Source organism: Taudactylus pleione, unplaced genomic scaffold, assembly GCF_031769625.1.
Source record: "Taudactylus pleione unplaced genomic scaffold, aTauple2 ptg000407l, whole genome shotgun sequence".
NCBI classification, from domain to species: Eukaryota; Metazoa; Chordata; class Amphibia; order Anura; family Myobatrachidae; genus Taudactylus; species Taudactylus pleione.
In genome coordinates this window covers 3,800,957-3,866,532 of record NW_028284809.1, presented here as the reverse complement: position 1 = coordinate 3,866,532, position 65,576 = coordinate 3,800,957, and the positions used below count along the sequence as shown (strand labels likewise).

The 65,576-nt window shown below is 45.4% G+C and overlaps 1 protein-coding gene across 1 annotated transcript; it reads left to right on the top strand.

Annotated features, from left to right (window-relative positions):
- Positions 1 to 4,905: 4,905 nt before the first annotated feature.
- RABEP2 (rabaptin, RAB GTPase binding effector protein 2) lies at positions 4,906 to 45,346 on the top strand. The gene is made up of 10 exons (XM_088446922.1): positions 4,906 to 5,067; positions 7,264 to 7,540; positions 20,587 to 20,703; positions 20,787 to 20,885; positions 22,521 to 22,652; positions 30,529 to 30,667; positions 32,788 to 32,843; positions 33,820 to 33,918; positions 40,146 to 40,262; positions 43,936 to 45,346. The coding sequence occupies exons 2-10, from the start codon at positions 7,280 to 7,282 to the stop codon at positions 44,035 to 44,037; spliced, it is 1,122 nt and encodes a 373-aa protein (XP_088303048.1). The 5' UTR covers positions 4,906 to 5,067; positions 7,264 to 7,279; the 3' UTR covers positions 44,038 to 45,346.
- Positions 45,347 to 65,576: the final 20,230 nt, after the last annotated feature.

The window sequence follows — 65,576 nt, the reverse complement described above, 5'->3', positions numbered from 1 at the left end:
CCACAAGTCCCACATGCTGAGCAGAATCGGAGCGATTCTTAGCTCCTCCTTCACTTTCTCCAACTGCTTCTGCAAAAGCCTGATGAGGGGAATGACCTGACTCAAGCTGGCAGTGTCTGAACTGACTTCACGTATGGCAGGTTCGAAGGGCTGGAGAACCTTGCACAACACGGAAATCATTCTCCACTGCGCTTGAGTCAGGTGCATACCCCCTCCTTTGTCTATGTCATAGGTGCATGTATAGGCTTGAATGGTCTTTTGCTGCTCCTCCATCCTCTGAAGCATATAGAGAGTTGAGTTCCACCGCATCACAACCTCTTGCTTCAGGTGATGGCGGGGCAGGTTCAAGAGTGTTTGCTGGCGCTCCAGTCTCCGGCACGCAGTCGCTGAATGGCAAAAATGGCCAGAAATTTTTTGGGCCACCCAAAACGTCTCCTGCACGCCCCTGTCGTTTTTCAGAAAATTCTGCACCTCCAAATTTATTGTGTGAGCAAAACATGGGACGTGCTGGAATTTGCCCAGATGTAATGCCCGCACAATATTGGTGGCGTTGTCAGATATCACAAATCCCCAGGAGAGTCTAAGTGGGGTAAGCCACTGGGCGATGATTTCCCTCAGTTTCTCTAAGAGGTTGTCGGCGGTGTGCCTCTTACTGAAACCGGTGATACACAGCGTAGCCTGCCTTGGAACGAGCTGGCGTTTCTGAGATGCTGCTACTGGTGACGCTGCTGTTGTTGCTGCATAAGGTGATACATCTACCCAGTGGGCTGTCACAGTCATATAGTCCTTAGTCTGCCCTGTTCCACTTGTCCACATGTCCGTGGTTAAGTGGACATTGGGTACAATCGCATTTTTTAGGACACTGTGGACACTTTTTCTGACGTTTCTGTACAGTCTCGGTATCGCCTGCCTAGTGAAGTGGAATCTAAACGGGATTTGGTACCGGGGACACACTACATCCATCAATTGTCTAAATCCCACTGCACTAATGGCGGATACCGGACGCACGTCTAACACCAACATAGCAGTCAAGGCCTCAGTTTTCCGTTTTGCTTCAGGATGACTGCTGTCGTACTTCATCCTCCTCGCTAAGGACTGTTGGAGGATCAATTGTTTAGTAAGAGTAGTGGTGTTCCTAATTCCTCTCTGGGATGATGAACGACTCCCAGCAGCAACAGCAGCAGCGGCAGCAATAGGCGTAGCAATGCAGGATCCTCCGGAGGAATCCTGGATAGGAGAGTCAGTCATGCCAGTGACATGGCCTGCAGAACTACTTCCGATCCTGACTAAGGAGGAAACTGATGAGGAGGGAGTTGACGGTGTGGTTTGCAGGCGCTTGGATACAACAGGACAAAGGGATTTAGGTGTCCCTGGACTACTTACGGTCTTAGCCAAAGTTTCTGAACTTGACAGTAACTTTTTATGAACGCGCTGCAGGTGACGTATAAGGGAGGATGTTCCTAGGTGGTTAACGTCCCTACCCCTACTTATTTCACCTTTACATATGGTACATATGGCAAGACAGTTGTTGTCCGGATCTGGATAACAATATTGCCAGACCAAAGAGGTGGAATGTTTGGTCTTCTGCCCAGGCATGAATGTAATGGGCTTTTTCATCCCACGGACAACAACTGTCTCCCCCGAAGCCTGATTTAAACAAACCACATCACCATCAGAATCCTCCTTGCCAACTTCCTCCTCAGCGCCAGCTACACCAGTATCCTCATCCTGTTGTACTTCAACAGTGACATCTTCAATTTGCATATCAGCAAGTGGACTGTGGGTGCTCCTTCCAGCACTTGCAGAGGGCGTGCAAATGGTGGAAAGAGCCACCTCTTCCCGTCCAGTGTTGGGAAGGTCAGGCATCGCAACCGCCACCACACTTGGACTCTCCTTGAGGATTTGTGATATCTTCTTAGAACGCACAGTTCTTTGCTGTGCTTTTGCCAGCTTAACTCGTTTGATTTTTGTAGCGGGAGGAGGGATTCCATCGTCATGTGAAGCTGAACCACTAGTCATGAACATAGGGAAAGATCTTAGCCGTTCCTTGCCACTCCGTGTCGTAAATGGCATATTGGCAAGTTTACGTTTCTCCTCAGATGATTTAAATGTTTTTTTTTTTAAGGTCATTTTCCTGAACTTTGTCATTTGGGATTTTGTATGCCCTCTACTATGACATTGGGCATCGACCTTGGCAGATGATGTTGATGGCATTTTATCATCTATGTCATGACTAGTGGCAGCAGCTTCAGCACCAGGAGGAAGTGGTTCTTGATCTTTCCCATTTATGTTATATTGATATATACATGCGGCTAAAGCGCACATAAACACAGAAAAAAAGAATTTTTAATTTTTTTTGGAGTGCGCTTTGGGGGTTACACCACCCTTTAACAGACTTATGACACAGGCGCACGCTTGGCGCTGCTCCTTTATTGATGCACGTGTGGCTACTGCGCATACATTTAACACACAAACACAGAAAAAAATAAGAATTGTTTATTTTTTGTGGAGCGCACTTTTTGGGTTACACCACCCTTTAACAGACTTACACAGGCGCACGCTTGGCGCTGCTCCTTTGTTGATGCACGTGCGGCTACAGCACACACAATTCGCAACACAGAAAATAATTTTTTACTTTTTTTGGAGTGCACTTTGGGGGTTACACCACCCTTTAACAGACTTATCACACAGGCGCACACTTCCTTTGTTGATGCACGTGCGGCTACAGCGCATACAGGCCCTGATTCAGAGCAGGACGCTCTGACAGAGCGCTCGCTCTGAATCAGGGCCGGCCTTCTTGTTTTTTAGAGCGGCCAGGAAGATGGTCGCGATGGTCAAGACCATCGCGACCATCGGGCTTGCGACGAGACCCTTGTGGTAGGGTTCTCGTGGCCGCAAGCCACAGAGAGATTTCGTCTCTCAGAGCCAAAATCTCTCCCACTGACATCACTCGTGATGTCAGTGGGACCGCCCTCAAACGGAGGCGTTCACATGGGAACGCCTCCTTTGGGCAGCCACTCCCCCGGCCCGCCCACCAAAGGGGCGTGCTGTCACTCAACATCCCCCATTGGTACGTGACCCGGAGCGACAGTTTGCCTGTCGCTATCCGGGTCTCGTGCATGTGCACAACGGAGCTGGCTCCGTCGTGCGCATGCGCACTGGGCCACCATCGACCCGCTTGCGAGCACATAGCGCTCGCGAGTGGGTCTGAATCTGGCCCACAATTCACAAGACAGAAAAGAAGAATTTTTTTTTTTTGGAGTGCACTTTGGGGGTTACACCACACTTTAACAGATGAGCCAGCCGGCCCTTTACTTATGACACAGGCGCACGCTTGGCGCTGCTCCTTTGTTGATGCACGTGCGGCTACAGTGCACACAATTCACAACACAGAAAAGATTTTTTTTTTTTTGAGCGCACTTTGGGGGTTACACCACCCGTTAAAAGATGAGCCAGCCGGCCCTTTACTTATGACACAGGCACACGCTTGGTGCTGCTCCTTTGTTGATGCACGTGCAGCTACAGTGCACACAATTCACAAACACAGAAATAAAAATTTTTTCTGCACTTGTGTGGAGCACCCCTGATAGACAGATCACCCCCTGGACAACACTACAGCACCCCTTTAGGACTACAGCCTTTATGGGACATGCACAACACAGCCCAGCCAGCCCCTATAGACTTTTGGAGTGGACACAGCCCCTATGGACAACTGACTGCACAACACAGCCCAGCCAGCCCCTATGGACAACAGCAGCACAACACAGCCCAGCCAGCCCCTATGCACAACAGCAGCACAACACAGCCCAGCCAGCCCCTATGGACTTTGAGGGAGTGGACACAGCTCCTATGGACAACAGCAGCACAGCACAACACAGCCCAGCCAGCCAGCCCTAACTCCCACCCTCCCTCTTCACTGTCCACAGCCAGAGTGAGAAATGGCGCCGACGCGGGGACCTTTTATAGAATCCAAAACCCGCGAGATCCGGAAGGCGGGATGATGACATTTTGCCTCGATTTCAGTTCTGAGTCAGGCGGGAAAACCCGAGCCGGACTCGGTTCCCGGCTCGGATCGGGGGGGGGGCTTCGGGTTTCAGAAATCCGAACCCGCTCATCCCTAGTTATTATAGCTCTCCAGGCCAGGGTACTTTCATACACGCTCAGTCACTAGTGCTGGTAATTATAGCTCTCCAGGCCAGAGTACCTCCATACACGCTCAATCAATATTTCTGTTTGTAGGGGGCGGGATGCATCAATGTGGTTTTTGCGGTCAAACCTCCAAAAATGATGTTTTCGGAGGTCTGGTTGCTTACCGCATGTGTATCAAGCTCCAGGATGTGACACATTCCGGGGCTTGGATGCGGTGTGCACCTTTAGATGGCCTTGCCCTGTAGAAGCCTATGAGCTTCTATTCACAACTTTCCATGAGAGGAATCCAATCGGATGCCCCCCAACACCCCCTGGTGCCCAGAAGTCCTTCTATCACAAAAGGACAGCTCCTACCAGGACAGCTTTCCTGTGCGGTTTTATTCATGCATACCGGTGTTATGTTCGCCACCATGCATGCCATGAGTGGAGGGATGCATCCCGCCCACAATACACCTGCACTTGGCTATACTGAGTAAATAGAATGTGTATTATAGTGAAAAACAGTGATATAAAATATCAACTAAGTTCCACATGTCAAGATCAATCATCCATTTATTATTGCCTGTAAAAAGCCATTAGCAATGTGAGGCAAAGGCAATGGGACTCGGCGGAGATTGCCGAAGAGCCTCCGAGACAGCGAGCCGAGCACGCCCGATAATTCACAAACATTCTCCGAGACACCGAGCCGAGCGCTGGCGGAAATTCCCGAACAGCCTTAACATCCTCTTGAACAATACGGCGGCGGCTGCCGGAGATTGCCGAGCGCAGACGGAAACGTGCCCCATGCCTGCGGATGCGGATTTGCTGAGGCTAGGGAAAGTTCTGCCTCTGGGAGCTACTGCTGAGAAGGGAACCGGAGCAGGAACAAGAGGGCTCCCCCCAAAATCTATCAACAAGACTGGAACAAGCTCAGCACAGGTCAGTCCTCAGAGCCACTTACTGTCTGATGTTTGTTATTATAAGTTTCCCCGAGGAAGCTGCAATGTTACTATGTATCATATGTTGTATCGTATGTATGGTCTGTATGCAACAGATTCCCTGCATCATGTACTAATATATTATAGCCCATGGTTATGAACGTAATGTACTCATTCCAAGAACAGTGTGGAATAATACTAATAATAAGCAAAAGTTGATAACTTTGATTTATAAGGGGAATATGTGAAATTAATTTTGTGTAAATTCTGAAAGTGGAAGCAGCTCTGCTCTTTAGTACATAGCACAGTTGCAGGTGGTGATGTGTCCCTCCTGGGGTTTCATGGAAAATTAGAGTACGTCAAAAGTTTCTCAAACTATGGGGTTTATTTACTAAGCTTTGCTAGGAGAAAAAGTGAAGGGAGGTAACGTACCAGCCAATCAGCTCCTAACTGTCATGTCACAGGCTGTGTTTGAAAAATGACAGTTAGGAGCTGATTGGCTGGTAAATTATCTCCGTTCACTTTTTCTCCTAACAAAGCTTAGTAAATAGACCCCTATATACTGTAAGAATATAAGGCGTCCTGTGTGTCCACGCTTCTTGGTAATTAATGTGAATGTTCCAATTCGTCCGGTGCCCTCGCTCCCCCCCCAAAGGTAATCACTGGGATATATTTACTTTCCAGCTGTTTTCTTTTTTTTTTTAATGACACTAGTAATGTATATGCAATAAAAGCAGAGGCATGCGCGCTTATGTCCTCCTACAAAGTAATACGTATAGTACTAGCGAAAAACATGCAAGTGGGTCTGACGCAGATTCTAATGTCCCCACACCCACCAGTGTTTTTACAAGTGTTGCAATGGCATTCCGGTTGAGCTTTGAACAATGTATTGTGGAAGCCTGTGGCTTGGCTCAAGCGCATTTTAAGGTGCGGATTTTGAGATTTTGTCTATTGGGTATGTAACTTTACAAGCACCTGTCGCCTACACCTCGGAGGTAGGGTTACTGTGGGATGAGCCAGTATGCAGGCTGCCTCATTCCTGAACCATGACTCTTATTCCTAGTTAAGTTACTGAAATATTGTCCGCAGCAGGCAGCCTCCAGTATGTGCAGCTGTCTGTTATATGTTTTTGTCCATTTACTTATTTATCTGGTATATAGCACACCAGTGGTTCCCAAACTGTGCGCCGTGGCTCCCTGGTGTGCCTCGGGACACTTGCAGGGGTGCCTCGGTACACTTACAGGGGTGCCTCAGGTTGGTGGTCCAGCACCAAATCATATTATTTATGGACAATGTAATGTAAATATATGGACAAAAAGAAGCACAAACCTGTCCATCACCATATAACTGAACCTAAGGATGACCAGTAAGCACAATTTACTTCACTTTACTACTGTACTACATGTTTTCTGAATTTCTCAATGATACCCCCTTTTACACCGGAGCTAAAACCCGGGTTATTGCAGGGTTAACCCGGGCAGCTCCTTGGTGTAAAAGGGGTGAGGGTTGGATCACCGGGTCGAGTGACCCGGCAATTCAACCCAGGTAAATAGCAGGGTTTAACACGGGAGTAACCCATGAAACCCTGCTGTATGTACGGCGCACTCCGGGTCTTGATGACCTGCAGTGTGCCTGAAGCCGGCCAATTGGTCCGGCTTCAGTGGCGCTTGGAGATGACGTCATCTCCAAGCGTCCACTTTCACGCCGGAAAAGCCAGTTCTATGCAGACCCGACTGCGGTATGAGCGGCGCCGACTCGGGAATATCCCGAGTTGGCGCCGGCTAAATTTCGGGTCTGATCCGGATAGGAACCCTGTTCCAACTCCGGGTCAGACCCGGAATTTTGGTGGAAAAGGGGTATGACAAACCTTTGGCTTAGGGGTGACGTGAAAACAAAGTTGGTAGTCTAGGGCGTCATGATTTTAAAAAGTTTGGGAACCACTGTAGTACACACATTTTTGTACTTTTCTCTTTGCTACCTGAATTTTGCTATTTTTCCATGAACATTTTGGCCCGGAGAGGTCGCTCAATCCATGGGCATTGATTTACACTGTACCTGGAACATGCACCTCTCACATTAATACATAAGTACCGTATCCGCGATTATATACTGGTGTAAGTTCAGAATTATCTTATTCAAATAATGTCCTGGCACGGTAACGGTCACGTGTATTCATTGTATCATATGTGTGCTGTAGGGGAATCTGTGCCCTGATGTCTCGGGCGGATGACGATGGATGCTGCGGGCAGGACCCTCTCTCTTCCTCTCCTGATTGCTCCTCGGATGACTCGGAACTCTTGGCCGCGGCGGAGGCGTTTGCCAGGGGATATGACTCTCTCTCCATTTCATCCTACCCTGGGGAGAGGATGATTCCAGGTCAGGAAGATACCGCGTCACTGGTATCTACGGCAACTCTGGTGCCCGAGTGTATATACATCCCGCCAGCGGGCTACCAGCTGCTGTCTGAGCATGAGGTACAGTGACAAGGATGGCAACCTCACCATCTTGTTTCCATGTATGATAACCGTCACGTCCTGATAGCAAAGTATGTTCTGATCAGTCCTGTTTCGGTGATCCGGAAGGCGCCAGAACCCAGCTGTAAAGCAGTCTGCCTCCCGTGAGTTAGGCATTAATCATTGGCTCCAGAATGCAGAATGCCGACTTGATTTCTCTATGGGTCATTGTATTGACCTGAAAGTGTTTTTTGATTAATAGAATTAAGATTTGTCAAAAAAATAAGCCAATCGCGCTGTCCATTCTATCTGCCAATCACGTGCTTTCTCCAATTGGAGCGTTCCAAGGGTGAGATGCGTCGAGCCTTGGATAGAGATAACGTGGAACAGTTGCCCAAAGCGACCAATCAGCTTCTGCCATTTATCCAGCACAGTCTTTGAAATGACAGAAGCTGATTGGTGCTATTCCTTTACCCACAAGGCACGGCATTGCGTCCGATGTGACATCTGACTGTCTACAGCCAGGCATTTGCAACTTGTATATATAAAATATAGTACATATATATACAGTCGGGTGCATAAATATTGGGACATTACACAGAATATAAAATACTGTACATATGTTGCAGCCTCATAACATGTCATGGAGTATGTAATCTGAGCATGAAGCTATAATACAGTCAGGTGCATAAATATTGGGACATTGACAGCCTCTATTCACCACCACAATGGCTTTGAAATGAAACAAACAAGATGTGCTTTAACTGCAGACTTTCAGATTTAATTTGAGGGTAATTACATCCAAATCAGGTGAACGGTGTAGGAATTACAACGGTTTTTATATGTGCCTCCCACTTTTTAAGGGGCCAAAAGTAATGGGACAAACTAAACAATCCTAAATCTAACTTTCACTTTTTAATACTCTGTTGCAAATCCTTTGCAAGCAATTACAGCCTGAAGTCTGGAACGCATAGACATCACCAGACGCTGGGTTTCATCCCTGGTGATGCTCTGCCAGGCCTCTACTGCAAATGTCTTCAGTTCCTGCTTGTTCTTGGGGCATTTTCCCTTCAGTTTTGTCTTCATCAAGTGAAATGCATGCTCAATCGGATTCAGGTCAGGGGATTGACTTGACCATTGCATAACATTCCACTTTTTAGCCTTAAAAAACTCTTTGGTTGCTTTTGCAGTATGCTTTGGGTCATTGTCCATCTGCACTGTGAAGCGCCGTCCAATGAGTTCTGAAGCATTTGACTGAATATGAGCATATAATATTGCCCGAAACACTTCAGAATTCATTCTGCTGCTTTTCTCAGCAGTCACATCATCGATAAATACAAGGGAACCAGTTCCATTGGAATGCCATACATGCCCACGACATGACACTACCACCACCATGCTTCACTGATGAGGTGGCATGTTTTGGATCATGAGCAGTTCCTTTCCTTCTCCATACTCTTCTCTTCCCATCACTCTGGTACAAGTTGATCTTTGTCTCATCTGTCCATAGGATGTTGTTCCAGAACTGTAATGGCTTTTTTAGATGTTGTTTGGCAAACCCTAATCTGGTCTTCCTGTTTTTGTGGCTCACCAATGGTTTACATCTTGTGGTAAACCCTCTATATTCACTCTTGTGAAGTCTTCTCTTGATTGTTGACTTTGACACATATACATCTACCTCCTGGAGAGTGTTCTTGATTTGGCCAACTGTTGTGAAGGGGTTTTTCTTCACCAGGGAAATAATTCTTCTGTCATCCACCACAGTTGTTTTCTGTGGTCTTCCAGGTCTTTTGGTGTTGCTGAGCTCTCCGGTGCGTTCTTTCTTTTTAAGAATGTTCCAAACAGTTGATTTGGCCACACCTAATGTTTTTGCTATCTCTCTGATGGGTTTGTTTTGATTTTTCAGCCTAATGATGGCTTGCTTCACTGATAGTGACAGCTCTTTGGATCTCATATTGAGAGTCGACAGCAACTGATTCCAAATGCAAATGTCACACCTAGAATCAACTCTAGACCTTTTACCTGCTTAATTGATAATGAAATAACGAGGGAATAGCCCACACCTGTCCATGAAATAGCTTTTGAGTTGATAGTCCCATTACTTTTGGCCCCTTAAAAAGTGGGAGGCACATATAGAAACCGTTGTAATTCCTACACCGTTCACCTGATTTGGATGTAATTACCCTCAAATTATATCTGAAAGTCTGCAGTTAAAGCACATCTTGTTTGTTTCATTTCAAAGCCATTGTGGTGGTGAATAGAGGCCAAAATATGAAAATTCTGTCAATGTCCCAATATTTATGCACCTGACTGTATTATAGCTTCATGCTAAGATTACATACTCCATGACATGTTATGAGGCTGCAACATATGTACAGTATTTTATATTCTGCATTATATGATAAGGTTTATGTACATGTAAATATGAAAACATCTCAGTGGCCAATCACAATGGCACGTCTTTGCATAGAAGTGAAAGTAACCGGTCAGAAGTGTAAAGACACAGTCCTAGGCCTGGGGCTGTAATGACCAGGGCGTATCACTGAGATTTACTTACAGTTTCTATTTCTTTTGTCACCCACGTTTCTTGTAAATCTAGCTGTGGTGAACTTTGAATAGAGGGGAATGCGCACGCGAGGGGCCCATTTACTACTGTACATTCTATACACTCACAGTCCCCAGCACAGCATTAATGATGAGTATGATCCTGGTTAGTCACCCAGCTAACACATCAACTGTATTCCCCCGCTGGTTACTGGCTCTAGTGTGTGTGAGGGGGTGATAATGACTATTGTATCCCTTCAATGTAATATAGTCTGCCCACACACAGCCAGAGCCACAGGGCTTAGCCGGCTGTGTGGTGCAGAATCGGCAAATCACTCTAGCCAACTAAAATTGGTGACTAACTGGATGGGGGGGAGGCGAGGGGGGGACCGTCACAAGCCACAAAATTTTGATTGCAGCTGGTCCTCCCCCCAACTGTCCTGGTAATTGGCCGAGGAGCCCCAGACAAAAATGGCTGCGTGGGGCCGGGATCCTGCCCTGTGACATTTCCCACGTGCAGCTTCAACATCTATATCTTAGGTATAGATGTTATTGGGGAATGCGCCTCTGACCGGCCCACTTTAAGGGTTTATTTCTGTTTTCTTCTGTCCCTGTCTAATGTCCATGAGTTAAAGCTGCACTTCCACAGTGTCCCTGTGTGTGCCATTGTCATATATATGGTGACACTTCTCTTGTTCTATATGCCGAATGTAATTCAATGTCCCTCTCTTGTATGTATGGATAATGATATAGTACCACTGCTTACATACTGTATGCCGGCTGCTATTATCAGTGTATGTCCCTCTCCTGTATGTATGGATAGTGATATAGTACCACTGCTTATATACTGTATGCCGGCTGCTATTATCAGTGTATGTCTCTCTCCTGTATGTATGGATAATGATATAGTACCACTGCTGATATACTGTATGCCGGCTGCTATTATCAGTGTATGTCCCTCTCCTGTATGTATGGATAATGATATAGTACCACTGGTTATATACTGTATGCCGGCTGCTATTATCAGTGTATGTCCCTCTCCTGTATGTATGGATAATGATATAGTACCACTGGTTATATACTGTATGCCGGCTGCTATTATCAGTGTGTGTCTCCTGTATGTATGGATAATGATATAGTACCACTGCTGATATACTGTATGCCGGCTGCTATTATCAGTGTATGTCCCTCTCCTGTATGTATGGATAATGTCATAGTACCACTGCTTATATACTGTATACCGGCTGCTATTATCAGTGTATGTCTCCTGTATGTATGGATAATGATATAGTACCACTGCTTATATACTGTATGCCGGCTGCTATTATCAGTGTATGTCCCTCTCCTGTATGTATGGATAATGTTATAGTACCACTGCTTATATACTGTATGCCGGCTGCTATTATCAGTGTATGTCTCCTGTATGTATGGATAATGATATAGTACCACTGCTGATATACTGTATGCCGGCTGCTATTATCAGTGTATGTCCCTCTCCTGTATGTATGGATAATGATATAGTACCACTGCTTATATACTGAATGCCGGCTGTTATTATCAGTATATGTCTGTATGTATGGATAATGTTATAGTACCACTGCTTATATACTGAATGCCGGCTGCTATTATCAGTGTATGTCTGTATGTATGGATAATGTTATAGTACCACTGCTTATATACTGTATGCCGGCTGCTATTATCAGTGTATGTCTCTCTCCTGTATGTATGGATAATGATATAGTACCACTGCTGATATACTGTATGCCGGCTGCTATTATCAGTGTATGTCTCTCCTGTATGTATGGATAATGATATAGTACCACTGCTTATATACTGTATGCCGGCTGCTATTATCAGTGTATGTCCCTCTCCTGTATGTATGGATAATGATATAGTACCACTGGTTATATACTGTATGCCGGCTGCTATTATCAGTGTATGTCTCTCTCCTGTATGTATGGATAATGATATAGTACCACTGCTTATATACTGTATGCCGGCTGCTATTATCAGTGTATGTCCCTCTCCTGTATGTATGGATAATGATATAGTACCACTGCTTATATACTGTATGCCGGCTGCTATTATCAGTGTATGTCCCTCTCCTGTATGTATGGATAATGATATAGTACCACTGCTTATATACTGTATGCCGGCTGCTATTATCAGTGTATGTCCCTCTCCTGTATGTATGGATAATGATATAGTACCACTGCTTATATACTGTATGCCGGCTGCTATTATCAGTGTATGTCCCTCTCCTGTATGTATGCATAATGATATAGTACCACTGCTTATATACTGTATGCCGGCTGCTATTATCAGTGTATGTCTCTCTCCTGTATGTATGGATAATGATATAGTACCACTGCTGATATACTGTATGCCGGCTGCTATTATCAGTGTATGTCTCTCCTGTATGTATGGATAATGATATAGTACCACTGCTTATATACTGTATGCCGGCTGCTATTATCAGTGTATGTCCCTCTCCTGTATGTATGCATAATGATATAGTACCACTGCTTATATACTGTATGCCGGCTGCTATTATCAGTGTATGTCTCTCTCCTGTATGTATGGATAATGATATAGTACCACTGCTTATATACTGTATGCCGGCTGCTATTATCAGTGTATGTCCCTCTCCTGTATGTATGGATAATGTTATAGTACCACTGGTTATATACTGTATGCCGGCTGCTATTATCAGTGTATGTCCCTCTCCTGTATGTATGGATAATGATGTAGTACCACTGGTTATATACTGTATGCCGGCTGCTATTATCAGTGTATGTCCCTCTCCTGTATGTATGGATAATGATATAGTACCACTGGTTATATACTGTATGCCGGCTGCTATTATCAGTGTATGTCTCTCTCCTGTATGTATGGATAATGATATAGTACCACTGCTTATAAACTGTATGCCGGCTGCTATTATCAGTGTATGTATCTCCTGTATGTATGGATAATGATATAGTACCACTGCTTATATACTGTATGCAGGCTGCTATTATCAGTGTATGTCCCTCGATAATGTTATAGTACCACTGCTTATATACTGTATGCTGGCTGCTATTATCAGTGTATGTCCCTCTCCTGTATGTATGGATAATGATATAGTACCACTGCTTATATACTGTATGCCGGCTGCTATTATCAGTGTATGTCCCTCTCCTGTATGTATGGATAATGTTATAGTACCACTGCTTATATACTGTATGCCGGCTGCTATTATCAGTGTATGTCCCTCTCCTGTATGTATGGATAATGATATAGTACCACTGCTTATATACTGTTTGCCGGCTGCTATTATCAGTGTATGTCCCTCTACTGTATGTATGGATAATGATATAGTACCACTGGTTATATACTGTATGCCGGCTGCTATTATCAGTGTATGTCTCCTGTATGTATGGATAATGATATAGTACCACTGCTTATATACTGTATGCCGGCTGCTATTATCAGTGTATTTCCCTTTCCTGTATGTATGGATAATGATATAGTACCACTGCTTATATACTGTATGCCGGCTGCTATTATCAGTGTATGTCTCCTGTATGTATGGATAATGATATAGTACCACTGCTTATATACTGTATGCCGGCTGCTATTATCAGTGTATGTCTCTCTCCTGTATGTATGGATAATGATATAGTACCACTGCTTATATACTGTATGCCGGCTGTTATTATCAGTGTATGTCTCCTGTATGTATGGATAATGATATAGTACCACTGCTGATATACTGTATGCCGGCTGCTATTATCAGTGTATGTCCCTTTCCTGTATGTATGGATAATGATATAGTACCACTGCTTATATACTGTATGCTGGCTGCTATTATCAGTGTATGTCCCTCTCCTGTATGTATGGATAATGTTATAGTACCACTGCTGATATACTGTATGCCGGCTGCTATTATCAGTGTATGTCCCTCTCCTGTATGTATGGATAATGATATAGTACCACTGCTTATATACTGTATGCCGGCTGTTATTATCAGTGTATGTCTCCTGTATGTATGGATAATGATATAGTACCACTGCTGATATACTGTATGCCGGCTGCTATTATCAGTGTATGTCCCTCTCCTGTATGTATGGATAATGATATAGTACCACTGCTTATATACTGTATGCTGGCTGCTATTATCAGTGTATGTCCCTCTCCTGTATGTATGGATAATGTTATAGTACCACTGGTTATATACTGTATGCCGGCTGCTATTATCAGTGTATGTCTCTCTCCTGTATGTATGGATAATGTTATAGTACCACTGGTTATATACTGTATGCCGGCTGCTATTATCAGTGTATGTCCCTCTCCTGTATGTATGGATAATGATATAGTACCACTGCTTATATACTGTATGCTGGCTGCTATTATCAGTGTATGTCCCTCTCCTGTATGTATGGATAATGTTATAGTACCACTGGTTATATACTGTATGCCGGCTGCTATTATCAGTGTATGTCTCTCTCCTGTATGTATGGATAATGTTATAGTACCACTGGTTATATACTGTATGCCGGCTGCTATTATCAGTGTATGTCCCTCTCCTGTATGTATGGATAATGATATAGTACCACTGCTTATATACTGTATGCCGGCTGCTATTATCAGTGTATGTCCCTCTCCTGTATGTATGGATAATGTTATAGTATCACTGCTTATATACCGTATGCCGGCTGCTATTATCAGTGTATGTCCCTCTCCTGTATGTATGGATAATGTTATAGTATCACTGCTTATATACCGTATGCCGGCTGCTATTATCAGTGTATGTTCCTCTCCTGTATGTATGGATAATGATATAGTACCACTGCTTATATACTGTATGCCGGCTGCTATTATCAGTGTATGTCTCTCCTGTATGTATGGATAATGTTATAGTACACACTGCTGATATACTGTATGCCGGCTGCTATTATCAGTGTATGTCTCTCCTGTATGTATGGATAATGTTATAGTACCACTGCTTATATACTGTATGCCGGCTGCTATTATCAGTGTATGTCCCTCTCCTGTATGTATGGATAATGTTATAGTACCACCGCTTATATACTGTATGCCGGCTGCTATTATCAGTGTATGTCCCTCCTGTATGTATGGATAATGATATAGTACCACTGCTTATATACTGTATGCCGGCTGCTATTATCAGTGTATGTCTCTCTCCTGTATGTATGGATAATGATATAGTACCACTGCTTATATACTGTATGCCGGCTGCTATTATCAGTATATGTCTGTATGTATGGATAATGTTATAGTACCACTGCTTATATACTGTATGCCGGCTGCTATTATCAGTGTATGTCTCCTGTATGTATGGATAATGTTATAGTACCACTGCTTATATACTGTATGCCGGCTGCTATTATCAGTGTATGTCCCTCTCCTGTATGTATGGATAATGATATAGTACCACTGCTTATATACTGTATGCCGGCTGCTATTATCAGTGTATGTCCCTCTCCTGTATGTATGGATAATGATATAGTACCGCTGCTTATATACTGTATGCCGGCTGCTATTATCAGTGTATGTCTCCTGTATGTATGGATAATGATATAGTACCACTGCTTATATACTGTATGCCGGCTGCTATTATCAGTGTATGTCCCTCTCCTGTATGTATGGATAATAATATAGTACCACTGCTTATATACTGTATGCCGGCTGCTATTATCAGTGTATGTCCCTCTCCTGTATGTATGGATAATGATATAGTACCACTGCTTATATACTGTATGCCGGCTGCTATTATCAGTGTATGTCCCTCTCCTGTATGTATGGATAATGTTATAGTACCACTGCTTATATACTGTATGCCGGCTGCTATTATCAGTGTATGTCTCTCTCCTGTATGTATGGATAATGATATAGTACCACTGCTTATATACTGTATGCCGGCTGCTATTATCAGTATATGTCTGTATGTATGGATAATGTTATAGTACCACTGCTTATATACTGTATGCCGGCTGCTATTATCAGTGTATGTCTCCTGTATGTATGGATAATGTTATAGTACCACTGCTTATATACTGTATGCCGGCTGCTATTATCAGTGTATGTCCCTCTCCTGTATGTATGGATAATGATATAGTACCACTGCTTATATACTGTATGCCGGCTGCTATTATCAGTGTATGTCCCTCTCCTGTATGTATGGATAATGATATAGTACCACTGCTTATATACTGTATGCCGGCTGCTATTATCAGTGTATGTCTCCTGTATGTATGGATAATGATATAGTACCACTGCTTATATACTGTATGCCGGCTGCTATTATCAGTGTATGTCCCTCTCCTGTATGTATGGATAATGATATAGTACCACTGCTTATATACTGTATGCCGGCTGCTATTATCAGTGTATGTCCCTCTCCTGTATGTATGGATAATGTTATAGTACCACTGGTTATATACTGTATGCCGGCTGCTATTATCAGTGTATGTCCCTCTCCTGTATGTATGGATAATGATATAGTACCACTGCTTATATACTGTATGCCGGCTGCTATTATCAGTGTATGTCCCTCTCCTGTATGTATGGATAATGTTATAGTACCACTGCTTATATACTGTATGCCAGCTGCTATTATCAGTGTATGTCCCTCTCCTGTATGTATGCATAATGATATAGTACCACTGCTTATATACTGTATGCCGGCTGCTATTATCAGTGTATGTCTCCTGTATGTATGGATAATGATATAGTACCACTGCTTATATACTGTATGCCGGCTGCTATTATCAGTGTATGTCTCTCTCCTGTATGTATGGATAATGATATAGTACCACTGCTTATATACTGTATGCCGGCTGCTATTATCAGTGTATGTCTCCTGTATGTATGGATAATGTTATAGTACCACTGCTTATATACTGTATGCCGGCTGCTATTATCAGTGTATGTCTCTCCTGTATGTATGGATAATGTTATAGTACCACTGGTTATATACTGTATGCCGGCTGCTATTATCAATGTATGTCCCTCTCCTGTATGTATGGATAATGATATAGTACCACTGCTTATATACTGTATGCCGGCTGCTATTATCAGTGTATGTCTCTCTCCTGTATGTATGGATAATGTTATTGTACCACTGCTTATATACTGTATGCCGGCTGCTATTATCAGTGTATGTCTCCTGTATGTATGGATAATGATATAGTACCACTGCTTATATACTGTATGCCAGCTGCTATTATCAGTGTATGTCCCTCTCCTGTATGTATGGATAATTTTATAGTACCACTGCTTATATACTGTATGCCGGCTGCTATTATCAGTGTATGTCCCTCTCCTGTATGTATGGATAATGATATAGTACCACTGCTTATATACTGTATGCCGGCTGCTATTATCAGTGTATGTCCCTCTCCTGTATGTATGGATAATGTTATAGTACCACTGCTTATATACTGTATGCCGGCTGCTATTATCAGTGTATGTCTCTCTCCTGTATGTATGGATAATGATATAGTGCCACTGCTTATATACTGTATGCCGGCTGCTATTATCAGTGTATGTCTCTCTCCTGTATGTATGGATAATGATATAGTACCACTGCTTATATACTGTATGCCGGCTGCTATTATCAGTGTATGTCCCTCTCCTGTATGTATGCATAATGATATAGTACCACTGCTTATATACTGTATGCCGGCTGCTATTATCAGTGTATGTCCCTCTCCTGTATGTATGCATAATGATATAGTACCACTGCTTATATACTGTATGCCGGCTGCTATTATCAGTGTATGTCCCTCTCCTGTATGTATGCATAATGATATAGTACCACTGCTTATATACTGTATGCCGGCTGCTATTATCAGTGTATGTCTCCTGTATGTATGGATAATGATATAGTACCACTGCTTATATACTGTATGCCGGCTGCTATTATCAGTGTATGTCTCCTGTATGTATGGATAATGATATAGTACCACTGCTTATATACTGTATGCCGGCTGCTATTATCAGTGTATGTCTCTCTCCTGTATGTATGGATAGTGATATAGTACCACTGCTTATATACTGTATGCCGGCTGCTATTATCAGTGTATGTCTCCTGTATGTATGGATAATGATATAGTACCACTGCTTATATACTGTATGCCGGCTGCTATTATCAGTGTATGTCCCTCTCCTGTATGTATGGATAATGTTATAGTACCACTGCTTATATACTGTATGCCGGCTGCTATTATCAGTGTATGTCTGTATGTATGGGTAATGTTCTAGTACCACTGGTTATATACTGTATGCCGGCTGCTATTATCAGTGTATGTCCCTCTCCTGTATGTATGGATAATGATATAGTACCACTGCTTATATACTGTATGCCGGCTGCTATTATCAGTGTATGTCCCTCTCCTGTATGTATGGATAATGATATAGTACCACTGCTTATATACTGTATGCCGGCTGCTATTATCAGTGTATGTCCCTCTCCTGTATGTATGGATAATGATATAGTACCACTGCTTATATACTGTATGCCGGCTGCTATTATCAGTGTATGTCCCTCTCCTGTATGTATGGGTAATGTTATAGTACCACCGCTTATATACTGTATGCCGGCTGTTATTATCAGTGTATGTCTTCTGTATGTATGGATAATGTTATAGTACCACTGCTTATATACTGTATGCCGGCTGCTATTATCAGTGTATGTCCCTCTCCTGTATGTATGGATAATGATATAGTACCGCTGCTTATATACTGTATGCCGGCTGCTATTATCAGTGTATGTCCCTCTCCTGTACGTATGGGTAATGATATAGCACCGCTGCTTATATACTGTATCCCGGCTGCTATTATCAGTGTATGTCTCTCTCCTGTATGTATGGATAATGATATAGTACCACTGCTTATATACTGTATGCCGGCTGCTATTATCAGTGTATGTCTCTCTCCTGTATGTATGGATAATGATATAGTACCACTGCTTATATACTGTATGCCGGCTGCTATTATCAGTGTATGTCTCCTGTATGTATGGATAATGTTATAGTACCACTGCTTATATACTGTTTGCCGGCTGCTATTATCAGTGTATGTCCCGCTCCTGTATGTATGGATAATGTTATAGTACCACTGCTTATATACTGTATGCCGGCTGCTATTATCAGTGTATGTCCCTCTCCTGTATGTATGGATAATGATATAGTACCACTGGTTATATACTGTATGCCGGCTGCTATTATCAGTGTATGTCCCTCTCCTGTATGTATGGATAATGATATAGTACCACTGCTTATATACTGTATGCCGGCTGCTATTATCAGTGTATGTCTCCTGTATGTATGGATAATGATATAGTACCACTGCTTATATACTGTATGCCGGCTGCTATTATCAGTGTATGTCTCCTGTATGTATGGATAATGATATAGTACCACTGCTTATATACTGTATGCCGGCTGCTATTATCAGTGTATGTATCTCCTGTATGTATGGATAATGTTATAGTACCACTGGTTATATACTGTATGCCGGCTGCTATTATCAGTGTATGTCCCTCTCCTGTATGTATGGATAATGATATAGTACCACTGGTTATATACTGTATGCCGGCTGCTATTATCAGTGTATGTCCCTCTCCTGTATGTATGGATAATGTTATAGTACCACTGCTTATATACTGTATGCCGGCTGCTATTATCAGTGTATGTCCCTCTCCTGTATGTATGGATAATGATATAGTACCACTGCTTATATACTGTATGCCGGCTGTTATTATCAGTGTATGTCTCCTGTATGTATGGATAATGTTATAGTACCACTGCTTATATACTGTATGCCGGCTGCTATTATCAGTGTATGTCTCTCTCCTGTATGTATGGATAATGTTATAGTACCACTGCTGATATACTGTATGCCGGCTGCTTTTATCAGTGTATGTCTCTCTCCTGTATGTACGGCTAATGGCACAGTACTACTTCTTATGTGCTGGTGGTAATTATCAGTGTATGTCCCTCTTCTGTATGTATGGATAATTGTACAGTACTGATTCTCATGTGCTGTATGCTGGCTGCAATCCTCTCTGAATATCCCCCTTCTATTTTTATGGATAATGGCACAGTACTACTTCTCCTCTACTGTATGCTGGCTGTATAGAGAATCGTGCAATATAAGTCACCTTTCAAGGCTATAAACTATTTGGAGAGGGTTAGGCTACTTACCGGCCCTTGTCGGGATCTTCAACACCGGGATGAAGCTGACTGTCTTCTGCCCGTCGGCAACCCGTCCGCCGGTAAATCATATGGATTCCGTGTGTGGAGGTGGCAGTGGATGAATAATTGTGTTGACTTTTACATGTTTAATGATCTGTGAAACGGACAATATGTGAGTGAGGTTATTCTTGGCTGCGTTGTACTGTGCTGGCTTCTTATGAGAGGCACCGCGGCTGGTAACACCATCTTATGGGTACATTAATGGGGATTACAGTTCTGTTATTTATGTTATTATTATTTCTTTCCCCGCCTCATGCCCAGCTTGCCCAGCAAAAGTCCGCACTGACGAGCACAAGCGAACTGCTGGAAAAAGTGACGCAGGAGAAGGAGTCTCTGCAGGACGCTCTGCGGTGCAGCTCCGAGGATTGCGCTAACCAGGTGCGTCCCCACCCGGATAGAAGTATGTATGTGTTAGTGAATCCCAGCACATACATGATATATACCGGCTCTGTCTTGTGCAGGTCAAACAGCTGCTGGATCAGATTAAGAGCTCAGAGGGAATTCTACAGAGCCTGCAGGGAAGTCTGTCGGAGTCTCAGCAGAAGGCCGCGCGCAAAATGGTGAGACTCCAAATGTCCAACATGCCTGCCCACCGCGGGTCTGAAGGCAGAACAGGTTTTCTGCCCACCTTGTATCTGAAAGCAGAATGTCACTTACCCGCGATGTCGGAATCTCCGAGCTCCAGATGTCTACGCTCCCCTCATAGGGATGTCTGTGCTGCGGAGAGAATGAGAGGACACTACAGAGCCCGGACCACTCAGCAGTGCAACTATAATAAATAATATAGGGGTCTATTTACTAAGCCTTGGATGGAGATAAAGTCCCAACCACCCGGCTCCTAACTGTAATTTTCTCAAACACAGCCTTTGACGTGGTAGTTAGGAGCTGATTGGTTGGTACTTTATCTCCTTTCATTTTCTCCATCCAAGGTTTAGTAAATAGACCCCTATATTATTTATTATAGTTGCACTGCTGAGCTATCCAGGCTCTGTAGCCTCCTCTCACTCTGTATCTTATATATTATCTAACCTATCTACTTGTGAGCTGTGGCTCTCAGTTGAACTATAGTAACTTGCATTGCAGATGGAAGGCCTCTCGGATGGTCACCTCTGTTAGATGTTCAATTTGTTTAAACTGTTTTTTTTTTTTCTTTATTCTGCCACTCTCTGCAAAACATTCAGGGCTCTATTTACTACAATCCACATATTGAATGCGGATTGTAGTGTGATATTACCGAGTGAATTCGCATTGCGAATTCAGGCAATATCACAGGGATTTACTATAAATCCCTTGCAGGGAAAGAGCTTGCGATAAAGCTCTGTCCCTGCGGATCCCATCCGCACTCTAGTCGCGGTATTTTCGGAAAAAATACCGCGACGAAGAGCCCGCGCATGCGCCGACCCACCATCGCTGCTACCACCCACCGACGCTAAGCCCCGCCCCCTGCGATCGCGGAGCCCCGCCACCCCCCCCTCCCTTCATTACACTTACCTGCATACTCCTGGCCTCCGGTGATCTTCTCCGGGCTTCCTGATCAGGTGATCTCCCATACTGCACTGGGGCCCGATCACCTGATGACCGGGCAGCAGTACACTGTGGGAGACCAGCTAACCGGAGAGGAGCCATCACCGGAGACCCGATCACCAGTCCCTGGATTCAGGTAAGTAAAAAAAAATGTTTCAATTTTTTTTTTTTTTTTTTTTTTTACAGCTATCAGCTTGCGGTCTGTTTAGACCACATAGCTGATTACTGGTACCGGCTCCCGCCTCTGCTCTCCCCGTTAGAGCAGAGTGGGAGCCCGGTAACCGGGGGAGACCCTGGATAACGCCACCTCCAGGTGGCGTTATTATCACAGGGCTTCCCCCGGTATTTTTTTACAATTTATTTTTAGTAACTCTGGTCGGATCACATTTCCCATTACAAATATGGGAAATGCGATCTGCTTTACTAAAAATATGTGATACCTAGGGGTTGGAGTAGAATTTTACTAATTCTACTCCAATTGCCCTGTAATAACTACAGGTGAAACTAAAATAATGTGAAAAGGGTGTGAAAACACCCTTTTTCACTTTATTTTAGTAAAAATAATGTTAATAAATAGAGCCCAAAGTGTCATTACAGTGAATTCCCATGTGTGCAGATTATTTGCTCTTTAAGTCTCTCACATCTTCTCCTCCTCTCTGGTCCTCACCCAGGCAGCTCTCACGGCCTCCTTTAGTCGCCTCTGCCAGGAGGTGCATTCTTTGAATGACGAGAATGAGAAGCTGAGAACACTAAGCTCAGACGCTGCCCCCAGTGGACAGGTGGTGCAGGTTTCATCTCAGCAGGTACAATGCTATTCTCAGCTGTGTGCACAGAGTCAGTCAGCTGCTGTGTATGTCCCTTCATGCTAGATTAGTCTTCAATATGTTTATGAAAGGTGTATATTCCACTTCATAATAAAGTGATTTCTAGTTAACAAAGATGATTGTATAGAACTTTGGCATTATGAACTCTTTGCAATGAGCAGTGAATTCAATTGACTTTTTTTTTTTTTTAAAGTGTCACACCATGCATATGGGACTGTAACTAGTGAGGTATCTCCGGACCTCGGGGGGCTGCATATGTTCCATGCATGTATCACCAGCGTTCTGCAACTTTGAAAAAGTGCATAGGGGGGGGGGCGTAAACCATTGCAGACAGTAGAGGCTCTAATGCCCTTTGCCTGGCAAATTGGTCAGTATATTAACCGGAAGTGCTATTTGCATGTTTGTAATGTATTTCTCCAGAGAATAGCCCAGCACAGGGTCAAGGCACTAAGGGCCTGATTCAGCTGTGGAAATAGAGTGAGATCCGAGGATGCACTAGGGCCCCTCTCCTATACCCCGCCCCCATCCAAGGCAAATCAGTTTCGTAGGTGCCCGGCTTAGAGTCGGATCACCATATTCAGAGAGGGGCTGTTGACAGCCCATGAAGATTTCCAGGCAGCTTTGCTGCACAAGATGAGCTGTACAGCATAGACAGTCAGCAAGACGTCTATGCTGTCGCTCCTTCACCCCGCCGGACCAGAACGAAAGTACTGATCCGGGGATACTGGTGGGTGTCTGGGGTCGCAGCTAGCGGTGACCCTGGAATACCCTGACTGTTGCCGGATTCAAGGGGGTCAGGTAAGCGGCCGGGTCCCGCTGAGGGTACCCGCCGATTCACAGTCATTTGGGCTCCCTGGGGACAGGCTGCGCGTGGAGCCAGGTACTGATCCTGCGCTTTCCACTAGACCACCAGGGACAGCAGGCTGCAGCAGTGTGGAAATGCTCCAGCGTCCCAGGGGTTAAAAGCATGCCAGGGGAGTGCGCCTTCCCTGTCTCACAGCCGGCGTCTCCCCCGCTGCACAGTGCCTCTCCATAGCGGTCTGGCGGGCTGTGTCAGCGCTCCTCCCCCGGACCTGCCTCCTCTCAGCTCCTCGGCGGCCATTTTTAAGGAAGTGTGCAAACGCTGCTGGAGTTTGATACAGGTGGCAATCGCAGTCTGGGTCCCCCCGCATACCTCTCCTTCGATGAGGTCAGAGTATGCAGCGCTGTTTCCTACCAGGCTCTGGTCTGCGTAGTTGATCATAGTGCTTGTAGCGCAGGTTATTTATTTCTGAATTGTATGTGACTATATGCTAGCGCTGACTGACTGTACTTCACTTCTGACTGTCAGCCATTTTACTATCCCTGTTCTTCCTCTGCTAAAGCCCTTGCGGTGCGGTGTTGCAGGGTGTTCATTGCCTCACAGTAAAAGTGTTTGTCTGTGTGGGGAGTCGCATACACTCCGTTTACACTCATCATGTCTGGGAGTGAACGTGAATTTTCTCTTCAGCTAAAATGTACCACATGCAATGTACAGTTAGCGGAGGGAGATGGGAACGCTGAGGGATTATGTAGGGCATGTGATCTCAAATCACGCCCGATTTCTGTCACTGCGCCTGTGTAGGAACCACCCTGGGCTTGTTTTGCTAAGGCACTTACAGTCCTTGTTTGCCAGGTAGCGACGCCCCCTGCTTTCCCCCAGATGGGGCTATCACAGCAGTCGGTTGTGTCATCACCCATGCAGGGGTTCCCCAGGTAGTTGATGGTACCTCAGTGTCTCCCGGTTTCGCCCTCCCAGGTCTCGCAGGAGCCTGTGTGGGTGAATTCATTGTCCAATACGGTACAGCACCTGATGGACGTTTTACAAGGGGAGTCACCATTGCGGCCTTTAGTGTCTCAGACGGCTCAGTATGATGATGACATGACGTGAGATTATTGACTTTTCAGACCAAGAGCCCCTTTGTGCTAAGGAGGCGGAGTCTAAGTCTAAAGTCTATATACCTGGCCTTATACGGGCGGTCTGTGCGGCCTTGGTTATTGAGGATGAGGATCCCCCCGTGGCCAAATCCAAATACGCATTCTTTAAGGATGTTAAGGGAGATGCCACTGTATTTCCTCTATCTGGTCAGTTAGTGGATCATTTAGAGGGGGCGTGGAAAAACCCGGGTAAGCGGTTCCAGCCTCAAAAATGCTTGGCCTTTGCAAACCCCTTTCCAAATGGGAAACCCCTTCACAGGTGGATTCTCATATCACACGCCTAGTGAGTGCAACGTTGCCCATGCCCTCCATGTCCTCCTTGAAGGATGTTACGGATCGCAAGGTGGAAATATGCCTAAAATCCATTTATTCCCTTGTTGGAGGCGCTTCCAGACCAGCTATGGCCGTGTGCTGGGTGGCCAGAGCCATGGAGCGCTGGGCAGATAACTCGGAGGGGTCTCTGGACACTGACTTTTCAGCTGAGCAGGTGGAGTTAGTGGGCAATCTCAGAGACTCAGCCACGTACATTAATGAGACAGCCTTAGATATAGGTCTCCTCCTTCCAGAATCTCGTCGACAGCAGTAGCGGCTCGTCGCTCCCTGTGGTTGCGCTCTTGAAAAGCGGATGCAGATTCCAAGAAGGGATTGGAATGCTTGCCCTTTAATGGACAGGTCCTGTTTGGTCCCGATCTAGACAAAATAGTGGCCACGCCGGCAGCAGCTAAATCTGCATGTTTGCCATCGGCTGCAGTCCCATCAGGGTCTGGTACATCGTTCTTTCGGCCCTATAGGGCCTAGGGTAAGTCCAAAGTACAGTCCTTTCCTAGACATTCAGGAACCAGGAAATCTGCCAAGCCAAAGAAGTAGGCTTGGAGTACAAGACGTCCTACTCCCAAGTCGGATGATAAGCCTTCAGCCTGACGGGACCAGCCTCCCTTTGGGGGACCCCAAAATGGGAGGCCGACTTCTTCAGTTCACCAAGTGCTGGTATTTGACTACCACGGACACTTGGGTGAGAGAAGTGGTCTCTGGGGGGTATGCCCTCTCCTTCCGGCAAAGGCCTCCCAGCCGGTTTTTCACCACAGGCCTTCAGTCAGATCGGGGCAAGGCCCTGGAACTCCAGAAAGTGTTGCACTCTAGGCTCCAGGATGGAGTTATAGTGCCTGTTCCGTTACCCCAGAGGGGCACGGGATACTATTCCAATCTCTTTCTGGTACAGAAACCCAATGGGTCTTACCGGCCCATCCTCATCCCTAAACAAGTCCTTGAGGGTTCCTCGGTTCAGGATGGAGACCCTACGTTCCATTATATTGGCAAAGGACAAAACAAAAATTGTATACAAACACTACGGCGCACGTGTGACTAATACATGTAATAATCAATAGAAATTATATGGCTATTATATAATTATATACTACTAGCATGAGAATAGAGTCGTGTGGAAACCTTCATAAGTTACACAATTTATTAAACATTATAGACATAATAACATATAGATAGTGTGAATACTAATGTATTCAAATACATAAAATGTATATAGATAAAAAGTGTAGTATAGGATAATTTAATCAGAGGTGTTTCTCTCGCATGGATAATCAATCGTATGCTGATATATAAAGTCTCGTATATAGTTACCAGTACCACTCTCAAGTGCAGTGTGCAGGTAATATCCCAGGTGGATTTCATCTCTGCAACCTGTGTAGTCCTTTTGAGCTTATGTGGAGAAGGGATTTCATATGACACGGTATCACTCCAAATGCAGACAGTGTGGACAGTGTCCAAGTGGGTTAGTAATATCCTGCAGCTAGTGCAGTCCCTTATATCTTGGTCTCCAGTGTCCCAATCAGGAACAAGTGTGTCCAGGTAACACTGTCTATGGTCTGTGATGGTCTTTATCCCGTTGCTATACATGGCACAACAATGAGAATGTGGTAATCCTTTTTCCGATATGAATGTATATAGTCAGCAAGCAAGAAAATCCAATAAATCCAATGTATGGAAACCTCTGTTTTCAGCCTGACGTGTTTCTCTGTACCTGACAGCTTTATCAAAGGCAATGAATGGTCTACACTCAGCTCCTGCTTATAAGTACCCTTTTCAATTAGGTGAAAATATTTCACCTGAGAATCTCAATTAGATACAATGTTGTAAAAACAAAATAAAATAAGAAAGAAGAAGGTTCACACGACTCTATTATATCCTACCTTAATCGGAGACAAAAAATAGGTCAAAATTAATCCATCGTTATATTACTTCATTTTTTAGTAAATGTTAACATTTTCTAATCAGAGATCACGTGAGCAGAGGTCCCAAGCGACATCCCCTCACGTGATGTTACCTCAATACAGAAGGACCACATGATCGGTGTTCCCAATTCATCCGGACATCACCAAATCAAGTGACGTTACGTACTCCCATAAAAATCATGTGAGCGGGAGTCCCAGACGTCACTCCCCCACGTGGCACCATCTCAATGTGCAACCACGTAAGCAAAACTTCAAGATAACCATTACGTTCTCTCACAGACAGTCACGTGGGCAGGAATCCCAAGCCTCTCTCCCCCACGTGACTATGCCTCAACATGGGACCACACTAGTGGAATCCCAAATTGTTTATGCGTCATGCCCTCACGTGACACTCTCTCATAGAGTAACCACATAAGCGGAGGTCCTAGTATTTCTAAATGTCACAAATACATATTGTAGACCTAAACAATAAATCACGTTGGTGAAAACTGCAGTCCATCGCATCATTAAATGGTAATTGGACCTAAATAATCCTCCAAGTGAAAATAATACTTTAGTACATACACAAAGTCAATAAATGAAAATTAAAAAATGATAAATAATAAATAAATAATAAATAATTAATAATAAAAAACAAAAATCTCAAACAAACGGATATTAAAATATTTTTCACTGATGTTGCAATTATTTAGTGATCTATACTTTATATAATCTTTTATATCGAACTCATATCCACCATATAACTAGTTTGCTAGTTTCCCTATCTGGATGACCTTCTGTTGATAGCAGGGTCTCCAGAGATCCTCCAGCGCCATCTCCAACTGACAATATCTGTGTTGCAGAATCACAGCTGGCTGATAAACTGGAAGAAGTCCTCCCTGGTTCCCTCACAGAGGATGCTCCATCTCAGAACCCTGTTGTACTCCCAACAACAGAGGATCTTTGTGACGGAGGAAAAGATCTCTGCATTACAGGCAAAGGTACGCAGTTTCCTTCAGAGCCGCCGAGTGTCTGTTCACTCAGCGATGAGGTTACTGGGCTCCATGGTATCAATGTTAGACATGGTGGAATATGCCCAGTTTCACTTCAGACCTCTGCAGAAATTGATCCTCACCAGAGGGAATGGGTTGCCCCATCGGATAAAGACACAGACCATGGTGCTTTCTCCGGAGGTACGCCTGTCTCTGGCCTGGTGACTACCGACGGCTCGCATGAACAGGGGACGCCCCTTTTGGGTGGTGAACTGGGTCCTTATGACAACGGACGCCAGTCTCCGAGGCTGGGGAGCAGTCACGGGTTCACACTTGTTCCAGGGCAGGTGGACACCAGCGGAATCTGCGCTTCCAATAAACATCTTGGAACTTCAGGCAGTATTCAAAGCTCTACAGGAAGCAAGACACTTTCTCCACGGAAAGCCCATGCAGGTACAGTCAGACAACGCCAACACGGTGGCTTACATCAAACGCCAAGGAGGAAGCCGAAGTCAGGCGGCTCTGACAGAGGTGTCCCACATTCTGGCTTGGGCGGAGTGCAATCTCCCTGTCATCTCAGCAGTGTTCGTACCAGGAGTCCTCAACTGGTAAGCAGACTTTCTCAGCCATCAAGACGTTCATCCAGGAGAATGGTCTCTTCACCAGGAGGTGAATAAGTGGGGCCTTCCGGAGATAGACCTCATGACCTCCCGACACAACAACAAGATGCCTGTGTACGGGTCAAGAACAAGAGGCATGGAGGCTCTTCTAGTAGACGCTCTGTCGGTCCAGTGGACCTTCTGGTTTGCGTACCTCTTCCCTCCATTCTCCCTTCTTCCTCGAGTGATTCGAAACTTCAAGCAAGAAGGAGGCACGCCCCTGTTGATAGCTCCAGCGTTGCCCAGACGTCACTGGTACTCAGATCTTCAGAGTCTCTCCATAGACACTCCGATGCTGTTGCCTCTACGTCCGGACCGATTGTCTCAAGGTCCTTGCCATTACCCGGACCTGGGTCGTCTTTCTTTGATGGCGTGGCTGTTGAGACAGCCCTCTTAAGGTCCAGGGGTTTTTCCAGCTCTGTAGTTAACACCATGCTCAGAGCTCGGAAGCCTGCTTCTGCGACAATTTACCACATAGTGTGGCATACTTTCTTTGAATGGTGTCGTCCTAGAGGATATGATCCTCAGGTGTTTTAGGATATCCAGGGTTTTGGCTTTCCTACAAGCAGACTTAGATCACGGTCTTAGCCTTGCTTCCCTGAAGGTGCAGTTTTCTGCCCTGTCAGTGTGGTTTCAGCGTAGGATTGCTACTCTTCCTGATGTCCGCATCTTTATGCAAGGTGTACTTCGCATTCAGCCTCCCTTTGTTCCATCAGTGGCTCCTTGGGATTTGGCTGTGGTCCTGAGGGCTCTCCAAGGACCGCCTTTGGAACCACTGGGCTCAGTGGATTTAAAATGGCTTACAGCTAACACTGTATTTCTTCTGGCCATTGCTTTGGCCAGAAGAGTGTCAGATTTGGGGGCTCTTTCATGTCGCCCCCCATTCCTAATTTTTCATAGGGATAGGGCGGTGCTTCGCACTCGCCCTGGTTTCCTACCTTAGTTTCCACATTAACGAGGAAATTATAGTACTGGCCTTTAATTCCCCAGACCTCTCGGCTGGTTAGGCCTCCTTGGATGTGGTACGTGCTCTAAGGATTTATGTTGACCGTACCAATTCATTTCGGAAGTCGGACTCCTTGTTTGTCCTCTATGGTTTCCGTAAGAAGGATTGGCCTGCCACTAAGCAAACTTTGGCAGGATGGATTCGCTTGCCGATTTCTGAGGCTTACATTCATGAGGGCCATCCTGTACCATCCTCTGTTAAAGCTCATTCTACTAGGTCTGTGGGTCCTTCATGGGCAGCCCGCCATGGTGCCTCTGCTGTTCAGCTTTGCAAGGCAGCCACGTGGTCTTCTGTCCATACCTTTGAGAGGTATTATGCATTCGATACTTTCGCCTCTCAGGATGCTTCCTTCGGGCGGCGGATTCTCCTTTCTGCACAGGAGCATCCCCACCCTTAAAGGATACTGCTTTGGGACATCCCCCAAGGTATCCTGTGGATATCCTATGGACCCTGAAGTAGAAAATATTAGATGTGGTAAGAACTTACCCTTGTAATCTCTATTTCTACAAAGTCCATAGGGTTCCACAGGACTCCCGCCCTGTTGCACCTGTGCTGCAGATGGGCTTTGATCTGGTCACCATTTTTTTTGTCTCCTTCTGGTGAGAATGTGATTCTTGTGTGTTCCAGACTTTCTTCTCTCTCTTTCTTCTCCTCTTCCGGCCTGTGGCTTGTTACGTAACTGAGATGCCTTGGCTCGGGTGGGGGGGGGTATAGGAGAGGGACCCCAGTGCATCCATGGAGGCTGAAATTTAACTCTGAGGTGCCCGATGTCTGCCGCCATCGCCTATACCCCAAGGTATCCTGTGGAACCCTATGGACTTCGTAGAAATAGAGATAACAAGGGTAAGTTCTTAACATATCTCATATTATTTACACCCCTTGCATTGCAACATGGTTTGTCCTGGTACACAGTTAAGTGCTACATCTCACTCTATTCCCAAAGCTGAATCAGGCCCTAAGTACCTAGGGTTTTAGTGTGTAGTCACTGTCCATTTATGGTGTTTTAACTCTCTCTAGAGAGCGGTGCAGCACAGTCAGGAACGCCTGTGTATCGAGGTCGTCACTCTGCAGGAAGAGCTTAAAGCCGAAAAAGTGGCCAAAGAGGATGTGGAGGACCAGCTGAGGAGACAGATGGAAATGTACACAGAGGAGAGGGGTGAGAGACGGTGGTAAATGGATGGCGAGGAGAGGGGTGGCAGGGCGATGCAAGGATATCGAGGAGAGGGGCGATAGGATGTAGAGGAGAGGGGTGGCAGAGGGCGATGCGCGGTTGGCGACGAGAGGGGTGAGAGAATCCGATGTACGGATGGCGAGGATAGGGGTGAAAGAGCGATACACATATGGCGAGGAGAGGGCGATGCAATTATAGCTTGGAGAGGGGTGAGAGAAAGCGATGCATGGATGACGAGGAGAGGGGTGAGAGCAATGCATGGATGGTGAGGAGAGGGGTGATGCAAGGAGAGGGCGATGCATGTATGGCGAAGAGAGGGCTGAAAAAGGTCAATGCACGGATGGCAAGCTGAGGGACGGCAGAGGGTGATGCACGGATGGCGAGGAAGTGGGTGAGAGAGGATAATGTACGGATGGCAAGCTGAGGGATGGCAGAGGGTGATGTACGGATGGCGAGGAGGTAGGTGAGAGGGGGTAATGTACGGATGGCAAGCTGAGGGACGGCAGAGGGTGATGTACGGATGGTGAGGATGTGGGTGAGAGAGGGTAATGTACGGATGGCAAGCTGAGGGACGGCAGAGGGTGATGTACGGATGGCGAGGAGGTGGGTGAGAGAGGGTAATGTACGGATGGCAAGCTGAGGGAGGGCAGAGGGTGAGGCAAGATAGTGAGGAGTTCTTTGTGGGTGCTATTTGTGTTTTAATAGCGTTTATACATTTGCAATATTTTGTAACAAAACCTGCATTTTCCATTAAGTGTATTGTCGCTCTAAACACGTGGATTGTTCTTTTCTGTTATCAATTGGAAAAAAAACAAACCATGTTGACCACCAAATGAATAATGTGCAGTAGTTGAACCAAAATTAAACAAATGTCCACAAAACTTACAGCATGTGGGATCAGGACGGCCCCAGATAATGTACACACATTCTAGTGACACAGACGCCCACAGGTCCTGCTAGTGCTATATCTTGGCTCACTGTGGAGGAGATGTACCAAGCCTTGGAGAGAGAGAGAGAGAGTGGAGGAGTTGCGCAAAGCGACCAATCAGCTTCTAACTGTAATTTTTCTGACTGGTTGCTTTGGGCAACTTCTCCACTTTATCTCTCTCTAAGGCTTGATACAACTCCCCCTGTGCTGCAGCACCACAGCTCCACCATCTTGTTTCATCTGAGCATTTTACTAATTTGACAGCCTATGAGGCTTTCTCTGTTTCATGTGAGCGTCTCGCTGGTCTGGGTAATTGGCAGAGCACCTCGCCATCTGCAGCAGCTACTGGTGTAAAGTGTTGGTGTAATTGCTGCATGATGACTTCAGAATACTTTGATAATACCACTATCATAGGAACAGTGTCCTGACGATCTCAGTGCTTATATCATCTACTAATATGTTTATTTTCTGTCTCTTTCATCTCTTTATGGTGGGATTGCAGAGATTATGGAAGGTAAGTGAGATAAGATGTCAGGCCAGCGTCTGATGCTTAATACGTTACTTGTAAACCAACTAAAGAATTTGCTAAAAAAAAACAACAAAAAAGGGTAACTGTGCAAAAACCCGACATCTGCAACCAATCAGATCTTTGCTTTCATTCTTTGCGCTGTAATAGCAGAATGACAAGCTGGATCTGATTGGTTGTTACCGGTTACAGAACCTTTATTGTCAGGTTACCTGTGCACCAATTTTCATAATACTTTTTCCAAATGCTGTGCATTACTGCCCCTTTTATAGCACCACCTTCCCTTATGATACAAGGCCCACGTGTTCAAAAATTATATTTTTACCCTTAATTGTGAGGCACAGAATGCAGAAAATTAGTTACGTTTTCTAATTAGCGGCCATTTTGTGAGCTGAGGGTGATGCCTATCAATTCACTAGGAGCTGGTTAGACCTCATGAAGTCCTTCAGTGCTATAACTGGTTCTTAATAAATATTGACTCATACAGCAAGATTACTGCAAGGCCTGTAAGTAGGCGATGAGTACACTTTTTAGACTGAAAACCTCATTACAGCGCTCTTAGATTCCCTTTATGTGACTGGTCCCACTACTATACAAATAGTGATAACTTGTACTTGGTTGTTGCTGATTTGTGTATCTTACTTTCTCTAGCAACGCTTTCCAGTCTGACTACTGAAATGGACAGGATCCTGCAGGACCGAAAGCAGGTGAGATAAGAGAGAAGAAAAACAGTCCTCAGCCCTCTTATCAAAGTCCAGTCCTCCCCTCCACCTGCTTCAGTCCTCCCCTCCACCTGCTTCAGTCCTCCCCTCCACCTGCTTCAGTCCTCCCCTCCACCTGCTTCAGTCCTCCCCTCCTTCAGCCCTCCCCTCCACCTCCTTCAGCCCTCCCATCCACCTCCTTCAGCCCTCCCCTCCACCTCCTTCAGCCCTCCCCTCCACCTCCTTCAGTCCTCCCCTCCACCTCCTTTAGTCCTCCCCTCCACCTCCTTTAGTCCTCCCCTCCACCCCCTTTAGTCCTCCCTTCCACCATTTCTTCTCTCCACACCCTTTAGTCCCCCCCTTCAGTTCTCTCCACCTCCTTTAGTCCTCCTCTCCACCTCCTTTAGTCCTCCCCTCCACTTCCTTTAGTCCTCCCTTCCACCATTTCTTCTCTCCACACCCTTTAGTCCTCTCCTTCAGTTCTCTCCTTCAATCCTCCCCTCCACCTCCTTCAGTCCTCCTCTCCACCTCCTTTAGTCCTGCCCTCCACTTCCTTCAGTCCTCTCCTCCACCTCCTTCAGTTATCAGCTTTTTGGTTTTCGGTCAATACATAAGGGCATGTTTAGCATGGTCAAACAATGATCTTGGACATGGTTATACATGGTCCTCATTTGACCAGATTTACCAACAGTTGTCAATAATTCACTTTAATATTTGGCCACTAAGGTATTAAAAAACCATTCAGGATAATAGAAGTATAAGTTTGTGGACACCTTAATGCCTATGGTGCTTGACATATCGGCCTGTTCAGCCATGTGCAATAATGTAAACCGGTTCTGCTGACTTGTGTCTTATTGCTTAATGTGGAAGATGTATAACTTTCAATATAGGCAATTCTGTCCTAGATATAAAGGTCACCTCTTACAAGCTGCGTGGTTCTCCTCCAACCTTTTATAACCTTATTGCTCCATTCTGTCCTCAGGCAGAGTTGCAGCTACAGGAATCGGAGAGTCAGGTCCAGAAGGTCTGGGAGTCCCTTGGTGAGCAGGAGAAGCTCCTACAGAAGGAGAAAGAGGAGAAGGTATGGCACAATCCGAGTTACATATCTTCAGTCTTCATTTCTACTTCAGGGTCCATAGGGGGTCCACAGGGTTGACCTTGGGGGTATAGCTGGATCTGGATCCATGGGCACCACGCAGTTAAAGCTTTAGCTGCTCCCAGGATGCACTTGGGTCCGTCCTCCTCTATACCCCGCCCCCGGCCACAGCACCTCAGTTTGAGTTGGTGCCCGGCCGGAGTCGGGTCACCTGCGCAGGGGGGCTGCAGGAGCAGCCCCCAAAAGCTTTCTATTTTTATTAAAAAAAAAAAAAGAGCCTGTTAGATTTTTATTTTAAAACAGAGGCTCTAGTGTGGCAGCGATGGGCTGTCTATGCAGACGCCCACGCTGCCGCTCTCCTTCCCCGCTGGCGCCGCGACGCCAGTACTGCACTGGGGATCGCGGCGGGAGGCCAGAGTCCGTACTAGCCGGACTCTGGGTCCCTCCCTGGACTGCTGCCGGAGTCGCCGGGGACAAGGTAAGCCGCGAGTCGCCGATTAGCGGCGGCTCGCGGGTTTTGCCTGCAGATGCAGTCCTTTGCCCCCGGTCCTAGGGGACAGACCGGGGGCCGCTAGCGGTGGCGGCGGGCTCCCCCTCTGAGGAGGAATAACCCGTGGGACCACTAGACCACCAGGGATATATGGCAAGCGGGATGCCGGCAAGCCCTGGGGTTAATATGCTAACCAGGGGAGGAAGCCTTCCCTGTCAGCGGCTCCTCCCCTCAGCTCAGCGCGCCTTTCAGCACGGAGTCTGGCGTCGCTGAGCTGCAGCTACTCGGCCACTCCTCCTCTGAGGTCTCCAGCGGCCATTTTCTCACAGTGGCAGCGCAGATCTTCAGGGAGCACGCGGACCGGTCCCCCTGTGTACCTCTCCCCTGATTAAGGACAGCGTACACAGCACTATAGCTCTCCCAGACACTGAATCTGGGCAGGTTGATTGTAGTGGAAAGGTGCAGTGAGTATATCTTCCTGCATGGTATGTGACTTTTGCTAGTGCTGCCTGTCTGTGCTTATTTTCTACTTACTGTCAGCTTATACCTATCCCTTTACTTCTCCTACAAGCCCTACAGGTGTGTGGGGGAGGGGCGTTTCTACTGACCTCACTTATATAGATCACGTATTTGTGAGGTCCGTCACATACAGTTGTGTGCTACTCAGTGCCATATTGTGGGCTGTTGTTCAGCACACCGGTGAGTGCGTTTTACTTCTACCCTGGTGCCAGATATATAATATATTCTGTCATGTCAGACGAGGAGGTTGAGCGCTCAGTGGCTCCGGTGTTGGCCTCCTGCGGACGCTGTTCTGCAGGAGTAGATAGGGAGGATTTGTCACAGGATGGCCTGTGTAGTCGATGCCAGGTGGCTCCTGGCCCATCCAGACCTTCTCTGGCGCAGGAACCACCGTGGGCGATGTTTTCTCAAGTGCTGGTGTCTATTGCGGACCGTCTGTCGGTCCCGACTGCTCTCCCTACTAGGTCGTTGTCCCAGCCGACCATCCCCCATTCCCCGGGTGTCCCGCAGTTATTGCGGAGTCCTCCTGGGTCTCAGTCGGTGGGTCCCTATGCGGGGTTGCCTATGTATATACAGGCTTCCCCTGTGCCGCAGCAGCCTGTGGTACCTTTTCAGGCCCCTATGGTGACTCCTCCACCCTGGGTGGATGTGCTCTCCAACTCCGTGCAAAATTTGGCGGCCGCTTCCTCAGCTTTTCAGTCAATGTTGCAGACTGACATGCCTTCTAGGATTTCAAAACGCCCACTCATGACACGGGCTGCTCAGGTATCGGACTCAGAGGGTTCCTCAGATGATGGGGAGGTCCCTGATGACACTGACTCGGACGCCTCGGTCCAGGAAATGGATACCAAGTCGTCCATTAATGTGCGAGCACTAGTTAGGGCGGTGCGAGCTATTCTTCTTATAGAGGATGAGGCACCGGTTCCTAAGTCGAAGTTTCCTAGTTTCAAAAAAACTAAGGTGGCTTCTGCGGTGTTTCCCCTGTCGGATCAGTTGACGGATCATATGGCGGTAGCTTGGCAGGCGCCCAGTAAGAGATTCCTTCCTCAGAAGCGGTTGGCTTCTAATTACCCCTTCCCTGAGGCACATTGTAAAAAATGGGAAACTCCACCGGCGGTGGATTCCCATGTCACCCGTTTAACTCGGGGCGCCACCTTACCATTACCGTCGATATCCTCGCTGAAGGATCCCACGGACAGGAAAGTTGAGACTTGCTTAAAGTCTATTTACTCCCTCTCCGGGGCGGTGGCCCGACCGTCCATGGCCATCTCCTGGGTGGCCAAGGCCATTGAGGGGTGGGCCAATGCATTGGAAGATACCTTCCCGGACGACGCTCCGGATGTCCAGCGGGCGTTGTTGGGACAAATGAGGGACGCTGCTTCTTACATTGGAGAAGCTTCTTTAGATGGTAGTCTGCTGACCTCGCGGGTATCGGCTGCAGCGGTGTCTGCCCGCCGATCCTTATGGTTGCGGTCCTGGAGAGCGGACTCTGATTCAAAGAAAGGTCTGGAGGCCTTACCTTTCAATGGGGAATTACTATTTGGTCCGGACTTGGACAAAATAGTGGACACCCTGGCTAAATCCAAGTCGGCCTTCCTCCCTTCGGCGGCACTGCCTGCTAAGGTTCGGAGTTCGGCTTTTCGTTCCTTTCGGGTTCAGGGTAAGGCGAAAGGTCAGTCCTTCCCGAGACAGTCTGCGAGTAAGACGGCCTCTAAACCCAAGAAGCAAGCCTGGAGTGCTCGGCGCCCTTCTTCCAAGCAGGAAGATAAACCTGCGGCCTGATGGGACGGGCCTCCCTCTGGGGGACCTCAGAGTGGGAGGCCGACTTCTTCTATTTGCCCAGTGCTGGCACAATACCACCACGGATGCCTGGGTTCGAGAAGTGGTCTCCCAGGGGTACGCCCTGTCTTTTCGGCACAGACCACCCCACCAGTTTTTCTGCACAAGTCCTTCTCAGGACAAGACCAAGGCGTTACAGGTTCAGGAGGCTATAGAGTCCTTGCTGAAAGCAGGGGTCATTGTTCCCGTTCCTCTATCACAACGAGGGACGGGGTATTATTCGTCTCTGTTTCTGGTGCAGAAACCCAATGGTTCTCATCGCCCTATCCTCAACTTGAAGTCTCTGAACAAATTCCTCAGAGTTCCCAAGTTCAGGATGGAAACGTTACGTTCCATCATTCTGGCGATGGAACCGGGGGATTACATGGTGTCCCTGGACATCCAGGACGCCTACCTCCATGTTCCGATAGCATCTTCACATCAGCGGTATCTGAGGTTCGCTATCCTTCAACACCACTATCAGTTCCGGGCGCTACCCTTTGGTCTCTCCACGGCACCGAGGGTGTTCACGAAGATTATGGCGGTCATGGCCGCACATCTTCGGAACCAGAATGTACGGCTGCTGCCGTACCTGGACAACCTCCTGTTGCTGGCGAGCTCCCCGGAGGTACTGCTTCAACATCTCCACCTGACGATCGCTTGCCTGCAAGCACACGGGTGGTTGATAAATTGGAAAAAGTCCTCCCTGATTCCATCACAGCGGATGGTTCATTTGGGAGCCCTGCTGGATTCGCGTCAGCAAAGGATCTTCCTGACTCCGGAGAAGGTCGCCTCCCTACAGCTGCGGATACGCAGTTGCCTGAGCCGTTGCCGCCTGTCGGTCCATTCGGCTATGAGAGTTCTGGGGTCCATGGTGTCGACATTCGACATGGTGGAATTTGCCCAGTTCCATTCCCGGCCCCTGCAGGGGCTGATTCTATCAGAATGGAACGGGTTACCTCACCGGATCCGCTCTCAGGTGCTGGTGTTGTCTCCGGACGTTCGGCTATCTTTGGCTTGGTGGCTTCAGACAGCTCATCTGGTCGAGGGGCGCCCATTTTGGATCCCGGACTGGGTCCTGCTCACGACGGATGCCAGTCTCCGGGGTTGGGGGGCAGTGACCGGCTCTTTGTCGCTTCAGGGTCGTTGGTCAGCGGAAGAAGCACTTCTCCCCATCAACATCCTGGAACTGCGGGCAGTATACAGGGCCCTGCAGTCGTCCGGCCCCGCTCTTCACGGAAGGGCGGTACAGGTGCAGTCCGACAACGCCACCACGGTGGCGTATATCAATCACCAAGGCGGAACTCGCAGTCAGGCAGCGATGTCGGAGGTGTCTCGTATCCTGACTTGGGCGGAGGGTCACATTCCAGCGATCTCGGCGGTCTTCATCCCCGGAGTCCTCAATTGGGAGGCGGACTTCCTCAGCTGTCACGACGTGCATCCCGGGGAATGGTCGCTTCACCCAGAGGTGTTTCAGCTACTCGTGGACAGGTGGGGACTGCCGGAGCTGGACTTGATGGCCTCCCGTCACAATCACAAGTTGCCCGTTTACGGGTCAAGGACAAGAGACGCAGGTGCAAGTCTGGTGGACGCGCTGTCGGTGAAATGGACGTTTCACCTGGCGTATCTGTTTCCTCCGATATCCCTGCTTCCTCGGGTTCTGCGGAAATTCAAGCAGGACGGCGGCATGCTCGTGCTGGTAGCTCCGGCGTGGCCCAGACGTCCTTGGTACTCCGATCTCAGGAGCCTCTCCATCGACGCTCCGTACCTTCTTCCTCAGCGTCGGGACCTGTTGTCTCAGGGGCCCTGCCTTTACCCGGATCTGGGTCGGCTGTCTTTGACGGCGTGGCTCTTGAGACAGCCGTCTTGAGGTCTCGGGGCTTCTCCAGTTCGGTTATTGGTACCATGCTCAGGGCACGCAAGCCTGCTTCAGCACGGATTTATCACTGAGTGTGGCACACTTACTTTCAGTGGTGTGAGTCCAGACATTATGATCCTCAGGTGTTCCGAGTTTCTAGGATCTTGGAATTTCTTCAGTCAGGATTGGATCTCGGCTTACGCCTTGCATCTCTGAAGGTTCATGTGTCCGCCTTGTCCGTGTGGTTTCAACGGCGGATTGCAATACTACCAGACGTTCACACCTTTTTCCAAGGTGTTCTCAGGATCCAGCCTCCCTTTGTGCCTCCTGTGGCTCCTTGGGACTTGGCGGTGGTGCTACGGGTCCTGCAGGGTCCTCCGTTTGAGCCTCTTGAGGCGGTGGAGCTCAAGTGGCTGACATTTAAGACGGTTTTTCTCCTGGCAATTGCTTCGGCCTGGAGGGTGTCTGAATTGGGGGCGCTTTCCTGTCGCCCTCCTTTCCTGATTTTTCACCAGGACAGAGCGGTGCTCCGCACTCGTCCTGAGTTTTTGCCCAAAGTGGTCTCGAAGTTCCATATTAATCAGGAACTTGTTGTGCCAGCTTTTCAGTCCCCTGATCTTTCAGCTGGTGAGACTTCCTTAGATGTGGTCCGGGCGCTTAGAATTTATGTAGACCGGACGGCTTCGGTTAGGAAGTCTGATTCCTTGTTTATCCTCTTTGGTTTTCACAAGAGGGGTTGGCCTGCCAACAAACAAACGTTAGCCCGTTGGCTTCGTTCCGTTATTTGTGAGGCTTATGCACAGGAGGGCTTACCTGTGCCAGCCTCTGTTAAGGCTCATTCCACTCGTTCTGTGGGTCCCTCTTGGGCTGCTAGACGTGGCGCTTCTGCTGTTCAGCTGTGTAAGGCGGCCACTTGGTCTTCAATTCAAACGTTTTTGAGGTTCTATGCGTTTGACACCTTTGCCTCTCAGGATGCATCCTTTGGGCGCCGGGTACTCCTTTCAGCACAGGAGCGTCCCCGCCCTTAGTTGTACTGCTTTGGGACATCCCCAAGGTCAACCCTGTGGACCCCCTATGGACCCTGAAGTAGAAAACAAGAGATATGGTAAGAACTTACCTTTGTTATCTCTGTTTCTACGAAGTCCATAGGGTCCACAGGGCGCCCTCCCTGACGCACCTGGCTTCAAATGGGCTGTGTGGCTGGTCACCGGTTTTCCGTCTCCCATTTCTGTGAGTATGGTTTCTTGTGTGTTCCAGTCTTCCTCCTCTCTGTTTAGTCTCCTCCTCCGGCCTTGGCTGCTTACCAACTGAGGTGCTGTGGCCGGGGTATAGAGGAGGACGGACCCAAGTGCATCCTGGGAGCAGCTAAAGCTTTAACTGCGTGGTGCCCATGGATCCAGATCCAGCTATACCCCCAAGGTCAACCCTGTGGACCCTATGGACTTCGTAGAAACAGAGATAACAAAGGTAAGTTCTTACCATATCTCTTGTTTTTCATGGTCATATAAACTTGCCCTTTGTCTCCAGGCTTCTTTCGAGCTTGCACTTAATGAGGAGAAGAACAAGGTCTCCAGGTTACAGGCTGAACTGAAAACCAGTGAGGAAGTGCAAAGAGACTTTGTCCGGTTATCACAGACCCTGCAGGTACCTGGTGTTGAATCGTAATTAAACCTTGGTACAATCCTGCCTATAAACCTCTAGACACTCCTGCCTAAGACCTCTAAACAATCCTGCCTAAGACCTCTAAACCTCAGATGTCGCTATTCAGCGTTATCAGTAGAGCACACAGCAATAAATACCTTTAGACATTGAATTGTGTTTCCAACGCACAAAGTTATTATTCAAGGTAAAAGTACAGATAGTTACACGCTATGATCTAATATAATAAGCGCAAATAGATAAATTATACAGACCCAAGGTACAGCCGTTATTTACGCAAGCGCCTCTGAATTCAGATCCAGGCTTCTGTAAGATACCTCCGTACACACCAAAATATGAAGACTGGGTCTGCTCTCAGAGGCACTCACATATATACTCTTACAGAGATAAGCAATACAATAGAACAAGATAACATGATTCAATTGGTTCTCCGTCCTGGCTCTCCTGTTACAGTACAGTTCATCAAAAGGGTCACAACCCGGCCTCCAACAACCATTGTGCCCGTCTTTAACATGTTCCAGCTAGCTTATTACAGAGCATATTAGTATGTTCAACTTTCTATAGTTCATCATTTGCAGACACATGTTGTGACATCCCCATCAATGGAACCAGGGATCTGGAAAGAGACAGAGGGTCAGATTGGCACCAAACATTGTCTGTTTATCTCGTACTAAACCATAAATATCATATAACATGCACTTTACAATATTGCTGATATAAATAAACTCTTGAATATTAACTTTTTTATACTGTGGAACCATTGCTTTAAGTGTATGTATGCGGGGAGAAACAGCACTAAGTAGCGTTGTGAGTCTGGGGATCTGTGGGGTACTTAGCGAGCAGTACTAAGCTGGAAAGGCATCCTTGTGTGTGTGAGACTAGATCAGTATGATTTTGGGAAGGATAGCTAAAAAGCTGAACGTGCTAATAATTAGCTATTTTGCGTTGTGCACTGCTTAACATTGCGTGTATGAGTTGCAGGGAAAACACCACTATTTTGCTACTATTTTGCTACTGCTCATATATAAGTCCGTGGTGGTTTTTAATATAAATATATGTCCTTTCAACATTTCTTTTAAAACTATAATGCAATGTGTTATGAGCAGTGAGTTTTACTCCCAAACAGAGTGGAGACCCCCAGCTGTGAAGCTGGGGCCATTCTGTCTGATAGTGAGACTAAAACCTGTTTAGGATTCAGACAAATTCAATTGTGTAGATCAATGTCTGGGTTATATTACAATTGTCACAGCTCATACACTCTATATGTAAAATGCTCACAGTATTCTGGTGTATTGTTAGTTGATTTCCTAGTATACTGTATTTGTTATGGTATCAAGGTTGTCCCCAGAATGTGCTTTGTGTACATCAGGGCATGATTTCTGGAAGGATTACTAAAAAGTGTTCTAATGCTAATAAGTAATTTTTATGTATGTTAAACACTGTCGGTATGTGTTTGGGGAAGATTGTTACTCTGTGGTTTTGACAAAATGGCGTTGTGTGATCTATTTCTAAGATGGAGTCTTGTCGCCATTCGTGAGATGGCGTCGTGAAGATTCCGATTGTAAACAGATTCTGTCTCAGCTGATTATCCGGCTTTGACACTGGCTTCTGTTTATTGTTGTCTTGTCGTGTTGGGCATAAGTTAGTAAAGGATAGAAGTCTTGAGGTTGGATGGAAGGAGAAGAAATTGAGGGATATTCTATAAAAGAGCTGGAAAGTAAAGTTTAACCTTTCTTTTGGATTGTTCTTTTTGTAATTTTTACTTGTAGATTTCACCACTTCGGAAATCTGTGTATTGGGCTACGGTCCAAAGCTATGGGCCACCATTGTTCAGCTAGTAAGGGAAACTGTGAGATGCTTTGTTATTTAGCGTTTGCAATTTGATTGTTCTAGGCTTATTGTTGTTTCAAGGGCTCGGTATTGCCTTCAAGGTTTCTAAGGCTCAATAGAGTACTGTGGTCCAATTATAGGTTTTACAATAATTTTTAAGCATTTGTATGAAAAATCATCAAATTACCCCCGGAATGGTGTTGATCAGACCTGTGAATTCTCTTCAATCGTGGAGGCTGTTTTTTTTTGTTTTGTATTTTATCTTTAGTAACTTAAAAAACACAACCAGAAAAAAACAAATAGGCAGATGACCAGCCAAGTAAGAACATTATTGCACAAAACCTTAGTAATCAGAAACAGTCTCTTAGGTGTGTGACCGGCTCTGGGGACAGTGACAGGTGGGGCGGTGCACCTACTAGACTGTAACTCAGGTGCCCGAAGGCCAGCTCTGGGAGGAAAGAAGCCACATGTGGAACAGAAGGGCAGCCCAAATCTCTTATCCCTCACACCAAATCACACCTTGGTTCAAGAAAGATTCCTTTGCACATTGTCACTTGGGTATAATTGTGCACAAGTTGCTGCAATGTATGGGAACCAAGAAAAACAACAGTAATCTACATAACATGGGCAGCCATCCTATGCCATGAGGAACGGTAGGTGTAGTTTGCAGACAACCACTTCTGTATGTGGACATTGTCCTATTGCGCCCTACCACCGAACATCTAAATCTTTCAGATGTAGCCATAGACTGTAATGTAGGTGTATGACCAAATCTGACAGAGAACCCGGCCAGCAGTCAGTGTGGATGGGTGGCCAGGTAAGCTAAGGTTTAAGTTGCCAAGTGCCCAGTAGGCAACAAGTGACCCTTTCAAATGAATGAGTGGACTATCGGGGGATATACCATAAACTGTATATTAATCGGGGGATGTGTCAAACCTCTTAGAGAGACAAAAGTGGAGTAGTTGCCCATAGCAACCACACAGCTTCTAGTCATCATTTATCTAGCACAGAGGGAGATTTATCAAAGCTTGGAGAGAGATGAAGGTTCTATGTACTAAGTCTTGGAGAGAGATATAGTGGGTGGAGATCAAGTACCAACCAATCGGATTCTAACTGTCCTTTTTTCAAACACAGCCTGTAAGGTGACAGGATCTGATTGGTTGGTACTTTAGCTCCGTCCACTTTCTCTCCTAGGCTTAGTACATAAACCCCAAAGTACCAATGAAACGGCTCCGAAGTGTCATTTTTCTAGCAAAGCCTGTAAAGTGACAGGAGCTGAATGGTTGGTACTTTATCTCTCTCCACTTTATCGCTCTCCAAGCTTTGATAAATCTCCCCCAAAGTGCCAACCACAGGCAGTGCGAGAAAAATGACAGGAGCGGATTGGTTGCTATGAGCAACTTCTTCATATGCACCAAGCCCTGGAATGCTATACATTCCAGGGCTTTGATGGGGTGGGCAACGTCACCTTCACATGGCGTTGCCCAATAGAATCCTATGGGTTTCTATTCGCAAAGTCCCACTGGGAGGGATCCAATCAGATCACTCTCAGCGCTCCCCCCCTCTCACCCCGAACACGCATCCTTCTGCACATAGTACCAGAAGTCCCTCACTTGCAAAGCACAGCTCTTACCTCTGCATTTTCCTTCATGTATACCGGCGTAATTAACACCAGCATGCATGCGAAGAGTGGCGAATGCCATGCGTCATACATCCCGCCCCAGAGGTTTGATACATCTCCAACTTAAACTGTTACATGGTAAAACTGAAAAAAACCCAATTATATAATATATATATATAAAATCTCTATCCTTTGTCCACATGACAGGTCAGTTTGGAGAAGATACGACAAGCTACCTCTCTGAAGGACGTCCAGGACATTGTTGAAGGGATCCGGCTCACAGAAGTTACCCAGTTAAGTGACGCCTGACCGTCGCCAATCGTTAGGAGGTTCCTTATGATTAAAACCACTGCGGATATGGGTCCAGATTTGTATACTGTGTATATACCTTTATATGTATGCAACACTAATAGTGATTAATCAAATAACTTGGTGCTAGTGACGTCCTTTTCAGTGCAGGATCCACAAGGACTAAGGGAGGAAATGTATTAAGTCTTGGAGAGACACAGCGGGGCTCATTTATCAACGAGTTTTATCATTCACAGCGAGTGATCAAACTCGTTACTTATGATAATGGTGCTCCAGCCAATCGGCTCCCTATCTGTCATCTGTTTGAAAAATGACAGTTGGGAACTGATTGGCTGGAGCACCAACCAGTGCTCCTAATGCTGATTGGTTGGTACCAACCAATCAGCTCCTAATGCTGGGTACACACTGGCAGATATATTGGCCGATCAATTGATCAGCCAATATATCTTGTGTGCGTCGGCCAGTGTGTACCAGCAATATGTCTGTGAATGACGTTCACAGACCTATCTCTTCGGCTGTGCTGCACAACCGATGTCGAATATATATGCAGATATATTTGGGCATAGTGCTGTGTGTACGGGCATTCAGCCGACGGCCCCCCCTCCCCTAGCCTCGGTCTAGTTTTAAAGAGGCATGAGTCACCAGCAGTGACTTTAGAGTATAGATTTAAATGATACTAGAACCTTGGAATATGAATGGCCTTACATAAACGTCTAGTGGCAGTCACAAATATATATATATATATATATATATATATATATATATATATATATATATGAGACATTTCCATATTTGCTGCGCAGCCTATTGCCCTGCTGTCAGGTGACTGACCGGAAGGCTGGAACACATGGGAGAAATGTCTTCCCACAAAAAATAAAAACTAGGAAAAAAATTCACACAGGATGCACAAACAAAACAAAAATTAGGATGGAATAGAACGGATTTATTTTATCGGTTATAAATTGCTATTACTATTAACTAGGAGCGACTATTGAATTATCCTGAATAGATTCCTGCTCACTTGCAAACACTGTCGGCACCCACTTCATTTCAGCAATAAACTGAAGAAAAAAAACAAAAACTGACAAAACTTTGTCGAGAGCTACACGACCTATAAGAGATGACAAATGCGCGTATTTCTGGGATCCTGATTTATTTCCTTACCCATATTGCCTCACACTCTGTATTGTAATTATTTTGTACCTTTTGAGCAATGACTGTTACATTATTTTAAAGTCTGAGCCTTGGGAACCTGTATTGTCATTTTAGTTGTCATTTAAGCACAATACGTATCATACTAATGATGAATAACAACTAAGTTTTATTAAATTATATTTTATATGATGTCTGGTCTACTGTCTTATTGATTTGCGGACACTGTAATAATAACCCGGGATTTCGAGGTGAAGGGTAGACATCTGTGTTAGAGATGAACATATCAGACAGAGCTAATCTATAGCTGAATGTGGCCGGAGTCCAGTGGGGGACCAGCTGATATAATCCAGTAGATTCAGGCCAATCACATTAAAGTTTATGGGAAGGACCAATAGCAACGCAACAGACATCGTCACATGGCCAACCCTATAAAAGTACCATAGAATCTGTTCCTCGCTCCTCCTCCTTCCTGCTGTTGTGAGGGAGGGAAGAATACACTTTATTATACTGGTGACAGAAGTTATGTGAATTGTAAGCTCCTTGTGTCACTTGGTGGTAAACATGGTGCCATATAAAGAGATATTATACTTTTTCCTATTTCATCCATCTAGGGAATGCCATTACATCTGGGTTATGCATAGTGCGGTGTGGAGTCGGCCACTAGCTAATTGAGAACTGGCTCCCACCAACTATATAACCCCTCCCTTCCACCGTAAGCTCAGTCTTGTTTTAGTGACTTGGAGTAAGGCACTGGCTAGGTCCTAGCTTTTAGTTAGGTTTTATTTATTTATTTTGATGTTTGGTTTGGGTGCTTAGCTCCTTCTGACAAGCACTAACAGTGGAAGATATATAGATCAGAGGTCTGTGTGAACCTGTATTCCACTCTGGTGACTCTGCATTTGAGCAGATTTGCCGGGCTTGTTATTACTCACATGCACTGTAGAGTCGGCATGTCTCACACCTACCAAGTGAGCAGGACACCGCGGCTGGCCATGCCTCCCCCGGGTATTTTATTGTCACCTGTTCAAGCAGGTGCAAAGCCAGGCATGATAGGAGGAGCTCACAGCAGATACTGAGGGATGGAGGCTGACAAGATTAGCCGTTAACTCGGATTATTACTTATATGTATTTAACCTGGTGTTTTCTGGGCTTATAGATATATAAGCATCTTTTACTGCACTGTTTTCTCAGAAATTTAGTCAGTACCATACAGGGGTATATAAGATTTGTTTACCCTTTGTTTTGTTTTTGCAAAGAATTTGGTCTTTTAAGAGCCCAGGTTTTTTTTTTTTTTGCTTATAACAGTTGGCCAAATAGAGGGCCTGATTTAGCAAGGGTCGCAACTGCTAAAGCGTACGCAGATGACCGATTGTTTCTCACTGCATATGCATAGCAATGCGCGAAGGCACCACTGTGATTCATCTGCGATCGCAGTGACTACGCAGACCCATTGCAGAGAGATTGACAGGAAGTGCACGTTTAGGGCGTGGTGACGGGGAGTGGTCAGAGAAATGCAGGCGTGCCAGTGCATTTGAACGCCGTTGCAGGGGCGAACATAAATTAGCCACTGCGATGCTGTATGCAGCCTGAGCTCTTTTTTTAACTCAAATAATTTTTATTAGTAGAACAAGAAAATCCAATATACATCAGATAAGACAATAGTAAACAGTAATTTACAATCATCATAATATAAACTTTATATTTTTGAAATTTTCTACAAATAAAATAAAATAAAAAAAATAAAAAAATATAATACAGAAAAACATATAAACTAGACAAATTATATAATATAAAAAAAAGAAAATAAAAATATAGCAAGTATTACATAGAAAAACCAAGTAATACAAAACATTACTATAAATTATAATAGACAAAACAGAACAGTACAATACATACAACCATTAATTGTGGGAAAACATGTGTGGTCTGTCATATTAACCTTTTCCATATCGAGTTGGGGCAGTGTTAAAGCTAGCCAATTATGGATGTCGTGTGAGAAGATGATTCAATAAAGGCCGACCAGGGTCGCCATTTTAGTAGTGGGGACGAGGATGATGAAGAATATTTAAATCCAGAGGTTTCCATTTCAAAACTTCTCTGAATTTTGGATATTATTATCGAGAGAGATGGGGGGTCAGGTCTCTTCCAATATTGTGCTAGAGCTGCCCTTGTAGCTATCAAAATGTGTCCAACAACATACTTATTATGTGATTGTATTGTAGGAGGAAAATAATGTAGGAGTGCGATTTCTGGAGATTGGGGAAGAGGCTCCATAGTGACCTGAGCTATTAATTGAAATACCTCTGACCATAAGGAAAATATATTAGGACAAGACCAAAAGATATGTATCAGAGTACCGTCTAACCCCTAATTCCTCCAACATAATTTAGAGGAGTCTGGCCAGATTCTATGCAACTTGACTGGGGTGTAATATAAGCCGTGAATTAGTTTATAAAGCATTTCAGAATGGTTCAAACATTTGGACATTTTGAAAATGTTCATAAATAGAATAGACCAATCTTCTTCAGTTAGAGATATATTAAGATCCGACTCCCAATTGAATTGTATAGAAAGTTTAGACTCCTCTATCGGAGTCATAAGCGTATTATACCACATAGAAATACCACTCTTATGGCCAGTAGTAGACAGTTTAGAAAGTATATAGGGAGGTGGGGTGGGAAGGAGATGATTTGGGCCAGAGTTAGAAAATACCCAGTGTCTCACCTGCAAAAATTAAAAAAAGTCAGTTTTGGGAATACCATATTGATCCTGTAATTGTTGAAAGGATTTAAATTGATGGTTAGTATAAAGATCTCTAACTGTTATAATACCTTTCTCATGCCAGGGTGTTAATACTAGATCCTGGATCAGTCGAGAAAGGGCTAATATAGAAATGTGAGACGAGGGAAGAGAAAATTCTCCATGTGTGGAAATCAATTTGTCCCAAGCTATAAGGGTATCAGAGACGCTCTTTGGAATAAGGGATTTATGGGGTCTATCAGCAGTTTTAGTCCACAAGATGTCCTGTAAGGGGAGAGTTTGAGATACAGAGATTTCAGTAGATACCCATGGCTTAATCGGTAGAGGGGCTAACCAGTCTTTCATCTGATCCAAAAGACAAGCGTGTTGGTAGAATTCGAGATTAGGAGCCGCTAGTCCCCCTCTAGATTTGGACCGAAATAGTCGAGTCCTAGCTATACGAGGACGTTTACCCTTCCAAATATACGTAGATAGAACTGCATAGAATTTGTTTAGCAGGGTCAATGGAACTAAATATGGAATGGCTCTAAATAAGTACAGAATTTTTGGAAGAAGCATCATTTTTGCAGAAGAGAGACGGCCCATCCAGGAGATTTCATAATTAACCCATGCTTTGGTAAGTGCTGAGAATTGTTCTAACAAAGGCTGATAATTATATTTAATAATATTTTGAGGATTTAAAGGGATATTGATCCCCAGATATTTAAGAGATGATGTCTGCCAGGCATAAGGGTATTGATTCTGGAGACTATCTAGGGAAGCCTGATCAATATTGAATGCTATTGCTTCTGATTTTAAGGTATTTAGTTTATAGTATGAAGATGCAGTATATTCTTGAAGTATATTGTGAAGAGCAGGTAAGGAAATGTCTGGTTTCGTGACGAATAGCAGGACGTCATCAGCAAAAAGACATATCCTATGCTGCTTATGGCCAATATTGAAGCCCACAAAGGAGGAGGAGGATCTAATTTTTTCTGCGAGGGGTTCCATAGCTAGTGCAAAAATTAAAGGTGAAAGGGGGCACCCCTGTCTAGTCCCGTTAGAGATATTAAAACCGTTGGACAAAAACCCATTACTGTATACTCTAGCCGAAGGGACAGTGTAGAGATTCAAGATAGCCTTCAAAAACAAGCCAGAAAAGCCAAACTTAACCAGGACCCGGGACATGAAAAGCCAGTGTAGCCTATCAAAGGCTTTTTCCGCGTCGAAGGACAATAAAACCATAGGCACGGAACAAACTCTTCTGGTATTGTCTGGCGATTGTCTCCCTAAGATAAAGCCCACCTGATCAAAAGAAACTAAATTAGGGAGAATAGGATTCAATCTATTAGCGATTATTTTTGCATATAATTTGATATCTGAATTTAATAGAGCTATTGGCCTATAGTTTGGGCAAAGTGTCGGGTCCTTGCCAGGCTTCAAAATAGTGATGATTTGGGCTTCTAACATTTCTTTAGGAAATGATTGAGTAGAGACATCGTTGAATAAATTTACTAAAATAGGGGTCAAAATGGTTTGAAAATGCGTATAGAAACTGTTAATGAATCCGTCTGGGCCAGGTGCTTTATCTTTTTTAAGGGATTTAACCGCTCTTAATACTTCGCTATCACTCCAAGGGACACATAGAGCTTCTGCTTCTAAAGGGGAAAGACATGGAAGATTAATAGAATCTAAGAATGAATTTATCACAGATTCAGAGGGCTGAGGTATATGGGTATCTTGAGAAAGGTTATAAAGCTTTTCATAGTATAAGGCGAATTGTTGAGCAATATCTTTAGGATTTGATATTGAGGATCCATTGGGGTTAGAGAGACTTTTAATTCTATTGATAGCATTTTTCCCTCTAAGCTTGCGGGCTAGCAGTTTATTGGCTCTATTTCCAAGAGAGTAAAACTTCTGATTTAATTTAGTGATAGCACGTTGAATTTGGGAGAGGTGTAGATTATTTAACTTCTTCCTGGCTTCTAATAGGACAGAGAGGACAATAGAATCCTTTGGATTTTGTTTATGTTGTGTTTCTAATTTTAAAAGATCAGCTTGATATGCGAGATATATTTCTTGATTCGATTTCCGAATCTTAACTGCGGCTTGTATAGCAGCCCCCCTCATTACCGCCTTGAGTGCACACCAATGATTCGTGGCTGAAGTGTCTTTGGGAGAATTTAGTTCTACATATGCAGTCAATGTGTCAGTCATGACACGTGAGCCAACATCATCTAATAAAATATATTCTTGTAAATGCCAAGGTCTACAGGTGGGAGACGTGGGAAAGGGGGTCCAAGACCATAGTAAGGGAGCATGGTCGGACCAAGTAATTGGTAAAATATCAATCCGGGGAATGGACTGGAGAGACCATTTATCAGTCAAGAGAAGATCTATTCTAGAGTATGATTTGTGAACTGCTGAATAGAAGGTATAATCACGTGTTCTTGAGTGTTTGATTCTCCAAACATCATAGAGGTCATGTTCAGCCAACAAGTGCGAGAAGGAATGAGCTAGGGAGGAAGCCACATTCAATGATTGTTTATCGAGAGAAGAAGATTTGTCCAATTTAGGATCTGGTGCAAGATTAAAGTCGCCCATAATGAATAAAGCACCCTTTCTAGTCTCCTGTAATTTAAGTAAAAACTTTTTAAGAAAACTAGGTTGTCTTGTATTAGGGACATATATTGACACTAGAGTGATGTATTTAGTACCTATCTTCCCCACCAAGATAATATATCTACCACTGCAATCCACCCATTTACTTTCTATTTTAAATGGGCATGATCTGCTCAAAAGTATGGCTACTCCATTCCTCTTAAATGGGCCACAGGAGGTATAGCAAGTCGGATAGGCTTTATTAATAAACTGAGTAGAATGTAATGGGAAATGCGATTCTTGGATTGCTACTATGTCAGCTCTTTGATCTAAGAAGTATTTTAATGCAAGACGTCGCTTGTGAGGTGAATTAAGGCCCTTAACATTTATGCTTAAAAAATTGACCATGTACGATCTATCCCTACACTTCTGGATCTAATTAACACGTTTGGATCATTTGCAGGTTATCGCATCAATGTGAGTAAATCTGAGTTGCTCCCTATTGATGCAGCTACTTTTTTAGCTACACATCCCCACATAGCCTCTTTTTTCACAATTGCAACACATAAATTAAAATATTTAGGTATATTTATACCAGCCCAATTATCCTCCCTATATGCTTTTAATTTCTCTCCATTGCTAAATAGATTAAACTCCCAACTCCAGAATTGGAAAGATCTTAAACTCTCTCTACTCGGACGAGTAACTGTAATAAAGAGTGTGGTGTTCCCGAAACTAGCCTATCTTTTACAAACTTTACCCATTACTTTAACAAGGGCGGATGTACTGAAGTTTACGCAGATCTTCTTTAAATTTATTTGGCAGTACAAGAAACCCAGAATGCCGCGTTCCCGAGCTTATTTAGTGAAAAAAAATGGAGGGCTGAGCATCCCAAGCATCTCTGCCTTTGCAAAGGCTGCAATATTCCGATATATAACTGACTGGCTATTACATACCGACCACTATACTAATCCTGACTTGGAGGAAGCGTTATTTCACCCATATGCCCCAGCAGCCTTGTTACACACCCCCAAAATACACATTCCTAAGATATTTCGCTCTAATATTTTATTCTGGGACACTTACACTACGTGGCTGAAGGTTAATACACATCTGGGGAAAAATCCTTTTTCGTCCCCGTACATCCCCTTATGGGGTAACCCATGTTTTCCCCCTTCACTTGACATTCCTCTTTTTAAAATGTGGAATCAAAAAGGAATCATGTCCATCAAAGATGTATTTGATCCGGGTGGCAATTTGTTCTCCTTTGTACAATTACAGGATAAATATGACATCCCTCGTACACAATTTTTTATGTTCCTACAAGTACGTCATTTCATTCAATCCTTAGATAATCCTTTATGGGTCTCAGTTAACACAGACACAATGGGTCGCATTCTACTTTTATGTCGCTCAACCAAATTCAGAATAGCTCATTTATATAAATACCTGATTGAAATTCCTATACATGCTTGGGCAGCAGTTGCGGAGGCTTGGCACGCAGAGATACCCGAATTGTGTGACTTGGAGCCATTTATTGTGAATCTGGATTGTGTTTTACCCTGCCTTAAGTCAGCGAGACTTCAAGAAATTCATCTTAGAATTTTAAATCGTACATATATGTCTCCGGCCCAACGGAGACATTTTGTGCCACTGGAGGAGGGAAATTGTGTGAAATGTGACTGCTCTAATGCCTCTCTCTCGCATAACTTCTGGTACTGCAGAAAGATCCATAGATTTTGGAATAAAATTGTGTACTATCTAAACAATACAATACATCTTAAATTATCCAAAAATGCGGCAGCTCTTATTTTCGCAGAATTTTCAATATGGGAGTCTGAGTCCTCCTTGGGCCCATGGAAACCTGCTCTGAGAGTCATGGTTACAGTAGCTAAACAACTTATCCTTAATTATTGGATCTCGAAATCAGCACCCACACTAACGGAATGGAAAACTGCGCTGCTGGAGGTTATTTATGCGGAGAGACGTATGGCTATCTTTAACATCGAAAGAGGGGTGCGGATTTTTTCCAAAAAGTGGGAACCATACATACAATGTTTACCGGTCCAGACTCAGAATAACATATGGAAAGTCTTTGATCACACGGAATGGTTTATACTGAGAAGTATCACTTAAAATTATCCCTATTGTTGCTATTTATGTGTCTCTCTCTGTGAATCCCCCCAGACAAGGTATCTCTCACCTTTTGTTAGTGATTTCCCCTCTATTTCATATTTCACCTTTCTTTCTTCTGTTTCTTTTATTACTTTATTCTAACTCTCCCCTTCTTCTAATATAATCCTACATTGATGTAGATTATGTTGATGTAACGATTGACTGATATACCGAAGCTGATGTGATAATTTGTTAACTCAAAATTCAATCGCTGCTTATACTGGCTCTATAAGTTGTATAGTTTGAGTGATACCGATTGTATATTTACTTGCATTTCTATACGGTGTACTATATCGATTTTTTTTTTTTATATACAGTATTTGTAATTTTGTAATTTTCTATATTATATTATATTCAAGTACTTTGTTTCTTTGTACTTTGACATAATTTCAATCTATATTTGTACTACTTTCTAAAAAAGTTTGAAAAGATTAACAGTAGTTTGTATATTGTTTGTTCCAAGAAACAGACTAGTCGCTTATCAGATCATTTTATTTTACTTAATTCTTGGATTGTGCAATGTATAATTGTTTTATTGCTGTTCAATAAAAAGATATTTAAAAAAAAAAAAAAAAAAAAATTGACCATGGGGAGGAATCAGATAAATGTGGTGTGGATTTTTTACAAATAGACCTGCACAAAAATGACAAATACAGAGATTGTATGCATAAAAAATTAATAAATAAAATAACAAACATATAAAACAAAAAAACAAAACAAACCGAAATAGCATCCATAAAGGAGCTAGAGTTTCTGTCATTGAAACAGAACATGACAGAAAAATTGAAAGTATGGGGGGGGAGGCTCAAAGAGAAGACCACCTAATACCCCTCGTTTCAAATAATTCCTTCAATTGTAATATTAACAACATAGTTAGCATTCAAACACAGCCATATTTGATACAACCTATCAAATATCATTTATGTATATAAAGAAAGGAGAAAAAAGAAAAAAAAAAAGGAGAAATTAAATGCAATGTAACCACTACAAAAGACTGAAAGACTGTAGAAAGCAGTTCCCAAATTATATGGAAGACTCATATACTACCAGTTATCCATTAAGCTATCTATCGGTCCACCAATAACATTGAGTATATTCTTCATCAACCCAATCCACTAAATAACCACGCAAATATAATATATGCCCTTAGCTGTGAAAGGACTGAATGAAAAATCTTAGATAAAGTACATCATAAAGCCGTAGACCTATTACACATAGAAAGTACAGGTAAAAAAAAATAAAAACAGAAAGAGCATATTGAATAACAAAATACTAAAATATAGCTTGGAATGGTAGAACTACAGCCAGTAACTGTAAAGATACTTCACCCCAAGGGACCACCACTGTGGACCATTCTTGGGGTATAGGTTTAGGAGGCATATTGGTAGGGTTAGTAAGAGCAACACCCCATTTTTGAAGAATAGCCGGCCCATCTTCTGGAGACTGTATGACTGTATACGAGCCATTTCTTGTTACAATCAGTTTCGTCGGGAATCCCCATCTGTACTGAATATTTTCTTTACGCAAGGCCAGTGTAATTGGGAGGAAAAGACGTCGTTTTGCCAGAGTCGCTGGGGAAATGTCAGGGAAAAGTTGGAGATTGTCCAGACATTCAACTGTGGAGGAGGAAGGGAGAGTAGCCTTAAGTATACGCTCCTTAATATGGAAGAAATGAACTCTAAGGAGGGTGTCTTTAGGTGCTTGGGCTGGAGCTTGTTTGGATTTTGGAAGTCTATGGATTCTGTCAATCAGAAGATCAGAGGGTAAGGCATCAGGAAGAAGTTTCTGGAATAATTCCGTGGCATAATCATATAACTCAGCATTTGTGACGGAGTCCGGAATACCTCTTATTTTAATGTTGTTGCGTCTGGAGCGGTCTTCCAGATCTGTTACCTTGTCTCGCACAGAGGTTAATTCCTCCTGCAGAGAGTCGTGTGCTGAGATTAGGTCGTTATGTGATGCAACCAATTCTTCCATTTTAGATTCCAAATGGTCGGTACGATCTCCGATTTCACTAATATCAGCTCTCAGAGATTTAATGGTAGATTTTAATTCCGAGGTTATATCCACCTTAAATTACGTTAACATAGTATGAATGGAACGCAGGGTAACTGGACCATCTAAACTGTCCTCATTTTCCTGAGAAGGTACAGGAGGACCACTTGCTTGTCTAGTTGGGGATTTTGGAGACGTAGCAGACTCAGGTGGTGATTGTTGAAGACGACTTTTAGTAGAGGTAGAAGAGGATCCAAAAAAGTGAACAGGTGGGGCTGATTTGGCCGCTTTTATTCTTTTTGGAGCCATACCGATGTGATCCAATGAAGCGGCACCTCCAACTAGTGTCGAGCAGATACAGGTACTGGTGATGTTTAAATTTATGATCGGTGGTTACATTGAGAAGGAAAGATTAAATCTGCATGTTGATAAGTTTCAGAGAGGCATCAGGGTCAACGCGGAAAGCTGTTTCAGAGAGACATAGTGAGTCACAACTAGTAACGACACTTCAGTAATCCGCCCGGGCTCCTGGAGAACAAGTAGGCATAGAGAGCAATAACCATAGAGGTGACTGATTTTGGTATTATATGTTTGCACAGAACATCCAAAATGGCGTCTGCTATAACTCGATTACTCTCTGAAGAGGGTACTGCAATATTAAGGAGACCAGAGTCAAAACTGCAACCCCGGGCCAGCCGACAGGTCACTCGTCACGGCCACCTATAGCTGCAGTATCTCAATGTGTACTCAGGGAGCAGATTTAAGGGAGCCAGGGATCAGGAGCCACAGTTCAACACAGGAATTAATTTGATATTATCATGTACCTGTGTATAGAGGTGGTTGGTCAAAGGGGCCCTGGTAAGGTGTCCTCTTTACTCCTGGTGTCAGGGTCTCCCAAGCGGCAGATGTTGAGGTAATGCAGGGGGAGTTATAAAGGAGCCAAAATGGCGCCCCCCCGCGATTCGCGGCTCCGTTTACCGGACCTTCCTGGGTTCCCCCGACTCCACAGGCCACCTAGACCGCCACTCCAGTCAGGCAGAGTGGGGTCCAAGGTGACAGGACGGCCACGGGAAAGTCCGGCCGCGATCGGTGGCAAGTGCGGCACCGGCGGGCCCGGCTTGAAAATTGAGGCCGGGGACTCTGGAGGCGGAGTAGGCCGCAAAGGCCCCGGAGGAGATAATCCTTTGCGACCTCCAGCCGGGGGATCAGCGGAGCCCAGAGGGGGTAAGTATGCAGGAGAGGTCTCCCCAAACAGCGAGGGGCAGGCGTAGCAGGGCAATCTATGAGGGTTTGTAGGGAGCTGAGGTGCAACACGTCTGCCCTGGTATCCAGTCAGGCCACGCCCCCACAGCCTGAGCTCTTACTGCTTGCAGGAAGGTTAGCAATTTAGTTGTAGGGTCAGACCTGCCTTAAATCTGCGAGTGGCTCCGATGTACTTCCGATGTTTTGGCTGGATTGCAAGGTATTGCGTATGTGCGAGAGGGGAAGTGGGAGTGAGAGTGCTTTGCGATTGCAGTTTGCGGAGTCAGGCCCTGAGTCTTTATTAGCGTCTCCTTTTTTTTTCTATTCAATCAGTGCTACACACTTTCCATGGGAATTTAGGTAGCTATCTGTATTGGTTAGACTTGTCTTTCTCTCTCAGTATGGATAAGCCAGACAAGAGTTCCAAAAAACAGGGATCAGTCACTGTTTATACTTGTATAATATGTCAGAAAAAATTGCCAAAATGAACAGACCCAGGGTTGCTCTGTGCTGGTTGTTCACAGGGGGTTTCATTACCAGGAAGTTCGGCGCCATAGGTGAATTACGTCACTTTCAGGAAAATTATGTTACCCTGGGCTCAAGCTCCTACTTGTCTGGCTCAAATGGCGACGTCCCTAAATAAAATGATACCGTCTGCAGGGGCCACAGCTGTTAACAGACGTTCAGGCCATTCCTCAGTAGATTTTCCTGGAGAAGAGGCTTCAGCTACTTCTTCCCAGAAAGAAGGGGAATTGGACTATGACTGGGAAGACACCTCAAACTGGGAGGGTGTTTCCCGTTCGGATTCAGGAGTTTCTATGTTGATAGATGCGATCAGGGAGACTTTGCAGCTACAGTAAACAGCTATTCCAGAGACTAGTTCTGTTTTCTTTCTTTAAGCTTAAGAAGAAACGTATCTGTTTTCCCAGAATTTTCACATTCTGAGGAAATATTAAAAGATGCCCGTTAAAACCTGCTTCTAAATTTCATATTCTGAAAAAAATTAAGTGTCTTTATCCTTTTTCGGAAGAGGATACCAAGCTTTGGGCAATTCCACCCATGGTGGATGCTCCTATTGCTAGGTTGGTCAGGAATACTGTTATTCCTACAACACAGTCTGTAACTCCTAAAGATCCTATGGATAGGAAGAATGAGGCTGTACTTAAATCTATATTCACCTTGTCAGGAATCTCGCTGTGTCCAATTCTGGTCAGTGCATGGGTGATTAAGGCTATCAAATTCTGGATGAACCAGATGATTACTGGTTTTCAGTCAGGGGATGTACAGTCTCATATTTCAGCCTTGGCCATTTCTGCCAGGCGTTCGCTATGCCAAAATATGGAAGGAATCCAAGCATGCTTTAGAGGCATTGTTCTTATGAAGGATGTTCTTTGTTTGGTCCAGTGTTAACTAAAATTATTTCTCAGGTCACAGGAGGAAACACTCCTTCCATCCTGTAACTACACCTAAACCAAAATCTCCTAGGTTTCGTTCCTTTCGGACTGAAGGCAGAGGAAGCTTTCAGGCTTTCCGGGGTATGCCTCGAGGTCCCCGAAGAGGGACCTTTAGGGATCGTGCTGTCCCCGGCACCCGTCGCCCTGCTGCAGCAGGTCAATTCACATGACTGGTAAAGGACTGGCACCCGTACTCTGGTGGAGGTCGCTTACTCAAGTTCCGGAAAACTTGGATTCAATCCAATCCAGACTTTTGGGTAAGTCAAATAGTTACCAGGGGTTACATTTTGGATTTGGAGGGTCCTGTTCCAAAAAAGATTCTTTTCCACTCCTCTCCCTGGGGATGGTTGCAGAAAGGCGGCTCTCATGCAGGCAATTTCTGCGCTTTCCGACTCCGGAGTAATTATTCTGGTTCTACAGCAAGGCCTGGGGTTCTACTCCAGTCTTGGTAGACAAACCAGATGGGTCGTTTCATTCCATTCTCAACCTCAGGGGGTTAAAAACTTCTATTTAGAAAAATTCAAGATGGAGTCAAGAAGGTCAGTCATTTGTTCAATGGAGGAAGAGGAATTTCTGGCATCCATAGATATCAAGGATGCCCACCTCCATATTCCTATATGGAGGGGTCATCAGCTTCTTCTGCGGTTTGCAGTGGGGCATCTGCATTTTCAGTTTCAGGCTCTGCCATTCGGTCTGGCCACCTCTCCCAGAGTTTTTACAGGTTATGGCACACATGATCCCTACTCAGGAGTGGGGGAATAAATGTGTTGGCTTATCTGGACGATTTGTTGCAGCCTCAATAGCCCTATTGCAACAACATCTTCAGATTACCTTAGACCTCCAGAGATTCGGCTGAATCATCAACTTTCCCAAATCACATTTAATTCCATCTCAGAGGATGGTAATTTAGGGTTTTCTTTTCGACACCCAGTGTCACAGAGTGTTTCTCCCTCAGGCAAAGATTCAGGATCTGCAATCCAGAATAAGGACAATTTTACAGATGTCTCATATCTCAGTTCTCAGGGCTATGCAGATATTGGGAAAAAATGGTGGCTCCATTCAAAGCTGTTCCTTTCACCAGATTTCTTGCCCGTCCACAACAAAACCAAGTGCTTCATCGATGGGTGAAGCCAGACCTGCAATTAAACAGGCAGATGTTCAGATTATCTCTGCAGACACGGCAGTCTTTCCGGGGGTGGCTACAGGATGCAAATCTGAACAAGGGTTGTCAATTGTCAGTAATATATTGGACCATTTTCACCACAGATGCCAGCCTAACAGGCTGGGGGGCGGTGGTTCTAGACTGACACAGGGTCTTTGGTCTGTCCAGGAGGCCTCTCTTTCCATCTATACACTGGAAATTAAGGGCAATTCGATATGCATTGATTCAGGCTCAATACCATCTAAGGAATTTACCAGTGCGAATCCAATCAGTCAATGCCAGGGCAGTTGCTTACATAATCAAGCATGGTGGCACACGCAGCTGGCAAGCAATGAGGGAGGTTTCTCACATCCTTCATTGGGCAGAAAATTTGGTTCCAGCTATTTCAGCAATTTACATTCCAGGGGTGGACAACTGGGAGGCGGATTTCTTAAGTCGCACAGTGTGCATCCAGGGGCATGGGAATCTCCAGACATAGATCTAATGTCTTCTCGTCTCAAAAAGAAACTTCCAAGGTACGTATCTCGGTCCCGGGATCCCCAAGCATCTCTGGTGGATGCCATGACAACACCTCGGATGTTCCAGTTAGGATACATCTTTCCTCCCCAGGTAATGTTACCAAAGGTAATTCAGCGGATTCGATCAGTGGCACGGCCGGTCATTCTGGTGGCTCCAGACTGGCCACGCCGTCATTTGTACACAATTCTTCAGACCATGTTGGCAGAGTTCTATATCGTCTGCCCCTCCTTCCAGATCTGTTGCTTCAGGGTCTGTGCCGTAACCCCAATTTTCCTTGCTTGGCTTTGACGGCATGGTTCTTGAATTCAATATTTTGAGGGCCAAAGGGTTCTCAGAATCTGTGGTGAAAACCATGATACAGGATCGCAAAGCAGTTACTTCCCAGATTTATCATCGGATATGGTCGATATATATTTCTTGGTGTGAACAACACAAGTTCAAACCTATAATGTTCCGAGTATCTCGTCTCTTGTCTTTCTGCAAGATGGGTTGGTTAAAGGTCTAAAGGCGGGTATCCACTACTAGATATACAAACGAGAGCACGATTACGACATTGCAATCATGCTCTCGTTTGTATATCTAGTGATGTGCCTAGACTGAACGTTCACTCGTTCAGCCCAGGCACATGCTGAACCTGACTGGATCTTCAGGTTGACCAGCATGTACGGGCGATGATAGATGTCGGAAGCGACCAGCGTGCACGCGCATCGCTGGTTACTTGCGACCAAAACATGCCCGATGCATGCGCGATTTGCAAGCGATTGCACGATAACGATGTCGTTATTGTGCAATCGCTTGCTAAAATTGCCTAGTGGATACCACCCTTTAGATTGTCCTCTCTTAAAGGACAAATTTCGGCCCTGTCGATCCTATTTCAAAGGAAGTTCAAACCTTCTTGCAAGGTTCTTTGCATGCAGCCTCCTTATGTCCCGCCGGTTCCTCCTTGGGACTTGAATTTCGTTTTGGATGCACTTCAAGAGGCACCGTTTGAGCCTTTGGAAACTGTAGTTTTGAGATATCTTACGTTGAAGGTGGTTTTCCTTTTGGCCATTGCTTCGGCCAGAAGGGTATCTGAGTTAGCGGCTCTTTTTTGTAAATCTCCGCTTCTCATTTTTCATGAGGATAGGGTAGTGATGCACACTAAACCTACCATTCTTCCAAAGGTGGTATCAGCTTTCCACATTAACAAAGATATTATCGTTCCGGCTTTTCACCAGGATTCAGTAACTAATGAAGATTCTCGTGGTACGTGCGTTAGGCATTTATTTGGTCCGTACTGCATCCTTGAGGCGTACGGATTCCATGTTGGTGTTGATTGATGCACCAAAGAGAGGTTGGCCTGTCTCGAAAGGATCCATTGCTAGATGGATGGGCTACTTCTGCCATTAGGCAGGCATATCTGACCTCGAATGTGGCGGTTCCGGACGCAATTCGGGCCCACTCGACTGTCGGGGTTTCTTGGGCTGTACGGCATGGTGCCTCGGTTGAGCAGCTACCTGGTCGTCAATACACACTTTTACAAAATCTTACCGCTTCCATACATTTGACACAAGGGATGCCAGTGGTGGGCGGAAAATGCTTAAACCTGTCGGTTCCGATGCTCCTCCCCCTTAATTGGCTTGCTTTGGTATATCCCAGATGTAATGGCATCCCCTAGATGGGTGAAAAAGAGAAATACAATTTTTACTCACAGTAAAATCTCTTCCTTGGGGTCCATCTGGGGGATGTCAAGGTCCCTCTCTTGTTTATTTTCCTTAGTGTTTACATGCAAAGGTGTAACAGCCCCCTCCCCCTCAGAGGTAAAAAAATAAATAAAAAAAATCACATACATTTACCCCCACACGTAGCCCATTCAAGTTATGCCAGTGTAGTACCCCTTATACACATTATGACACACAGTAATGCCCCTTACACATTATACCTCCCCGTGTCCCTCCAGCAGCCTTTCACCTCCTGTGTGCCATTTGCAGCCAGCCAGTGTAAATTTGGGGCTGGGCCGCCAGCTAATTACAGCTGGCACACCAGCAGACATGGACAGACAGCTCCGGCACAATTTGAGTCTGGGGCCAGTTGCGAGACAATCAGGAGCTGCCGCCGCTCTGATTACCTCGTGATCGGTAGCGCTGTCTATCCATGACTGCCTGCCAGTGTGCCAGCTGTAATCAGTTGGTGGTCCGGCACCAAATCAACATCGCTGACACACGAGCCCCTCTCAACGGTCCTGACTGGACTGGCCCATCTTGTTTGCATGGTTGGGTGTAGGTGGAGCGGCGGGTCACGGAGGCATCTGAGGCACCATATCAGCCACCCTCCTTGTACCCACGTTAGTTATGCCACTGTTTGCATGCATGTTGGCAAACAGTGGGGTCTTTTTCAGGATCAACGGAATGGGGTTATAGGTGAGGACAATGTAAACAAATAGCTGCAGGTGTACTTCAGCGTCCAGTATTCAACCCGGGCAACGCCGGGTATCCCAGCTAGTGTAAAATAACTCTACAACAAAAAGTGCCTCATCTGCCAGTTCTTCATCTGGTAAGTGATGTCAGACCAGCGTCATCCAAGGATCCAGCTCCTGTGGCAATGACAAAACCTTCATCTTTGTAAGTCTTAAAAACTAATGTGGACAAGGGGGTTACTGCAGAGTTGAATGGACGCCTGTTTGCGGAGGTGATCTTGTGTGTTTTCGCACTATGCCAAAATAGCACACGCAAGTGCCGGAGATGTAGAGTCGTATCGGAAAGGGGCGTTCTCTCATAGACCGTGTGCTCAGATGAATTCCAGTGACGTCAAGGGGCGTCCAACCGCTGATGTTTCGAGGTTATTCTAGTTTTGTTAACATGCAGAGTGCCACCTATCCAGATTCATTTTCGGGAAGTCTAGACATTAGAGACAAGTGTTTGGTTTAAAGTTTTTTGCTTTACATTGTTTCACGTCAATCAAGGCACCCGCAAATTCAATGTGATGCTGGTGCTCAGACTGCTGGTGCCTGAGTCCCAACATCAGTCAGAATACCGGCGCCAGCATTCCGACCGCTGACATACCCGATGGTGAGTATTAGGGTTAGGCACTAGGGGGTGGTTTAGGTTTAATCTGTGGGGAGAGGGTTAGGTTTAGGGGTAGGGAACGTAACTGTAGGTGTCAGCATTCACATCTAGTTGAGATCCCGGAGTTGGGATTCTGAGTGCCGGCATACTAACCACCGGCATTCCGTACCCAAACCAACCCAATTATTGTTCCCTTAAGGCAGGGGTGGGGGAATCTTTTTTTTTTTTTTTCTTCCGAGGGCCATTTTGAGATATATAACATTATTCGTGGGCCTGGTGCAGGCCACGCCCCCTCCATGTAAAGTCACATGGGGGCTAGGCCACAATCACCGGTGATTACAGCAATGCCTGGATCATCCTGAGGGTGCTCCGGGTAGCTGTAAGGGCAGCAGTGTGACCTTCAGAAGCGTCCTAAGGACGCTCCAGGTGGCACTGCTGCATAGATTCTGGCTGCAGGGTGTCATTCTAGGCTCCTGCTAGTAGATGAGGCTAGCAGAAAAAAAGCTCAGAGGGCCTCATCTACTAGGCTCCTGCTAGTAGATGAGGCTAGCAGAAAAAAAGCTCAGAGGGCCAGACCAAATGGTTCCGGGGGCCTTATACGACCCCTGGGCCTGAGGTTCCCCATACCTGCCTTAAGGAGTCAGTTGGTTTCATGCTGTCTATAAAGTGTTTGCAGTATTGGCACCTACAACAGAAAGGGCTGAAGTTGGTTGCTAAGATAATGCAGTATGGTTAGTCTTTGGGACTATAGGACAAATTGGCTGGCTTTAGTTGATTGTGGTCTTGGAGGACTTGTAATGCATATGTGCTGTCTCACTCCTTCGATCGGTCCCAGACACACCTCTGACTGCTCCCTATGTCCCCGACATACCTCTGACTGCTCCCTATGTCCCCGACACACCTCTGACTGCTCCCTATGTCCCTGACACACCTCTGACTGCTCCCTATGTCCCTGACATACATCTGACTGCTCCCTATGTCCCTGACACACCTCGGACTGCTCCCTATGTCCCTGACACACCTCGGACTGCTCCCTATGTCCCTGACACACCTCGGACTGCTCCCTATGTCCCTGACACACCTCGGACTGCTCCCTATGTCCCTGACACACCTCGGACTGCTCCCTATGTCCCTGACACACCTCGGACTGCTCCCTATGTCCCTGACACACCTCGGACTGCTCCCTATGTCCCTGACACACCTCTGACTGCTCCCTATGTCCCTGACATACATCTGACTGCTCCCTATGTCCCTGACACCTCGGACTGCTCCCTATGTCCCTGACACACCTCGGACTGCTCCCTATGTCCCTGACTGTTTCCTATGTCTCAGAGGCACTGTCCAACCCAGTGTTTCCCACCATTACTGACCCCCTCACTGTGCCCATATCACTGCCCCCCCACCTAAAACCCCCTCAGCCAGTCCAGTCACAGCGATCCCCCCCTCATTCAGCCCAGTGTTCCCCCTACAACTCCTTTCTCACTCCCCCCTTTCCATCCTGCCCAGTGCCCCCCATCCAGCTCAGTTTCCCTCACCCTCTCACTGACCCACCACCCTAGTGTCTCCCCCCCTTCCCTCCCCCAACCAGCCCACTGCCCCATCTAACTGACCCTCAGCAATAACCCTCCAAGCCAGTCCAGCCTAGTATCCCACCCTCCCACCACCATCGCACTGCCCCCTTCCCAGCCAGCCCACTGACCCTGTATATATTTCCCCATCACCCACTACCTTTCACCCTCTGCCTCTCCTTCTTACCCACTGCCTCTCCCTGTCACCCACTGCTTTCCCTTGTCACCCACTGCCCTCCCCTACATCATTATCTCCCCATCACCCTCTCTCCTGTCACCCTCTGCCTCTCCTTCTTACCCACTGCCTATCACTCACTGCCTCTCAATGTCACCATCTCCTTGTCACCCACTGCCTCTCCCCTACATCATTATCTCCCCATCACCCTCTCTCTCCTGTCACCCTCTGCCTCTCTAAAGCATCACCCTCTGTTTCTCCCTGTCACCCAAGGCCTCATCCTGTCACCTTTTCCCTGTCTCCCACTGCCTCTACCCATAAGCCTTTTATATCACCCACTGCCTACCCGTCTCCCACTATCTCTCCCCATCACGTCTCCTTCTCCCTGTCACCCACTGCTTCTCCCCATCACTTTCTTGTTAGCCACTGCCTCTCCCCATCTCCCTTTTCTGACACCCACTGCCTCTCTGCCTCCCACTATCTATCCCCGTCACCTCTGGTATCACCCACTGCTTCCCCGTCACCCTTTCCCAGGCGTCACCCACTGCCTCTCCAATGAGGGCGTGGCTAGTGGTTAAGGCATTCAATGTGAGGCCACGACCCTTGTTGCAAGGCCACACCCACTTTTACATGAGTGCGCACAATTCCCCCTGCTCCTTCCCCTGTCATGGTGCCCCCTCTACTGTCATTTTGTTCTGAATCTGCCCACACCCCCACAACACTGGTCGCACGCACCATATCACTAGTCACACTCCCGTGGCACTGGTCACGCCGCCTCCATTAGAACACAGTAGGCCCTTCAGAAATATCCGCTCCAGGCCCATGAAGACCTTAATCTGGCACTGTGCAGTCTGATGTATCACTGTTAAGGCAGGATCTTCAAAAAGTCAGAGAACGAGTGGGGCAAGCTGAAACTAGGCTATCCAAGGACTCGCATGCGCCTTTGAAGAGTTTTTAGAAGTGAGTTTTAAAAGTGATGTTGCCAATAGCAACCAATCAGATTCTGCTTAACATTTAACTAGCACCTTCTAGAAGATAATAGCTAGAATCTGATTGGTTGCTATGGGTAAAAACATCACTTTTAAAACTCACTTCTAAAAACTCTCACTTTAGTAAATTTACCCCTTACTGTTTGTATATACTGTATCTTAGCTGTTCAGCTCCATTTAGCTGGAGTACCACCTTGCTGGTGTGGCTATTATCATCCATTGCCTCTCCTACACAGTAGGGTTTAGTTAATTGGTTAGAACGGCCTGTAGGTTTTGGTTGAGGTTAGGGTATTATGTATGCCAAAAGTTCGGGGTGGTGTACAGGGAGGACAGGTTGTGGGTTATTTTTGCATGTAATTTTTTTGTGGTTTTTTTTTTATTGTAAATTTTTATTGATAAATAGCAGAAACAGTGCAGAAGTGTATATGGAAGATACTACTGTACGTTTTTCACCTTATGTCTTTGTTTTAGGGACGTATGCTCTAGATATGTTACTGAAGTTGTTATTAACCACTAAGTGCTATGACTAAATTCTTTGCTTGGAATGTTAGAGGGTTTAATGATAAAATTAAGGGCTCTTTGGTACTTAGGCACCTGAGACGATATGACCCAGATGTTGTGTGTCTTACAGAGTCACATTTGGTGGGAAGTAAACTACTTTCTCTTAGGCGGCCGTGGGTGGGCTGGGCACATCATGTCTCTCATACGACGGCTTCTAGAG

Excerpts from the sequence above, each read along its gene's own strand:
- RABEP2 (XM_088446922.1), top strand. The coding sequence starts at position 7,280 with ATGTCTCGGGCGGATGACGATGGATGCTGCGGGCAGGACCCTCTCTCT. Across the intron at positions 7,541-20,586 it reads AGCTGCTGTCTGAGCATGAG|CTTGCCCAGCAAAAGTCCGC; the intron begins GTACAGTGACAA and ends CCTCATGCCCAG. Across the intron at positions 30,668-32,787 it reads AATGTACACAGAGGAGAGGG|CAACGCTTTCCAGTCTGACT; the intron begins GTGAGAGACGGT and ends TACTTTCTCTAG.